General features: G+C 40.9%; 2 protein-coding genes and 2 long non-coding RNA genes across 5 annotated transcripts; 1 reads left to right on the top strand and 3 right to left on the bottom strand.

The window, feature by feature from the left end:
* Positions 1–41,226: 41,226 nt before the first annotated feature.
* LOC311077678 lies at positions 41,227–42,464 on the bottom strand. Its single transcript, XR_014604958.1, has 3 exons — positions 42,361–42,464; positions 42,086–42,204; positions 41,227–41,576 (listed from the first exon to the last, which is right to left on the bottom strand). It is a non-coding gene; the product is annotated as an uncharacterized lncRNA (long non-coding RNA).
* Positions 42,465–45,289: 2,825 nt separating this feature from the next.
* On the bottom strand, positions 45,290–48,895 carry LOC311092129. Of its 2 annotated transcripts, XR_014608207.1 has the most exons (5): positions 48,778–48,895; positions 48,554–48,682; positions 47,494–47,568; positions 47,244–47,393; positions 45,290–45,713 (listed from the first exon to the last, which is right to left on the bottom strand). It is a non-coding gene; the product is annotated as an uncharacterized lncRNA (long non-coding RNA). The 2 variants fall into 2 exon arrangements; XR_014608208.1 differs by having other exon boundaries at positions 45,293–45,713; positions 48,554–48,797.
* An 83-nt stretch (positions 48,896–48,978) lies between these two features.
* On the top strand, positions 48,979–53,582 carry LOC311072861 (G2/M phase-specific E3 ubiquitin-protein ligase). The gene is made up of 13 exons (XM_084098170.1): positions 48,979–49,104; positions 49,307–49,436; positions 49,957–50,266; positions 50,378–50,463; positions 50,555–50,610; positions 50,691–50,724; positions 50,849–50,898; positions 51,020–51,106; positions 51,214–51,524; positions 51,613–51,791; positions 51,946–52,118; positions 52,188–52,402; positions 52,485–53,582. Exons 2-13 carry the CDS (start codon positions 49,410–49,412, stop codon positions 52,718–52,720), a joined length of 1,764 nt encoding a protein of 587 aa, XP_083954296.1. The 5' UTR covers positions 48,979–49,104; positions 49,307–49,409; the 3' UTR covers positions 52,721–53,582.
* On the bottom strand, positions 53,004–56,093 carry LOC311072930 (uncharacterized protein; the record flags this gene model as incomplete). Its single annotated transcript, XM_084098301.1, has 5 exons — positions 56,028–56,093; positions 55,699–55,804; positions 54,445–55,183; positions 53,601–53,819; positions 53,004–53,208 (listed from the first exon to the last, which is right to left on the bottom strand). Exons 2-5 carry the CDS (start codon positions 55,796–55,798, stop codon positions 53,004–53,006), a joined length of 1,263 nt encoding a protein of 420 aa, XP_083954427.1. The 5' UTR covers positions 55,799–55,804; positions 56,028–56,093.
* Between the last annotated feature and the right edge of the window lie 15,996 nt (positions 56,094–72,089).

The following is a 72,089-nucleotide window of genomic DNA, read 5'->3' as shown; positions in this document are numbered from 1 at the left end:
GCTTACCGATAGCCCGTCATAATCAAAAAGTCCCAGTTCCTTACAGTGAAGGAGTTTGTGCCTCTGCCGACCTCTTTGTCCGTCGCACTCCAGTCAAATGACTAATGCGCGTATTTGAAACACTGAACTAATTTCTAATTTCCCCAATTCAATTCACCTGGTTGAGCCTGCACCAGAGCCCGCGCACAGTCACGTGTGGGCTGGCATGCAGAGCGCGTGCAGGGGAGGCGGCATGCAGGAGAAAGAAATGACGGGTACACGGAAGACAGCCACACCTCCACCGGGTTAGTGCGACACCCACTCTCCAAGAACTGTACACATCCAGAGTGAGTAAAGAGCAGGCAGAATCACCCTAGACCCCTCACACCCAGGGGTCTAATTTTTGGGATTAACTCTTTCCCTGCCATTAACATAAATTTCCATGATTTATGAGACTTATGCTGCGTCCCAATTTGCCTACTTATACTACGCCCTTAAAAGTATGTACTCCTTTTGTGAAGAAAAAGTGTGTAGCAAAAGAGTAGACAAGCGCCACTTCCTCTTTGAACTGTTGTCGTCTGGTCGGCTCTACAGAGCTCTGAGCATCAGGGGCCTGTACCATGAAGGTAGCTGAACAAACTTGGGGTTACAGGATTAGTTTTGAGTTGACAAAACCAAACTGATGCGATCAGGCTTTATTGGTACCATGATGCAGCTCATCAACTTTCTCTGTCAACTCAGGCTTTGATCCTCAAGCTATGATTACTCCATGCGCGCGTGCACATAAAAGAGTGACGTCGACACTGAACAACCAATCGGGGGTAGAGCGAGAGCGATATATTTTTCCGCGGAGGAGCAAGAGATAATCATTCATAATTTCGATTAATTTAAATATGTGTTTCAAGCTCGAAACAATACGGTCTCTGCGGCCAAAGCAAGAGAACACTGTTGGGGAAAGATCGCTGATTGTTAATGTGTAAGTTAAACAAATAGTTCTATATTTATGTAAAATTATGTATATATGTAGCCTATATGTGTAATATAGCCTATAGCCTATTTTTATAATATACTGTATAAAACAATGTGCATGTATGTACTAAGAAAGATTAATATTCATTGATTTTTAGATTTTTAGATGCAACCCCAACTCCAAATGTTCTTGGCAGCAGATAAAGACAAAATATAAAAATATAATTCAAAGTGGTGAGTATTTACCACAACCTTTTATTACTTTTGTGAGCATTTTATCACAAACACTTGTTTGCAGCAAACAGAAATAAAGAGTTAAATTCAGAAAACCAGAATACACTGTGGCGGAGGAGTCGGCTCTGAGTAGGCAATAAGGGACGGCCGATTATGGATGGGATTACAGGTGCTGTACAATCTGACCCTGGTGCTGGCTTCTCTAAGTGTGGCATGAAGGGATACACAGAACGGCCAGGCACAGGAACAGTTTCTTCCCTCCGGCAATCCGCCTCATGAACAGTTAATGCCTACACAATAAACGTGCAATACTTAAACACTATTTATACATTTATTTATTTAATACACCAGGCTTCTTATTTACATGCCCTTGCATTTGTTCATACATACCTGTACATACCATCTATTTTGTATATTGTGTTTTTTTTTAAAAAAATTTAAACTATTTTTTGTATATTGTGTATTTTACTAATTGTATTTTTATTATTTTTATTATTTTTTTTATTATCTGTGTCCTGTCACTGTTATTCTGTTTGGAAGCTTCTGTCACCAAAACAAATTCCTCGTATGTGCAAACATACCTGGCAATAAAGCTCTTTCTGATTCTGATTCTGACTACAAACTGTACAAGAAATGTATCAAAATGTTATAAACTGATCTATTTAAAGAGCTTTTTTATTAAAATATTAAAGATAATATTTGTGATAATAAACCAGTCTGTGTGAGCCAGTCCAGTGGATCTCACGGTCCAGAGTTGAGGACCCCTGCTATAGGCGCTTACTCGCACGCACTTAGAGCTTGTGTTAATCGCACGTAGAAAAGGAAGTTAAGGAACGACCTCGATCCATCAGGAAACGCCACATGGGTCGCTGCATTAGGTAGGCTATGGCGTTGCAGTCAGACTAAATTCAGTTATATTTAGACTTTATATTTAGACTATAGGCTTTATTCAAGAGTTCACACATTAATTGCGGGTGCAAAAGTGATGTTGATTCAATGCAGTTAACATTGACACATTAACACTGATTTATACGGTGGCCGAGAGAGCTCAACGCGCTGCAACTGAAGAAAACACATGCAAATAGAAAAACACCTGCAAATTAAGAAAACATCTTCATCAGTTTCACAACACATGTGTGCTCCAAATACTCACAACACAACCAAATACAGAAACGTGTTGCAAAAGTTCACAACACAAACAAATACAGAAACGCGCTGCAAATAGAACAGAACACAACGGAAATGTTTCCGGGGAACCCAATAAGTGACGGACCCGGCTAGGACGTGCTTACAGCTGTCTACTTTTATTATTTATTTATTATTATTTTATTTTTTTTGCAAAACATACAGAGATGACACGTTTATGACATACAACTTTGTATACAATATACAAAATGTAATGTACAATATGTTCAATGTCATAAGAATACTAAAAAGAACAATGAGCTGAAGACTAAAATAAATAAATAAATAAATAAGTAAAAAAAAGATAGAGAAAAAGAACATGAGGGGAAGACATTAATCTATACATCAGTTACATTGTACACATTTTGTCATGTTATGTTAAAATAAGTTTCATAAGAAATGTTAGAATGCAGCTATAGGTCCAAATATGAGACGGCAAGTTTTAAAGTTGAGACACTCACACACAGATATAACGCATATTTTAAAAACTGTGTTGTATAAAATTTATATTTATTTGCAACAGTTATGTTAACAGCAATAATACTACATTTCTGGTAAGAACAGCTATTCAGCTGATGGACACGCGCTGCGTTGTCATGGGAACATCCCAGGTGTCTTTCGTTGCTCCCTTCATCAACATAATGGCACACAAGTGCCCCGCTCCCTCCAAAGTGCCCAATTCAAGGGCTCTTCCATCTGCCCTTTTAAGAGAGTAGGGCATAGGTAAAGCTCACGAGCACGTCCCAGCCGTCCGTCCGTCACTTATTGGGTTCCCTGGAAACATTTCCGTTGTGTTCTGTCCTATTTGCAGCGCTTTTCTGTATTTGTTTGTGTTGTGAACTTTTGCAGCGCGTTTCTGTATTTGGTTGTGTTGTGAGTATTTGGAGCACACATGTGTTGTGAAACTGATGAAGATGTTTTCTTAATTTGCGGGTGTTTTTTCTATTTGCATGTGTTTTCTTCATTTGCAGCGCGTTGAGCTCTCTCGGCCACCGTAGATTTAACATTGGTTGGATGGTTGCTTGCTATCTGGGACCCTCATCAGACACAGCTAATCAATGTCTCCAGGATTACTAGAAAGATACAGGCAGGAGAGTTTATCAGGGTTGGAGATAAACTCTGCAGGACAGTGGCCCTCCAGGACAGAGTTTACCCATCCCTGGTTTTCTTTATGAAGCCGTTATTGAGATTCACACACTGATTTTTGAGGTTTGAGTGTATCTAAGTGAAACAGTAGTTCAGAATGTTTAGTGTTTTTCTATATGTTTTACTCTAATCAATCATATGAAATTAATAACACACATGACAGTCTAGAAGAGATGAGCTGATCAGAGCACTAGATGATGACTATATCGTTATCATCATCATCAAGTAGATGACATCATCTGATCACATTAGTAGTGGGAATCTAGTAAATATACTATATATATATAATTTGACGTCTGAGCGATGTTGGAGTCCATGTCCAATAACATTTATATCTGGGATGAGCTCATATTGTGATCATATGGAGAGATCACTGTGAGATCAACGTGTTGACTGAGGGCCCAATCATAAGTAATTAACTGTTAACTACTTACCAAATTCAGCTTATGATTTATTTTAAACTTACTGTCAAATGCACATGATGTTCTAACACAACAAGTATTCAGCCCAGTTAAGTTTTTCCAAAAGTCAGAGAACGGAGGTGCAGTCAGGGTACTTCTTATTCCTTCTTAAAGAGGCAGTTTGATTTGGTTTATCCATAAATGTTAATGAATGCATTAACTATCAAACATGTAGTTAAGGCTGCCGTTATTCATGCGTGAATCCATAATGACTCCAGTCGTAGTTCAGGATAACTCTTCAGTGTTTCATGATTAGTTCATGCTTTCAATTATCATTAGTTCATGATGAATTAAGTATTAATCCAGGTATTAGTACATGATTATTCATATACCCTTATTGTAAAGTGTTACCGTTTTTTCCTCACTTGATGCAAACAACACACTCTCCAGAATAAACTATTAGTCTTTATCAGAGAGCTGTTCAAATCACTGACACACTCTTGTAGAATTGAAATCATCTTGACTGTTTTTCTACCCCCTCTTTCCACCACAGGGCCATTTGGAGTTCCCAAAGACACAGATAGTGATCAAGGCCTGTAGGCCAAAATGTGTGTATTTTGGGGGTCAATGAATTGTCACACCTTTAGTACGGTGGGGGAAGTTCGAATATCTGATTGGTCAGTTTAAGCGTCTCACAGTTGGGTTAAAGTCACGTGGTCAGGAAAGGATAAAAGAAGATTGAAACTGTTGCTCTGTCTTTTTTATGCTCTGGCTCTTGGGGCTCTCTCTCTTTATCTTAAATTATACGTTTATCTCTGTAAAGCTGCTTTGAGGCAATCTACATTGTTAAAAACGCTATATAAATGAAAATGACTTGACTTGACTTCCTCTTTTCTTTGTCTGTCTCTCTCTCTCTCTCTCTCTCTCTCTCTACTTCCTCTTTTCTTTCTCTCTCTCTCTCTCTCTCTCTCTCTCTCAGGAAACATTCACATGCTGGGTAAGATTAATGGTATAAGTTAACATCATCTCATACATCTATTTTGTAACCATTTTAAGTGTAACTATAACCATATTTTGTCATTAAACCTTTTCAATTACAAATAATGTGCTAAACAGTTTTGATTTGTTATTGACTTTGAAGTGCTACATACTGCAATACAATATCGTCACTCTCTATATCAACGCTCTCCCACATATTAATATATTGTAACTGTGCTTATTTCCGTCGTTGGTATAAGTGGCAGTGGGTGGAATAGACAAGAAATGTACAGTTTTCTACCATCTTTTCTTTAGTCATTCGGCAGTCTTGCAGCTTGAACCTCTGCAGGAAATCCACCCTTACACTCTTAATATGAAGATAATTCTTCATCATCAGATGTTTGAGTGACACTATGTCCAGTATCAGGAATAATACAGTATGATCTGTGTGTATCAATACACAACTCTGAGATCACAACATGAATGTGTGCAAGAATAAACTGAGCATGTTCAAATTAACTCTTTCCAGACTAATTCCACTAAATGTCTTTAGAGAAAATACAGATTTCTTTACCTGTGAGAAGTGAAGAGAGAATGATCAGTCCCAGCAGACACAGATCACACTTATCAGCCATTTTGTGTTTCTGTCAGTCTTTCTCTTCATTATATATAGTTACAGTTCTTCCTTTAAACATCATCAGCTCCTCCTCTGGTTGGTTACTTCCTCTGATCTCTTCATCTGAGTGTTTAGTCCTGACTCTATGATACAGCTGAAGAAGCGATCAGAAAGTGAGCTGAACTGTACAGTTGCGTCCAGAAACCAACGGAGTCCATAAAGAAGTATTATGTTTGACACTGAACAAAGTGGTTTGAATGAACAGATCCACACAAATCAATACAAACATATATTTTCCCTATCATTAGCTATGTTTCCATCACCTTGTTTTTATGCGTACTGATGAAAATGCCAAATTTCGAATACAAATTCCTTAAAGGGGTGGTTGATTATGATTTCACTTTTCTTCACTACTGGCTATAGAGAAGGGCGGGTGCGAGCATTGTGACCAGCTCACAGTTAAGATGCTTCGCTCCCGTCTGAACTATTTCCAGTCCGCACCCGCATTACCATCGTGGGGCTCTCGTATGGATCTGCATGACGAGCAAGAGACGGGTCCGTCCCTTTCGCTTGCTGCGTCACCAGATCCTAACATCCCTTGTCGTGATCCCTTCGGGTGCTTCTTCGGTTCACGAGGGGGATGATATATCTCTTGGTTCGTCAGATCATAACAAGCAGCCAGCCTCTGAGCATTCCTTTCGCGAAAAGAAATCTGTCGAGGAATTGCTAGAGGTGGTGACTCGCGCGGTGGCCAGGTTACAGCTTGACTGGCCACGCGACCAAGAGACCCCCAAACCCAGTAAGCTTGAGGATAGGTTTCTGTCCGGTGGCAGGGGGGACCTTTTTCGAGGACCTCCATGACGAGCTGTCTAAATCATGGAGTAAACCCTATACTTCTCGCGTTTTTGTGCCCTCAACGTCGACTTTTTCGACTATCGTGGGTGCGAAAGCGCGGGGGTATACGGAGATGCCTCGGGTTGAAGAGACGCTCGCGAGCTATCTCTCACCCGAATCGGCATCTTCGATTAAGAAGCCTACCCTCCCCACTAAGCCCTGTCGTATTACATCATCTTTAGTGGGAAAAGCTTATCAGGCTGCAGGTCAGGCTGGTGCTGCGCTGCACACTATGGCAGTGTTACAGGCGTACCAGGCTGACCTGTTGAAGGACTTGAGTGCGGGCAGTACGATCGATGAGGAATCTTTCACTGAACTTCGCCGTGCCACAGATTTGTCTCTTCGTGCGACCAAGCAGACGGCCCGTGCCATCGGCCGTTCTATGTCTGCTTTAGTCAGCACGGAGAGGCATCTGTGGCTTAATCTGACAGGGATTAAAGAGAAAGATCGTCTGTTTCTTATCGACTCTCCTATTTCTCCATCTGGGTACAGCAGATACTTCCTAGTACCCAAAAAGGATGGGGGGTTGCGTCCAATCTTAGATCTTCGAGGCTTAAACCGCACAGTCAAAGCACTCAAGTTCAAGATGTTAACCGTCAAGACGGTCGTGTCGCAAATTCAACATCGCGATTGGTTCGTCACGATCGATCTGAAGGACGCATATTTTCACATATAAATATTGCCACAACACAAGAAATTCCTGAGGTTCGCTTTCGGGGGCGAAGCGTACCAATTTCGGGTTCTTCCATTCGGTCTAGCACTGTCACCCCGCACATACACAAAATGCATGGATGCAGCACTGGCTCCAATGCGACTCCGGGGCATTCACATTTTGAATTATATCGACGATTGGTTAATTCTAGCACAATCACGAGAGATGGCGCTCCAACACAGAGACATCGTGTTGGCTCATCTAGTTTCTCTAGGGCTGAAACTCAACACCAAGAAAAGTATTCTTTCCCCTGCTCAGAGAACGAATTATCTCGGGATCGTTTGGGATTCGGTTACGATGCGGGCACAAATGTCTCCCGCTCGAATCGAGACCATTCGGCAGACCATGACCAAAGTCAAGCTAGGCCAAGTTCATACTGTTCGTCAGTATCAAAGAATGTTGGGTCTCATGGCATCAGCCTCCACGGTGATTCCTCTGGGGCTGTTGCACATGAGACCGTTTCAGTTGTGGCTAAAAGCCAGAGGATTTCATCCAAGAGCCAATCCTCAAAGGCAAATAAAAGTGACGCGCCGCGGGCTTCGTACACTATCTCTGTGGCTCAGACCCTGGTTCCTCGCCTTGGGTCCCACTTTATGGGCGCTGTGTCGTCGCAAACTGCTAACGACGGACGCCTCCCTGACGGGCTGGGGAGCGGTCTTGGATGGCCGTCCAGCTCAAGGGGAATGGGAGGGTCATCAGCTCGATTGGCACATCAATTGCCTCGAGCTGATGGCCATATTTCTGGCTCTGAAATATTTTCTCCATCAATTGAGGGGCTGTCATGTCCTAGTGCGGGTGGACAACACAGCAGCAGTCTCGTATATAAATCACCAGGGGGGTCTGCGTTCACGCAATTTGAACAGAATAGCGAGGCAGATTTTTCTCTGGGCCCAGGGCAAGTTCCTGTCACTCAGGGCAGTATACATCCCAGGGCATTTGAATGTGGGAGCAGATCTATTGTCCAGACAGACACTACCGACGAGGGAATGGAAACTCCACCCGGAGGTAGTGAAACAGATATGGACCAGATTTTACGAAGCAGAGGTGGACCTCTTCGCCTCCCAGCAGACAGCGCAATGTCCCCTCTACTTCTCTCTGAGTCACCCAGCTCCGTTGGGTCTGGATGCGATGGCGCACTCATGGCCCAAGATGCGCCTGTATGCGTTTCCTCCAGTTTCTCTGCTCCCGGGAGTTCTAGCCAGAGTTCGCCAACAAGGGTCTTGCCTCTTACTGATAGCGCCGCATTGGCCGAACAGAGTATGGTTCTCGGAGATAATATCTCTCCTCGACGGCTCGCCATGGGCGATTCCGGAGAGGAGGGACCTTCTGTCTCAGGCGGAGGGCACGATATTCCATCCCAGGCCCGACCTGTGGAATCTTCATGTTTGGCCCCTGATGGGAACCAACTGAGGGACACTGGGCTTTCGCCTGCCATTATTGAGACCATCCTAAGTGCTAGGGCTTCCTCCACTAGACAAAGTTATGCCAGTAAATGGGGTGTTTTTGAAAGATGGTGTGTTGTACACAATGTAGATCCAGTTAACTGCCAGGTTGCTTCAGTTCTGGACTTCATGCAAGAGAAATTATCAACAGGCACATGCCCTGCTACTCTTAAGGTTTATGTGGCCGCTCTTTCGGCTTGCCACGCCTTGGTAGACGGGGCACCGCTCGGGAGACACCCTCTGCTCTCTCACTTCCTTCGTGGGGCCAGGCGACTGAGGCCTCCAGTAAAAACCAAGATCCCGTCGTGGGACTTAGCTATAGTTCTCGAGGGTCTGGTTGACACCCCCTTTGAACCTATAGAATCAGCGTCTGATAAACTTCTGACTCTAAAAATGGTTTTTCTAATGGCAATAACTTCCTTGAAAAGAATTGGGGATATGCAGGCTCTGTCTATTTCGCCATCCTGCTTAGACTTTGCCCCAGGAATGGTGAAAGTGATTTTGCATCCACATCCTGATTACCTGCCTAAGGTTCCATTTTCGGCTGTACATCCGGTCATTCTAGAAGCCTTCTGTCCTCCACCGTTCACCACGCCGGAGCAGGAGAAATCTCATAGACTGTGTCCAGTCCGTGCTCTTCAGGCTTACATCCACCGCACTAGCCAGTGGCGTAAGTCAGAGCAACTGTTTGTCTGTTATGGGGGCAGCAACAGAGGAGGAGCTGCTACCAAGCAGACTATGTCTCATTGGGTCAGGGATGCTATCGCTCTTGCTTATGAGGCGCGCGGGCAAGCTTCGCCTATAGGTCTTAGAGCTCACTCCACCAGGGGGGTCGCCTCTTCTAGTGCTTTGGCAAGGGGGGCCCCTTTACAACATGTTTGTGATGCGGCAGGTTGGTCCTCTCCGCACACATTCATAAGATTTTATAGTTTGGATGTTCATGCCACTCCGGGCTCTCATGTCCTTGAGTCGACATCGCAAGCTAATGTTTAGGCCTTCTTGCGTTCTTGTGAAACACACCTGCACAACCGTGGGAGTCCAGACATGTTCAAGCACGGCGGCGTGGGTATTCTCGTTCCCAATGTGCTGAGCAGCGCAGCATCGATTGTAGCTTTCGAAAGGGAACGTCTCCGGTTACTTAACTGTAACCTTGTTCCCTGAGAAAGCGGAACGAGATGCTGCGCTACTTTGCCGTGCTGAAGATGTCCCAGGACTGCTCTTCAGACAAAATATCCTGACGATGCACCTGTGGCTCATCACATCTACTTATAGCCTCGTGTCGCGGGGGGTGTGCCGATGACGTCACCGACCGAGGCTATATTACCTCCGGGTCAATTCCATCGACGTGTTATACACAATATTCACAGCTGGTCACGATAAAATATGTTCCCAATGCGCTGAGCAGCGCAGCATCTCGTTCCGCTTTCTCAGGGAACAAGGTTACAGTTAAGTAACCGGAGACGTTTTCAATAGTATCTGGCAACCATGTGCGTGCGCTCTCTACACTGCTGAAGAAGCGCGGATGATCTGAAAACACAGACAAGTAAGCTGGAGTTCAGCGATCTTCATTTGAGATTTTCTACTTAAATTAAAGTGTCATTCAGTCGGTCTGTGTTCTGCCACGAGCCGCTCGCGCTATCTGTGCGACTAAATCTGCGATCAAAATGCAGGATGATATCGCGCAGTGTTTTTAATGCTGATCATATTATACGAGCAAGAATGCAATGTTTCCCGAATATCCACGCGATTTCAAATGTGACATTGATTTTATACAACAGTTCAACAAACAGAAGGGTAACATTAAGTGATACTACATTTAAAACAGTATTGTCAGTAGGCTTATTGCTCTATTTTGCAACAAAAGCCATAGCAGAACTGCAGCACACAGCGGTGATTCGTGGACGAATCTGTGGCTTTGAACGAATCGTGAGATTCAATGACCCGTTCATAAATATAGTAACTTGCTTTGTTACTGAATGAATGAATGACTCCATGACTCACTGATAAAGACAGTGACTTACCGCCACCTACTGGCGATTTTAATTTAATATTTTAAAATATCATCGTTTTTTACCATCATCGCATATTATTGAACATTGTTTAATTTAAGGCATTATTTATTTTATAAAGGTACTTATAAAGGTAAAAAAATGAAATGGAAAAATCGATTAAAGGGGGCAGAGTGTGTGCAGTCTAAGTGGTACCAGGGGGTAGGGCACTCTAAAAACCACTGAACCACTGAACTAAGGAAAAGGGGTATATAGAATTGCACAAGTGCTACTGCTAAAGAGTGCAATGTCAATACAGCCTGTTACCTTAATTTAAAATATTTCTCATAAGCTTAAAGGTGCTGTATGTAGTTTTCAGCGACCTCTAGCGGTGATGTTTCAGATTGCAACCAATAATTTTACAAGCGCATGCTCTTGCGCGTGCTCGAATTTATGAGCGAGCACTGTGTGGGTACCTTCCAGACTGAGACGCAACACACCGGAGAAAGCATCCCACAACATGCTGGAAACTCAGGTAAACTCCCACTGCAACGTTACAATAATAGGCTACTTTTATCAGCTTGACGTTGAACTAATGCTCCATGCTCGTACCATGATAAGTATGGAACCCTATCAACCGTGCCGAATTTTGCCACTGCAAGCACCACTTCACATTTTCTTCAGGAAATGTACATTCTAGGTTTGTAGATAAGGTTTCTCCATGATTCAAATGCCCTGCCGATGTTGAGCCGTGTTTTTTCACCTGAAGTTCATCCGATTCACGTCTGGCCTTTAATACGAGCTTCAGCAGAAAAAAACTTTTTTTTTTTATTTATCAATATGTGGAGTTTGTGTTGGAGTCTGTGTTGTGCTGGGCGCAGGTCGTTTCTTAGTGTTATCAGACATGTCATAAGTTGCATAAGTCATAAGTCCATGTCATAAGTTGCAGTGTCGTCGCTGTTGAGTGCAAAGTCAGTTGTAGGCTAGACGAGGCGAGAGGCTCGGGAGTGCACGTGCAGGTCACGTCACTGGATTTCGCGGTAAATCCGACCTTCACATAAAAATAAGAATACTTGCTTTCCGAGGTAATAGCAAAACCCGCAAAGTGGATCATTTTAATGTGAGATTACAACCCCTTCACACACAGGCAATAAAAAAGGATTCATTTTAGTAGAAAAGTTACACACAGGACCTTTAATTGAATTGGCCTAGAGATAAAAATTATAATTCATTTTTTTGTCTAAAGACTACATATAAATAGCTACCAAAATGAATGTCGGTAACTGCAGTTTGACTAAAAGTAATGACCAAAAGTTGACAAAAAATTGCAATGACTTTTCGTCAACTAAAACTAGACTAAAACTATGAAAGACAAAATAGCTAAAATGTGACTAAGACCAATAAGCATTTTCGTCTGAAGATGAAGACTAAGACTAAATCAAAAATGGCTGCCAAAATTAGCACTGCCTCATGGTAATTTTTAATGCAACACAGGCTCATTGGAAAAACGTTCCTGTGGCAACATTTTTATAACATACATATCACTGCAGTTTCTAAAATAAATGAACACTAGAGGCAGTAAAACGGCAAGCACTTGAATGAATAGATGAATAGTTTTCATAAAAGATTATGGATTAATAAAGGCTTATTTTCACATGACTTCTGGCACAATTATGTTCTGACCTCAAAAACACTTTTGCAAGATTTGTAAACAAATTATTTTTTGATATAGAGTTTGCATCACTTAACCAGCTCCATATGTTCGTAATACACATGTAACTCTCAGTCATTTATTTATTTGCCAAACTACGGTAATTTTCTTCAAATCTGACATTTAAACTCTGAACTGAACTGTGATGATACGTACAAACTTCGACGTAAGAAAACGTTGCTATATCTCTTTTACCTGGCATTCATATAGATTATACATTTATATAATTTAAATAAGTTAAATGGTTATTAGGCTGCATAGATTAGGTCACCCGGAACCGGGGACACTTCCTATAACACCTGATGTACTCGTTACATCATACGAAGAATGGCATCTACGCTAATGTTAGTCTTTCTGTTTATTCTGAGATTAACTGAAGTCAGCCATATCCGGGCCGTATCCAGATCAGATGGTGGACCTGCGCCTGCACACGTCCACGACGCATCCCTGAAGTGCCAGCCTCATCAGCCCTGTGAACGCCTCATCGACACGACAGCCATCAGCACTGATCCTCAACAAACTCGTCTCCATACCAGCGTGACTCCGATCTTCAACCAGATGAACTGGATAATATTCTGAATGTTCTGATCCAATCTGACTTCTGACCTGTAATGCTGCCTGGATCATAATCATACACTGTTCTCTCGTTGGCCAGAGGAGAACTGAGCGACTGAGCCTGGGTTCTCCCATGGTTTATTCTCCATTCTGTCACTGATGGAGTTTTGGTTCCTTGCCAATGTTGCCTTGGCTTTTGGCTTGCTTAGTTGGGGACATTTAATATTCAACAATATTATTGATCTGCCTTACTTACTAGAAACACACTTTGTTGTATTATTTTCATGTTATCACTGTGAAGCTGCTTTGATACAATCTGTATTGTAAAAAGCGCTATATAAATAAAGGTGACTTGACTAGCAACACTGGACATCAACCACTAGGCATATGCATATACTGTCTACAATTGTCTCCTTTTATGTATAACAGTTCTACCTCTCATGATGCCACAGTGGATACAGGCAATAAGACGTGAAGCATCCGCTGAAAGAATGGGTTAATTGTGGGATCCTGACACTCAACATTTTGTCACTTAGTCAAATGTCAGTATTTTGTATGTATATTATATTTCTGTAAGCTAAGCTATTCTGGTCGCCGATTACGTTCCCCTCCCGCGTCTCTATCTCAGTTGCCTGTATCCACTTTTGTGCCCTTAAATGCTTGTTTTTTGGGGTCAACAGGTTATAAAAACTTGTTTCTAGGTTTTGTAGCTTGATTTCTGTACACCTTGTCACATAGCAGCTTTTAGACATTGTTTTTTGTTATAAGTCAAAAGCTTCAGGCAATACAAAGCCAATGGAGACGGTTGGCCTAAATGCCTAAATGCGCTCTATTTATATTTCAATTCTTTCTGTGAACAGTGTGTTTGAAAACTCTATCAATATATAGCCTAGTAGGAGTTAATAATTTTACTGGGAAAATGCACTAGAAAAATGGGCTCTTTGTAAAAAAATGTTTTATGACTTCTATAATATTTTTTTGTTTATTTTATTTTGGTCCATAGGGTTAGAAAAAACAAAAACAAAATAAAAGCTCAAAACAAACTGTAGGCCTATATATATATAATCATATAATATAAGTGAAAAACATAACAACTCGCAGTGACCCAAAAGGAGCAGACAGAAGCTTTGCTTATTACACATACTGTACATTTCAGCCTCAATTCAGTGTTTTTTCCACCCATTAATTATATTAAACAGAATATGGCCATTCAACGGCTTCTTAAATAATTATTTTAACAAAAATGTAAAGAATAACCTTCTTTTAAGTAACATCAATTTATTAATTGCATTACTAAAGTTTTATGTGAACCTTAGATGATTCATATACATTTGTATGCCTGATAAGTTTTCATACATAACATTTTGTGCAGTTTTGTGGTCAAACTAATACATATGTGTTTCTGCCTAATTGTTGTCTTTTGTCCTCTTTGTGTTCTGGCTTTGAGTTCTAGCGCTTCCAGAACTGTTTTAATAACCTTTAGTCTAGTTTTAATTTACCAGTGTGGAGCTAGTGTGACTACATATTTTCAGGAGTATTTTCAGAGCGGTGAACTCACTGTTGAGGTTTGGTGTTTCTGCTGAGTGGGAGAACTCTGTTAGTTTAACCACACGTTTTTAGAGAAACACATGTGGTTAATGAAGAAAGAAAGAAGAGGGACTGACATCTTAACCCACACAGAACTGGTCATCTCTGAACCCAGTTTGGACTGAACCTTATCCATTAATTAAGTTATTTTTGTTTTACCAGTACAAGTATTTGTCTGGTACCTTTTACTGGATGATGAATAAGACAAAACAAGAGAAAATTAACTTCCATATATTGCAGATCCTTTATGTCAGGGTTTCTCAAACTCGGCCCTGGAGGCCCATTGTCCTGCACAGTTTAGCTCCAACCCTGATCAAACACACCTGAGCAAGCTAATCAGTGTCTTCAGGATCACTAGAAACCCACAGCTAGGTGTGTTTGATCAGGGTTGGAGCTAAACTGTGCAGGACAATGGGCCTCCAGGACCGAGTTTGAGAAACCCTGTTATGTATTCCTTAACATGATTTTAATGCCCTTCCAGTCTCGTCCCGTCGAGACAACCCTTCTAGAGCTTCTTCTCGTCATGCCTGTCGAGCCCTCGGCAAAGATGATTATTCCACCATCGTTGATGTGGGGTCGCCGCGGGTCTGCCAGTCTCCAGCTCCATCATGGTCGGTGGAGCCTACTTTGTCTTATTCAGCATCCAATAAAATAGGGTGACCAAACGTCCTGTTCCCTTTCGTAGGGAACTCGCACTGCGTCGTTGAAAACGACACTTTGGGGACGCTCCCTTAGCGTGCGCCTCTGAAGTATGAATGAAACTAATCCAATCCTGATTGGTGTTGCGTCATGACGTAACATGTGACGGCATAACCGGATGCATAAAAGTGACGCTGGCACACACACACATTAGCTTTTGCTCTTCAGCAAGCGTTCTCTGTGAAACTGTCTGTCTTATTTGGTGTTGTTTGTCTGTTGAAAACCACTATATTATGCGAGTGGAAGATACACTAAGTGTGTGCACCTCTGCCCTATATTTCTCACGGGTGGGGACACGCATCAGTTGTGTGTACACTAGGAGCGCAGCACGCACAGGCAGCTCTCGAGGGGGCTGCCTGTGAACATTGTGAAAGTACTGATTAGAGTGCTGCACTCCCGTTTGGTTTCTGATAAAGGCCAGGCTCGCGATCCCCGCGGTTCGGGCCCCGCGTCCGTTGAGGCGGATGAGAACGAGACTGCCGAGGCACTTTCTCGTTCATCATCCGCAGATTCTATAACGCTCGCTCACAACGCAGAAGCCCGCGATGTGGTTTCTTCTGCCCGTGACGAGTGCCCGATGCTCGAGCTATTTGCTTCTGAGGAAGTGATGTGCTCAGCATCGGGATCGAGGAACACGAGTCACACTCGCCGGTGTTGTTTGTAACCCAAAAATAAGAATTGTCCCACTGCATTGCAATACAGAATCTATAGTAGATAATAACAATAAGATTTTGTGTGGGTGCGAGGCATGCACAGTCAGCTCCTGAGGGTGCTGGCTGCGTGTTCATTGAGAAATATCTCGACGCACACAGCCGTGCGTTTCGGGTGTTTCAGCCTCGCGCCCGTTGACTTTCTTCTCGAGAGATGAAAGCCAAATATATTGTGAACGACTTGAATCTCGCGTTTGCCGAGGCAGCGTGTAGATTACGAGTCTGCAATAAAAGGGGACACACGCGATCTGTGAAATAATACTGTTTGGGTGCGAGGCATTCACAATCAGCTCCTGAGGGTGCTGGCAGTGTTCATTGAGAAATATCTCGGGCGCGCGTGCTAAATTCCGTGCGCTTTTGGATGTTTCAACCTCGCACCTGATGACTTTCTTCTCGAGGGATGAAAGCCAAATATTATAACGGCTCGAATCTCGCGTTTGCCGAGGCAGCGTGTAGATTACGAGACCGTATAAATAAATATTAAAACAGTATTGTCTGGTGATTATGGCTGCATTTAATTCTATGGATTAAAATGATGGAATATATTATCTGACTTTAAGAAGTTAGATATTGTAATTCAGCCTACCATCTAGACCGTGTTTCACTTATCCAGTGTTTTTGGCTGCATTTAATTCTGAGGAATTAAAATGATGAGCAGCGAACGTCGAAAATCGTTTTCGATTTTTTCCCTGCCGGTCCTCCGCATCAGGGTATCGAAAACGAGACGAAGATGGCTGTCCCCCCCGTGGAGGGACGAGCGAGAATCGCTCCTCCGCGGAGCCCTCAGGAAATCGATGTTTGTATCCAGCGTCAACTGCGCTTCAGGACGCATCGGTTTTCAGCGAATGCACGCTGTAGTGCCCGTCCAAAAAGGCTTGCGGCCAGGCAGTGTTCCTGTCCGCATATCGGAAACTGTTTTCGATTATTCCCTGCCGGTCCTCCGCTTCAGGGTGTCGAGAACGAAACCGAAAGAGCTTCCCCTCTGGGGGAGCCCTCAGGAAATCGATGTCTGTATCCTGCCATAAAGTGCGCTTCAGGCCACATCGCTTTCCAGCGAACGCACACCGTGGCGTTCGCCCCAAAAGCTTGTAACAGGGCACCGACGGTCACAAAATCTTTCTCGACTTTTTCCTGTCGGTCCTCCGCTTCAGGAGGTCGAGAATAGTGCTCGGAAATCACCCGAGGTCAGTCTCGAGGGGCTGGTTCCCTTAGTAGATTTTGTGGAAGAATGGCAACGCCTTCCGAATATATCTATATGGGTCCTGAATATTATAAAATATGGGTACAGACTGCAGTTCGGTCACCGACCTCCCAAGTTTGCTGGGGTGGTACCGACTGCAGTGGTTCCAGAACAGGCTCGGGTTATGGAACAAGAGGTTCTACTCTACTAGTCAAAGGGGCCATAGAAATTGTTCCCCTACCAGACAGGGAGTCCGGGTTTTTACAGCCGGTACTTTATAGTTCCAAAGAAGGATGGCGGGCTGAGGCCGATTTTAGATTTGAGGCAGTTGAATCGTTCTCTGAGGAGATTCAGGTTCAAGATGCTCACTATTCCCATCATCGTGAATCAAATCAGATCCGAGGATTGGTTTGTCACGATAGATCTAAAAGACGCCTATTTTCAGGTCTCCATCCTTCCATGTCACAGGAGGTTCCTGAGGTTTGCTTTTGGGGGCGAAGCGTACCAATATCGGGTTCTTCCGTTCGGCCTAGCACTCTCTCCCCGCACGTTCACTAAGTGTATGGATGCAGCTCTGGCTCCACTGAGGCTTCAGGGCATCCGTATTCTGAATTATATCGATGACTGGCTCATATTGGCCCAGTCTCGAGAAATGGCAGTTCGGCATCGAGATGTCGTTCTTGGCCACATTCAGAAATTGGGGTTGAGACTCAACACTAAGAAAAGTGTGTTAGAACCAGCTTAGAAAACTACTTTTCTGGGCGTGGTATGGAATTCGGTTACGATGCAGGCACGTATGTCTCCCGCACGTATCGAATCCATCCTGACCATGGTGTCAGGGATAAAGCTAGGCCAGGCCATCACTGTAAGTCAGTGGTGGCTCAAAGCCAAGGGGTTTTTCCCCCAAGGGGAATCCGTTCCGTATAATAAAGGTTACGTGCAGATGCCTTCGTTCCCTATTAATATGGAAGAATCCTTGGTTCTTGTCCCAAGGGCCAGTATTAAGGGGCGTCATGTCGCCGGAAAACCGTTTCGACAGACGCTTCCATCACTGGCTGGGGCGCGGTTATCGGCCGCTTTGCCAGGGGTCTGTGGCAGGACCATCATCATTCTTGGCATATAAATTGCCTAGAAATGTTGGCTGTGTTCAGGGCTCTGAGGAGCTTCCTCCCAGACATCAAAGGTTACCACGTCTTGATACGTTCGGACAATACATCAGTGGTAGTGTATCTGAACCGACAAGGGGGACTTAGATCGCGCCCTCTATCCAGATTTGCGCATCAAATTATTTTATGGTCCCAAGGGAAAATATTATCTATAAGAGCAATATATGTCCCGGGGGTTCAGAATCAGGGAGCAGACATCCTGTCGAGGCAGGGGCTGAGGCCCGGGGAATGGAGACTCCATCCAGAGGTGGTGGAGCTGATATGGCAGAGGTTTGGACCAGTGGAAGTGGAGCTGTTTGCGTCTCGAGGGACGTCCCACTGTCCACTTTGGTTCTCCCTCACTCATCCAGCCCCGCTGGGGTTGGATGCCATGGTACAGGCCTGGCCGAGGCTTCGCCTGTACGCTTTCCCCCCGATCGCTTTGCTCCAGGGAGTCCTGGAGAGGGTCCGTTAGGAGGGCATCAGTCTTCTTCTGGTAGCCCCGTTTTGGCCGGCCCGAGTATGGTTTTCGGACTTAATTTCACTCCAGATAGCTCCGCCATGGCAGATTCCTCTGAGGAGGGATCTGTTGTTTCAGGCGGAGGGCAGTATATTCCATCCTCGCCCGGAGCTGTGGAAATTATGGGTCTGGCCTCTGAGGGGGCTCAGTACCTTGATGCTGTTCTATCAATTGGGGTGCACGGAACCATACTTATCTCTAGGGTTACATCTACTAGGAGATTATATGACCTTAAGTGGAAATGTTTTTCCGCTTGGTATAGAGAACATGAGTTAGGCTCAGTTAACTGCCCAGTGGCTTCAGTTCTGAGTTTCTTCAAGATCGTTCTCTACGAATCTCTCCCCGTCCACATGTATGGTGCACATGGATGCCATTGCGGCGTTCCATGCACCACTGGATATTGGGCCTTTTGGGGAGGCACCAACTGGTCATACTATTTCTCCTTGGTACATAGAGGATGAGACTGACAGTCAGGTCCAGGGTTCCTTCCTGGTATCTGGTGGTGGTTCTCGAAGGCCTATCCCTGGCTCCCTTCGAATCCCTTCAGTCGGTTTTGCCTGGGACCTCACGTTCAAGATAGCCTTTCTCTTAGCTACTTCTTTTAAAGAGACTGGGAGATCTCCAAGCCCTGGCATTAGTACCAGCTTGCTTGGGGTTTACCCCCGGCGGAGTTAAGGCCATCTTGCATCCGAGACCCAGCTATGTGCCTTAAGTGCAATCTAACATGGCTAGGTCCATGGTCCTGCAAGCATTTCATCCTCCACCACATGTGTCGGCAGAAGAGAAGAGGTTCCTTGCTCTGCCAGTCAGAGTTCCAAGTATTACCTTGAGAGGTCCTCTTCTTGGAGGAGGTCGGACTTACTGCAGTGTGTTTTGGATCACCTAATAGGGGCTCCCGGCTAAACAAACCATAAGTAGGCCTACAAGGTGCGCAATTTGCCTTCACCTTTGGCCGTAAGGGCTCATTCTACTAGAGGCATGGTTTCCTCTAGAGCCCTCCTCTCGGGAGTGCCCCTCCAGGAGATCTGTGAGGCAGCCGGTTGGGCTACCCCGCACATTTTATCAGGTTTTATAGTCTGCACCTCCCCTAGTACGCCTGGCGCACGTATGCTCTAGTCCTAGCTGAGTGTCTGAGATCAGTTTCACTCTAGGGCAGGCCTTTTTCGGTGCGTGGCCTAGTGGGCATTCGTTCCCCAAAGTGTCGTTTTCAACGACGCAGTGCGAGTTCCCTACGAAAGGGAACGTCTCGGGTTAAGACTGTAACCCTTGTTCCCTGAGGAGGGAACGAGACACTGCGTCGTCTTGCCACGCCCCTCGATGCCTAGGAGCGGCTTGCTTCATCGCGAGGCTAATGTGTGTGTGTGCCAGCGTCACTTTTATGCATTCGGTTATGCCGTCACATGTTACGTCATGACGCAACACCAATCAGGATTGGATTAGTTTCATTCATACTTCAGAGGCGCACGCTAAGGGAACGTCCCCAAAGTGTCGTTTTCAACGACGCAGTGTCTCGTTCCCTCCTCAGGGAACAAGGGTTACAGTCTTAACCCGAGACGTTTTCCCAGGACATGTCCTGTTTTCACGTCCCGTCCTGGCCGTCCTGTCTGTTTTTTATAAAGTGATGAAAATGTCCTGGTTTTCATTATTTTTCATTGGGCCATTAAGCGTGTAACATTACTTTAAATACACGCTTGCCTTTGCACACAAAACATATGAAACCGGCTTCGGCTTCGGCCCGTTATAATCAGCGCGTTCCTCAATCCGCAGCGGCAAGCAGAGAGCACATCAGAATACAGAGGCCTGAGTGTGTGTGTGTGTGTGTGTGTTCATCTCAGCCTCATTGGTCTGTCACTACTCGTCAATATCAGATATTTTGAAATAACCAATCAGATCAAAGTAGGCGGACCTTACGTTCACAGAATTTTAGCAGCGTGACTCGACGGCGCTTCAGTTTACGGTCAAGTGCGAGATAAGATGTTAGTAGCTAACAGCGTAAAAAAAAATAAAAAATCCCAAATGTAAAATCACAGATGATTTACAGAGAAAATTCCTGTGTTTTCGTTTCGGTCGGGATCCGTGTAAAGAAGAATGCATGAACTGCAAAGCTGGCGCGTACGTGTCAGTGTCAAATAAAGGTGCTAGCGACCTAGAAGCCCACATAAAGAAAGTATAGGCTACAAGAGAACATCAGGAGGATGTTTTTTACTGAAATAGTGTAGTAGATTTTTTTATTTTAGTAGTAGATTTTTAGCCTATGGCCATGAAAAGAAAAAGTGTCATGTAAAAGGTGTTAAAAGCTAAACTTTTTTTTTTAAATAGTATTCCATTGTTGCGGGCCAAACATTGAATGGAAAGGATGTATTACTTTATTTATTAAAGTACAATAACATAGTTGCAAGGTTGTGAATGCATTTTTTGTATTCACAACCTTGTATTTTTGTATTGTATAAGTATTTTTTGATGCATTCATCCCCAAACACGCCCCCACCCCTTAACCACGCCTCCCCAAACCATGCCCCGCCCATCAACCACACGCCCGTCCTCTTTTCTGAAAACTAAAATATGGTCACCCTACAATAAAAGGTACCAGACAAATACTTGTATTTATCCATTACATAAGTTATTTTTGTTTTACCAGGTTCAGTCCAAACTGGGTTCAGAGATGATCAGTTCTGTGTGGGTTAAGATGTCAGTTCCTCTTCTTTCTTTCTTCATTAACCACATGTGTTTCTCTAATAACATGTGTGGTTAAACTAACAGAGTTCTCACACTCAGCAGAAACACCAAACCTCAACAGTGAGTTCACCGCTCTGTAAATACTACTGAAAATATGTAATCACACTAGTTCCACATTGATAAATTAAAGCTGCAGTCGGCAAGTCTGGCAGATTGAGTGGACTTAGCCAAAATTTTGAATGTTTACAACTCTCATGCCCCTCCCCCACTACCAACGAGCACCCGCCCATCTTCAGTGCGTATGTACCTGATTTTCTGTGAACGCGTCCGTCTCTTCAGCATCGATCAACACCATGGACTCGGAGGTAGGCTGCCCTGGCTAATCTATCCATAGATAGCAATAACCGAGGAATTGGAAGCTTGTTAGTAGATTTTCTCTCCGCCATCACGCTTCGTACAATCTTCAGGCGTGTCGTGTGCATGTGATATTGTAATGTGCGCGTCTGCGCGAGGGAGGGGGGATCTGTGGCGTGTGCACGAACTGTGATTGACAGTCAGATCTCACACCCCCCTGCGCTGATTGGACCCGATGAGACGGGAGCGGTGGATTTTTGCAAAACAAATAACACGCTCCAGGTGGAGTTAGAAGCTCGGGGTTTTTTCTAAAACCAACTTAGTTATGTTGTTCTGTCGGATTATAGTGTCAATTTCACTGAATTTGATCAAAAAAATTTTGCCGACGGCAGCTTTAAACTAAAGACCAAAGGTTATTAAAACAGTTCTGGAAGCGCTAGAACTCAAAGCCAGAACACAAAGAGGACAAAAGACAACAATTCAGTACAATTTGTTCGATAACATGTAAAAGACATTGAAAGTATTAACAATGAATGAACCCATTAGGATTGAGTTATATTAGATTGATATTCCTCTGCTCATGTGGGTTTTGTATAATTATTTGACTGATTTGTTCTTGTTCACAGAGGCATAAAGTTGACTGCAGTTCTCCTGAGCTCCAGCTTTTGCTCCTCTGATGAAAGCATAAGTCACTTTATCATCACAGCGAACCTGAATGAACATCACAGTTGTTTCAACCCACAATTATTACAGCATGTTGTTTGAGCTCAATTCATGAAGAACTGCATATACCGTAAATCCTCTAATATTGGCCTGTATTCCATTAGCGGCCGAGTCTCTAACATTGGCCGGTCTCGCTGTCGGCGGAGGTAAATAAAGGTCGGTCTCTAATAGTGGCCGGGGCTATTATTAGAAGCAACTTTTTTCTGGGCAGGCCACAACATTATGCTTGTCATACATGCAAATACCACAGGGGGGCAATGTTTGCTCACGAATCCAAGCCATAGCTACGGTAGCCTGGTCATGTCAATCACTTCACTTTTGACTCGCACGTGAGACTTCAGTCACCGTTGTTTACCATGGCAGCTGCGGAGCCAAAGAGGAGACGAAAATTTGACATCAAGTTCAAAGACAACGTGCTGGAATATGCTGCAGAGCACTCTGGGGAGCAAGCTGCTAATGCATTCAATGAGGGACAATCATAACCGAGTGTCAAGGAAAATGATCCAAAACAAGGCTCTGGAAATCTACCCTACAGTGAGTGATAGAGGTGCGCGATTTCTGGCTAGCAGGGGTTGGCTGCAAAAGTTTTTAAACCGAAATGGCTTCGCATTGCGACGTCGCACCACAATGGCTCAGAAGGACCCAGATCTCCTCACAGAGAAACTTGTCTCATTCGTCGACTACGTGAGCAAGACTGTCGTCTCGAAATTAATTTCAGAGAAGGACATAATTGCAATGGATGAGACTGCCGTTTGGTTTGATATGGTGTCTCCCAGTACCATTGACGTAAGAGGGACGAAGAGTGTTGCGCTCAAAACAACAGGCCACGAGAAAAGCCATCTCACTGTTGTCCTTGCTGCCAAGGCTGATGGCACTAAACTCAAGCCTTTTGTCGTCTTCCGGGGGGCCATACATGAAGTGAAGGCAATGCAGCAAGAGATCTCAAGAGCAGTCATCGCCACATCTGCCAACGGCTGGATGAATGACGACTTGACCACAGCATGGCTCAGATCAGTGGTAGGCAAATTCAGTTTTCACCCGCGCCTCCTGGTGTGGGACGCCTACCGCTGTCACATCAGCACCTCTACCAAACAGGAATTGAGGTCCTACAACATCACAACCGCGGTGATCCCAGGAGGCTGCACTAAGTATGTCCAAGCCCCCGATGTCATGTGGAACCAGCACTTCAAAGCGAGCCTACATGCTTCTTATGATGAGTGGATGGCTGGGGACGCAGGCAAGCAATACACAAGTGGAGGGAACCTAAAAGCACCATCTCGCCGTCTGCTTGTGGACTGGGTTCTCGCTGCTTGGGACAAGCTGGACAAGGACCTGATCATCAAGTCCTTTAAAGTGTGTGGGCAGTCTGTGAAACCCGACGGGAGTGAGGACGACCTCATACTGTGCTTCCGAGAGGGACAGGTATATTGAAATTAGCACTCACGTCTATCACTATCAGCTCTCTCTTTCACTCTCTCGCTCTCGCTTTCGCTTTTCCTCTCGCTCTCGCTCTCTACCATTAGATGAATTCCATTCGTGAGTGAGCCTGTCCACTGTGACTTGCAATAACGGCCAAACTAAATTAATGTATCGTTCTTTACAGCCCTGCGCTGCTGGACAAGAGACCCTGACTGCTGCCCGCCTGCGCGAGGAAGAGAACAGACACGCAGCAGAACATGAGGAGGACGAAGAGGAACTGTACAATAATGAACTTGTTGTAGAGGCTGGCACGAGTGATGAGGAGATTACAGGGAGAGATGAAGAGGAGGAGGAAACTGAGGAGGAGGATTAAACAGAATTGGAGGATTTTTTTTTTTACTTCAAACCAAAAGAGACAGGACACAGAACAACAGAGGATTAGGACTATAATTGAACAATCTGAGGATGGTTAAACTTTGGAGGGATAAGGTGTCTAAACCAGTAAGTTGCCTTTTGTTATGAATCAATAGCCTAATTATCACTGTGTATGGTTAAGTGTTTACAATGCACTACCGATATGTTTGCTACGTTTTTGTTACCATATTTCTACACTGGAATTTAGCCTGAATTACTGTTATTTGTTGTTAATGTTCTGTATGCATACCATAATATTATATGGTAACTGTACGTTTTCAATAAATGAACCTAGTATTTTATAGGTTCAAATAGACACAAAATCTCGTTTTTATTCATTCTACTGGTAGTCCGTTTTGCTCAAATAGAAATAAAGGCCTGTCTCTAATTCTGGCCTCCTTCCAATAAAGGCTTGGGCCGCGATGCGCTTGAGTAAAATAAAGGCCCGGGCCTATATTAGAGGATTTACGGTAATCACACTAATCAAGAAGATCTGCATATAAGAGGAAAATATACAAAAATCATGTTGAGAGAAGCTGGACAACATTGAGGAAGTGTTCGCTCACCTTGTTCTTTTTGCCTCGTTTTTTACTGAACGCAGCGACTTCAGTATAAGTCACATCATCTGTCTGCTCCTAAACATCAGTGGAAATATGGACAAATCAAGCTATTAAATGCCATCCATCAATGATATTTTCCTCAGGTTCTGCAAATGTTCAGGTAATATATGTGTAAAACGTGTGTGTTGGCAATTTCACATAAATGTTTTGTGAAAATCTATTATACAAACATGACGTTATGATGACAGATCCTATTGTAACATGACAGGATGATTGACTTGACTTGACCCACACAACAGGAACAACACATGATGAAATCCACAACTAGAACAATGGGCAATTAGTCACAGTAGCACAACACACTCAGGGTACGTTTACACAAAAACAATATGCTTAAAACTGAGAAGTTTTTCCTTTGAGTTTCCCGTGTACAGACGACACTGTTGTCAAAACGATCCCCATTTACACGGATCAGCGAAAACGACTAAAAACGCTGTATTCTGCTGCCAGGCCACTAGATTGACACTATAGACTGAACACGTAATACGCATGTGCATGACCTCATCGTCTTCAGAGATTCACATTTTTGTTGTTTTACACGGAGAGCGTTTTCAAAAACTTGCACTTTGAAACCCGTTTTCAAAACTTTGTGTTTTCAGGGACCCAAAACGCAGTTGTCATGTAAATGAATGGGCAAAACGCATAACATTTTTACGTTTTTAGTTAAAAACCGTGTTGTGTGAACAGCCCCTCAGACAAAGAACAGGTGAGCACACACTCAGACTGACGAGGACTCATCAACGACTAAACAAGAGGGCGTAACTGGACACTAGGAGGCGGGACAAGAGGAACACATGGCCAACACAAATAAAGACAGAGCCATGTGCTCAAACACAACACAAACAAAGACAGATTAAACTAAGACAAGACTGACAGAACTGTCTACTGAGAACCCTGACATTTTATAATCTGAGTAATAAGAGTGTCATATTTCAGGGTCAGTCCTTATGGACATTAATAACTCATGGATCAACCTGCAATACTTACCACAGAGTCACCAGTCCCTCTTCTGTTGCCTGAAACATAATGTCACGGGAAAGTTTATGATCAAACACACACAGTCTCTAATGCAGATGACAATCAGTTTTTAAAAGAGTCTAGAAGAATCTAGTGCTGTAGAATAGAACATTATTTTTGTTAACTCATTGATTTCTCTTCACTTTTAGAGAAATAAATGTCTAAATTACATATTTATTTTATCAGATGTTTTTGTCTGTTGTTACAAAATATGAAAAACTCACCCGCTCTTTTTTTACGAATCACCCAGAGAATAAGAGCCAGAAGGAGAAGAGCGAATGAAGCGGCAACAACAGTCACAATCACTGAGAGAGAGAGAGTATAGAGAGACACATTCAGCAGGACTATATTACTGTGTTTAACCAAGTACATAAAAATGGCACATTTAATAGCATAATTATCTTTATTTATCATGTAATTGATGCTTGTGATGATGATTTTATAGAAATTGATATGTCTTGAAATCCATCTGTACACTAACAGACTGTACCTCATATGTTCACTAAATGAATGTGACATAATTGTTTAGGATTGTCTGGATGAGAATGATGTGTCTGACATTTAATGACAGTTACTTTTTACATTACGGTATTAGTTCCCTTTCAAGGGAACTCGCGTTGCGTCGAGTTTGACGCTATGGGAACGCTTTGCGTGATGACGTCTTGAAGCACATGTAAAATCAGTCCAATGGTGTAGCGGGACGTCAGAGGCGGGTGACGTCACGTACCAGGAAGCTATAAAAGCCGGCCTGAAGCAGGAAACAACAGCTTTCTGAGTCTTCAGTAGCGCTCTGTGTTGAAATCTGTCTGTCTTATTTGGTGTTGTCTGATATATATATATTATTCAGTATGGCGAGCAAGCAGCAGTTTAGAGTGTGTGTCCATCCCTGCCCGCGTTATTTAACGGGAGGTGACACACACACTCTTTGTGTTGTTTGTTTGGGAGAGGAGCATGCCCAGTCAGCACTCGAGGGTGGTGACTGTGAGCATTGCTGTGCGCTTCCTTTGCGTACGCTCCGATCCCGCTTGGCTCGGTTCAATCCCGACCACGTTCCCCAGGGCTTTGGTCCCGCCGCTGCCGAGGCACGGCGTCGATCTCAGACCTGGGGTTCGCAGATGGATCTATCAGTGGATGTTGAGACGGGCTCTGCCTTATCTCAGCCTCCTTCTGATAGATCCAGTGCCTCTCATCAGGGTGTGGAAGCACGCGCTGCGGTTACTTCCCCCCCGATAGAGGCACCAGTACTGCAACTATCCAGCTCTGAGGAGTTGGATGTTGTAAGTATTGATGCTGAGTCTGAGGATTCGCCACCTCAGTCTCATGCTTTTGAAGAACTGCTCGATGTGATCACGAGAGCAGTTGACAGATTGTCTATTGAGTGGCCAGAGGATAGGCAGGACGTTCGTTCAAAAAGCAAACTCGACGAACGCTTCCTGCCATCTCGTGCTCAGCCCCAGCGTAGGAGCCTGCCGTTTTTCCCCGATCTCCACACCGAGGTGTCGAGATCGTGGGGGAGACCAGTCTCTCACAGAGTGTACACACCACACACCTCTCTATATTCATCTATTTCTCAATATAAAGAGCATGGTTATGGGGGGATGCCGAAGGTGGAAGAGACGCTCGCGGGCTATCTCTCTCCAGCAACGGCATCTTCCCTGAAGGCTCCTACACTTCCCTCAAAGCCAGTAAAATTAACATCTTCCCTGATCAATAAATCGTATGCAGCCGCTGGTCAAGCTGCAGCGTGTCTGCATACGATGTCCATTTTACAAGCCTATCAGGCAGAATTATTGGGGGATTTAGAGGAGGGCGGGGGAATCGGTCCCGACACTGTGGCTGAACTGCGCAGAGCCACGGATGTTTCTCTCAGAGCCACCAAGGAGACCGCTAAATCTATCGGGCGGTCTATGGCAGCCCTGGTGGCCACTGAGAGGCATCTGTGGCTCAACCTGAGCGATATTAAGGACAAAGAAAAACATGTTCTGTTAGACGCTCCGGTTTCCACTGCCGGGTTATTTGGGGATGCAGTAAATATTGCGGTTGCAAAATCACAAGAAGCCGCTAAACAAGCAGCTGCTCTCCAAAAGCTTCTCCCCCGCCGTTCTTTCTATGAGGCTGCTGAGCGGGAGCAGCCTCACTCCTCTAAAAAGGGTGCTGAGCATCGTGCCACTCAGAAGCAGAGCGTGTCCTCCCGTGCTCCCCCACAAAAATCTCGGGGACACGGAGGGCGCGCTCAAACCCAGCAGTCTTCGAGGGGTAGAACGGATCTGCGGACCGTTATTACCGCCAAGAAGGCTGCTGGGAAGAAATCCTGACGTCCGAGGGCTCAGGATTAATGAGGGTAGTCCCCCCCGAAGCAGAGCGGTTAACACCTCTTTTTACGGTGCCCGTCTCTCTTCGGTACCCTCAGGGGACCGTTCTGCCAACCCTGCCGCCATCGGTGTTACAGGGCGCAGCGGTCTCCGGCGAGCACATATCTCAAGGACCACCCGGAAACGTAGTGGCCTCGGGATGCCCGCCCCCTCCGAGGAGGGTGTTAGAGCAGTCTGTTCGGTCGCTCCCTGCCGGTGCGCCGTTACAGGGCGTCGAATTGACTGCTCAACAACAACAAAATCCAGAAACCAGTCTCGAGAGGCTGGTACCTCTAGTAGAATCTTTGACAGCGTGGAAGCTACTGTCAAATGTTTCTCGTTGGGTCCTGCAGACCGTAGAAAAAGGGTATCAGATACAATTCAAGAAACGCCCACCTCGGTTTATGGGGGTCCTACCCACAGTGGTGGGCCCCGAGCAGGTTCTGGTTATGGAACAGGAAGTAAACACTCTGTTAGAGAAAGGGGCCATAGAATATGTACCTCCCTCCGACAGGGAAACCGGGTTTTACAGCCGGTACTTCATAGTTCCAAAAAAGGACGGGGGATTGCGCCCCATTTTGGATCTTCGAGTTCTGAACGAGTCAGTCATGCAGCTCAAGTTCAAAATGTTGACATTGAGACAGATCGTGCCACAGATCAGGTCCGAGGACTGGTTTGTCACGATAGATCTCAAGGACGCATATTTCCATATTTCCATCCGTCCGTGTCATTGGAAGTTCCTGAGGTTTGCTTTCGGGGGCAAAGCATACCAATATCGTGTTCTTCCATTCGGCCTAGCTTTATCACCCCGCACTTTCACGAAATGTATGGATGCAGCTCTGGCGCCTCTGCGCCTTCAGGGGATTCGCATCATGAACTACATCGACGATTGGTTGATTTTAGCTCAGTCGCATCAGTTGGCGGTTCAACATCGAGATGTTGTTCTCGCCCACATGAAAGAGCTGGGGTTACGGCTGAACGCCAAGAAGAGTGTGCTTTCTCCACTCCAGAGAACCACTTTCCTAGGCGTGGTTTGGGACTCAGTGTCGATGCAGGCGCGCCTGTCACCGCCACGTATAGAGTCCATCCTTGCAGCTGTGAAAAGTGTAAAGCTAGGCCAGCTACTCACTGTCAAACAGTTCCAGAGACTGTTGGGTCTCATGGCAGCAGCTTCCAACGTGATACCTTTTGGACTACTGCACATGAGGCCCCTGCAGTGGTGGCTCAGGACCAGGGGGTTTTCCCCGAGGGGCAACCCATTTCGCACAATCAAGGTCACGCGGCGATGCCTACGTGCCTTGGTTATGTGGAAGAAACCTTGGTTCCTGTCCCAGGGCCCAGTGTTGGGAGCTTCTTGTCGTCGCAGACTGCTAACGACGGATGCTTCCCTCACGGGTTGGGGAGCGATCCTGGAGGGTCGCTCAGCTCAAGGTCTGTGGGAAGACCATCATCGTTCCTGGCATATCAATCGCCTAGAGATGTTAGCTGTCTTCCGGGCTCTGAGGAGCTTTGTCACAGACCTCAGGGGACACCATGTGTTAGTGCATACGGACAACACGTCGGTAGTCGCCTACATCAACCACCAAGGGGGTTTGCGCTCGCGCCCATTATCAAATCTGGCACGCCATATCCTCTTGTGGTCCCAGGGGAAGTTGCTGTCACTCAGAGCAGCCTACATCCCCGGGGTTCAGAATATAGGAGCAGACACTCTGTCGAGGCAGGGGCCGAGGCCCGGGGAATGGAGGCTCCACCCCGAGGTGGTGGAGCTGATATGGAGGGAGTACGGCCAAGCACAAGTGGATTTGTTTGCGTCTCGAGAGACGTCTCACTGTCCACTTTGGTTCTCCCTCACGCATCCAGCTCCTCTGGGACTGGATGCTATGGTTCAGACGTGGCCGAGGCTACGTCTGTACGCCTTTCCCCCAGTTGCTCTGCTCCCGGGAGTTCTGGAGAGAGTTCGCAGGGACCGGGTTTGCCTGCTTCTAATAGCCCCGCGTTGGCCGGGCAGAGTATGGTTTCCCGATCTGGTCTCCCTCCTCGACGGGCATCCTCTGGAGTTACCCGTCAGGAGAGACCTTCTGTCCCAGGCAGGGGGCTCAATATTTCACCCCCGCCCAGAACTGTGGAACCTGTGGGCTTGGCCTCTGAGGGGGCCCAGCTCATAGAGTCAGGTCTCTCAACTGAGGTTGTTGAGACCATTCTACAGTCCAGAGCTCCCTCCACGAGGAAACTTTATGCCCTGAAGTGGAGAGTATTCACTTCTTGGTGTAGTGACCGTCGGTTGGACCCAGTCCACTGCCCAATTGGTACAGTGCTGGAGTTCCTGCAGGACCGGTTCACTGCAGGTCTGACCCCGTCCACTTTAAAGGTCTATGTGGCGGCCATAGGTGCTTACCACATTCCTTTGGGTGGAATGTCTGTGGGGAAGGACCCTCTGGTATCTCGTTTCCTTCGTGGCACTTGGAGGCTGAGGCCTGCAGTCCGCTCTAGGGTGCCGCCATGGGACTTGTCCATTGCTCTACAAGGCCTGTCCCTGGCCCCCTTTGAGCCCATTGAGGAGGTTTCGGAAAAGTTTCTGACTTTGAAAGCTATTTTCCTTCTTGCCATTTCTTCTCTTAAGAGAATTGGGGATATTCAAGCATTGTCGGTTGCTCCGTCCTGCTTAGAGTTTGCTCCGGGTATGGTGAAAGCTTTTCTCCATCCCAGACCGGGTTATGTCCCCAAGGTCCCCACTAATGTGGCCAGACCTATTATTCTGCAGGCCTTCTGTCCTCCTCCCTTCCAGAATGCGGACCAGGAGGCTAATAATTTGCTTTGCCCAGTTCGGGCGTTAGACGCCTACGTCCACAGAGCTGCCCTGTGGCGCAGAAGTGATCAGTTGTTTGTTTGCTTTGGCTCCCCTAACAAGGGAGGGCCGGTGTCTAAGCAAAGAATGAGCAAGTGGGTGGTCGAGGCTATCTCACTTGCTTATGAGGCGGCTGGGCAGCCTTCTCCTTTGGCTGTCCGGTCGCACTCTACAAGGAGTATGGCGGCCTCTAAGGCCCTTATTTCAGGAGTTTCACTACAGGATGTCTGTGATGCGGCAGGCTGGTCCTCACCGCACACTTTCGTCAGGTTCTACTCTCTGGATCTAGACTCTGCTCCAGGGTCTCATGTTTTGTCATCCTAGTGCTGCTCTTCATGATTTCACACAGGACAGACATTTGTAGCTATGGAGGCGTTGGTATAGACGTTCCCATAGCGTCAAACTCGACGCAACGCGAGTTCCCTTGAAAGGGAACGCTCCGGTTACGACTGTAACCTCGGTTCCCTGAAGAGGGAACGAGCGTTGCGTCACCTTGCCATATCTCCTTCATGCCTGTCAGCACGACTTCAGACTTTACTAAGCTGTTGTTTCCTGCTTCAGGCCGGCTTTTATAGCTTCCTGGTACGTGACGTCACCCGCCTCTGACGTCCCGCTACACCATTGGACTGATTTTACATGTGCTTCAAGACGTCATCACGCAAAGCGTTCCCATAGCGTCAAACTCGACGCAACGCTCGTTCCCTCTTCAGGGAACCGAGGTTACAGTCGTAACCGGAGCGTTTTCATGTTTATGATTGTTGGTGATGTACAAGAGAATGGAATTAGAAAGTGATGTTGATTACAAATTAAACATGGCTTGAGTCAAAATCTGTGATCAGCTGCTCGAACAACGAGTCGGTCAAATGAGGATGATGTTCATACACACCTGGAGTCAGTGCTGTTACTGTAGTTGATGTTACACCTGTTAAAAACAAAATGGAAACAGAAATATATAATATTTTAAAGCATGAACACAATATCAAGGCATTTATTTTACAAACTGCTGTAGTCCAGAGCTACAGTATCAGTGCTGAAAGCTGCTCACACTGACATGGGATGAGTTATGTTCAAAATATCAGAGATGGTTGTTTCCCCGCCTCCTCAGACTCGACGCTTATGCCGGTCGCCAGTTTGAGGACACGCAACAGAACGAGCGCAATTGGCAATGAAAGCCGAGGAGACTTACACACTGTAAGTTGATGAGTTGATTTATCCGTGTTTTAATAAGCTCTCGTTCATAGAGATGTTTAGATGGCTTTTTAGGTTGTGATCTGCTATCTCTGACCCAGTTTGTTTGATGGCTGCGATACGCTGTGTTTTCCAGCTATCTGGCATTCCGGGGTGTGGGAATGCTATTGGCTGAACTGGCAATGGGCGGAGTCACACTGACCAAAACAAAAACAGACTGACTATAAATAATAAGTAAATAACTGGCTGTAGAAATGCTTTTCAGAGAAATGAGTAGAGTGAAAAAAGTTACAGCACCTTTAATACTGATGTCCTCTGAGGTAATTTTCACTACAATATTCCCCCCACCCCCTTGTTGAGGCTGCAACCCGATTGGTCCCTATCCCTAAACTCCGCCCCCTCCGCCCTCCGCCAACAAGTAGTCCAGAGAGTTGTTTATATATATCCGCACATTAACAGACTGTACCTCATATGTTCACTAACATACAGTGAGGAAAATAAGTATTTGAACACCCTGCTATTTTGCAAGTTCTCCCACTTAGAAATCATGGAGGGGTCTGAAATTGTCATTGTTTCATTTCCTCACTGTATGTATTATTATGTTCACTAACATATGTATTACTAACGATATTAGCTTTCATGTTTATGGGTTGTTGGTGATGTACAAGAGAATTTAATAAGAAAGTGATGTAGATTACAAATTAAACATGGCTTGAGTCAAAATCTCTGATCAGCTGCTCGAACAACTTCAGAGAAGATTCATGATTCTAGAAAACTCCATTTCGGTTCCATCCGAGTCGGTTAAATGAAGATGAACATACACACCTGGATTCGGAGAGTTTGCAGTGATATCTGGAGTTGTTTCTATAGTTGATGTTACAACTATTAAAAACAAAATGGAAAAAGAAATATGTCATATTTTAATGCATGAATACAATGTCAAGGCATTTATTTTACAAACTGCTGTATGTTTAATAAATCCTCACTATGGGTCCATTCATACACCCACGCAATACAGCACCAGGCAAGTGTGTTTTGCTAGTTTCAGCTTGACACAGTTTTCATTTTCACGTTCTGTGACACGTTGTTTAAATAGCAAATACATTTGTGCCCATCTGTGCGCCCATGGGCTGCTGGTCTATACGAACGAGCACGAGGTGTGTGTTCAGGCGCATTGTCAAACTTTGACAAAAATCCCCAATCCCCCATGGGAATGGGGGATTTTTCATTGTTCAGGCGCAAACCACCACAGGATCACCAGTGCCGTCAAAATTATTATCATTATTTCAGGGATTAAAGTGAAAAAAATTCTTCTGACTGAAATTTTTTTTAGGCCAAGTCAATACTCCTTTAAATTTTTACAGTCGAGACCAATAGCGTTTTAAGGGGAGACGTTTTAAACCGCTTTAATATTGCCAGTAGGCGTATTTTAAAAGCTATTTTAATTATGAAAACCAGGCAGGGAGCATGTAGGCTACTGTAGAGCACGATCGGCAGCATTGTGACTTAGCACTTTTTTAAGTTAAGTTTAAACTTTCGTTAAGTAAAGGGGAAAATATTATATATAGGCAAATTATAACACGTTTACACAAAATTTGTTAACACACACAAGTACTTTTCCCCTTTACTTAACATAAATTGTAAGAATACTAAAGACTAGTAGCCTACTAATAAATAAACATTAGGCCTATGCTAAAGCTATTAAATAGCAGTCCCAAACTAGTTTTTGTTAATACAATGTTGGTATGAGCCACTACAGTCATTTAAAAATATAAAAAATAATACAAAGGAAAATAGTGGCATTTTGGGGTTAATATGGAAACGACATACCATGGTGAATACACAATATTAACAATAACTGTTCATGAAACATGGAAACTGCTCCTGGTGAATAGAATGAAAATCATCCCTGCATTACTTTTATTTCGGGTAATTTACAACGTAACGGCGTTGCATGCTCGTAGTTTCTTTTGCACTAGTTTGATCCAATAGAGCCTAGCGCGCGGCGCTGCATTTGTGCGTGCAATAGATGGGTTTCCGTTTCTCGAATTACCCATTATCCTCTGCGGCGCGCCGCCATGTTGTGTGTCAAAGCTTTCAGTAAGCCACTGGGAGACACGGCTCATTCACTGTGCTGCATTAATAGAAAGCCAGTTAATATAAAGTATTTTTGACTCTTTTGTGTTGAGATAACGATGACAAATTAAGAAGAAGAAAGTCTCTGGAAGCATACAATTATTTTGTTAGAATGTCCGAGTTAAAATTTTATGTGGTCGCATTTGTGCGAGTGCATGGTCATACACTACTCAGTTAAATTCACGCATGAATTCTCCTGCATTGAACTTGTTTTAGCGCCCGCCAAAGTGAATTTTTGTCCCGCCAAAGTGAATTTTTGTCCCGGTCTTATTTGATCGGTGAGTAATGTAGATGAACTGGGTGCATGTTTAACTGAAAGAACGAGCAGATAGAGAGAGAGCCGGTCGCGCGCGCGCACTCTCTCTCTCTCTCTTCGGAGCCAGGCGAACATGTAAACAAGACTTCACCGTCTCCAAACTAAGCGCTGTCTTGCTCTCTCTCCCTCGTGGAAATGTTAGTCTGGAGCCCTGCATTGACGGTTCACATCGCTGTAGCCAGGCGGCTGATATCTGCACAGCCCTTATTATATGGTACATTTAGACTCAGTGTCAAGACAACACCATCTGGGTAAAACAACAACAACAACAACAACAACACAACGCTCCGAGCTAATTTAGTGTAACTTAGGAGAGAGATGGAGAGCAGAGGCACGGAGCGATGTGCTCGACCAGCTGATGTGGCCACAGAGAAAGTGATGAAGGTGGACAATCGTCAGAGTGTGCTTCTGCCCAGCCAACACCTCTCAAGGGCTGTGTCGATAGTAGCCGCCTGGGTACAGCGATTTGACAGCCGATTATAGCTAGCTAGCGCATTTAGCTAGCCCATCTTGGAAATGATTAGATAAAGTGTCACATCTCCAGAGCACAAAACCTCTAAATGTTCACAAGAGCAGCACTGAACATTAACTCAAGCCAAACGGAGAATAATCGTATGATTTTTATGTTCAGAATAATGCCGATTCAGGGTATTATCATGCTCCGTAACACAAACGCTTGACCCACTTGACACACAAGATGGCACCGTAAGGAGTTGCGGGAGAAATGTGACGTCATCGGAAACCTATCTATAGAGTGTGCGCTACGAGAACAGTATAACGGCTGACAGGACAAGAAAGTCCGCTTTTCTGAGGTGAAAAACTTTATTTCAGCGTACACTTATGTCACTGCCTGGTAGTTCCTATTGTGCTGGGTTTTCTGAAGTAGTCATGATTCGCCTCTCATAACATAACATGCTCTAAACACGCACGCAGAGTGGAAAAGGAGGAGCGGAGGAGAGGGGAGCAAGGATCACAGCGCAAATTTGAACTATATCGATATATGAGATATGGACTAATTCCATATCGCATTTCATAAATATATCGATATATTTTTTATATCGATATATATCGCCCAGCCCTACCTGCATTATAAGTGTGTCCATGGTAACTGAAATATAGTTCTTCTACCTCGGCGCTCAACTGTAGCCTGACATGCACTTTCCGTGAGCGGTAATTGAAAACCCGGAGTGGACCATAAGCGAAGTGATTACAGAATGCTTAGAGTGGAGAGAGGAACGTGCTTTTGCTCCACTCCAGGCTTTGATCACATCCCCCTCAGCAGGGGGAATACACCTCGTCTTTCCTTAATTTAAGACCTATTCAAACTTAAATTAAGACATTTATTACACTATTTGAGAAATGAAAGCCTATTTACGGCCTTAAAATAATTAAAAGTGAATTTAAGACATTAAGGACAGACTGGAACCATATTGACGGAAATCCGTCATAGACTTGCTGCAATTAACGGAAATCAGTCGTAGCGACAGAGAACTTTAATCCCTGTTATTTTATTTTTATTTTTTTGTGGATCACAAAGTAGAAGGAAAACTAGGATGCCGGGTTTATTCAAAGCGCCGCCGTTACGGTTTACAAAGCGTAGAATGGTGCGCTGACTGCGCGGATATCGCATTTTACGTAAAATTAAAAATTTACTTTTCAACACCGACCAGATACAATGCAGATTTTTGCGGGAACTAAATATATATATATATATATATATATATATATATATATATATATATATATATATATATACAGTATATATATACAGTATATATATATTTAACGTTTATCGCGTTTTGGAACCAAACTCTTCATATATTTGCTGAGTAAGATGCCATGATTGACACTTTTTGTAATCGTCCTCTACTTCATGTAAAAGATAATAGGCTAATCGCCGAGCTATTTTGTAGGCTGCTATAGCCTAGGCTATATATATATATATATATATATATATATATATATATACTGTATATTTATTTATTTATTTATTTATTAGTTGCCCCTTCATTTTAAGATGGGCCCCCCAAAAAATGTAATTCTGCCTACGCCCCTGACGTACACTTATTACACACACACTGCTTATTACACACACTCTGCTTACTACACACACTCTGCTTATTAAACACACAGGGACGCACAGCAGCACACAAACATGCCAAATATTACAAATAAAAGGATTACAATGTAAAAGATTATTATTGTGTACATAAAGATGGCTTGTCCCTTTAACCACAAACACACACACACACACACACACACACACACACATACACACACACAACTTTAAACTCACTCACAAGCAGATCCGTTTCCTCGCTAGAGAAGCGTTCAGTTTTTCCGCTTGCAAATTCCGTCATGTTAAAGGTATAGTGGAGGATTTTTCAGAATTTTAGAAAAGAACCGCCCTCTCCACTTGCACATGCGCAACACTCTACCTGCTCCCGAGAGGGAACGCCTATTAAACGTGTGCGAGAGAGCATGCACGAGCCCAGTTCTCCTTGTGCACGCTCTGTTTACAATTAAACATATCACCAGAATGATTGACAATTAGGAGGACCAATAGTCTTGATGATCCACCCGGAAATAGAAAATCCTCCACTATACCTTTAATAGCGAATCTGCGATGGCATGAGCACAACATTCCAACTGTCTTTTAAAGGGAATGGGGGATGAGACTCTGATTGGTTTATTTCACGTTACGCCCAAAACACACCCATTACTCATTAAGAGAATAGAGACAACACTTTTAGATCATGCGCTGGGCACAGATCATTTTTCCCGTCGTTAAACTAGCAAAAGTGGTTTTGGACATACGCCGCACGCTTTAGACCATGCGCTTAGATCAATAGATCCCTATGATTTTATTAATTTATCATGGGATGGCGTTAGTTATACTAGCTGTATATTATAATTATTTTGTATCAGACAACAGACTGTACAAGACCGGTCATATGTATCAAAACTCACTGACAAATCTGACTAAAGAGCTTTTTTTGATGATAATATGTGTGATGATAAAGCAGTGTGTGAGAGCCAGTGCAAACCACTGAAGCGAGAGACTGATGATGTGTGACAGTGATCATGTGATCATGAACCTTGTGTAGAAGCTGCTGCTGTAGTTCGGCTTGATGTCTTCTCAGAGTTTGAGCTTCTGACTGGAGTCAGTGTTGTTGAAGCGACTGGAGCTGCAGAAGATGAATGTTCAGACGCATCAGGACATTAACATCATATTTTCATATTGATCATGACATGCAGTTTGTGTTCAATCATCACAGCTTACAGTGGCAGTAGTTGAGAAGAGAGATGTTACTGTATCATTTATTCCTCGTTTATATGAGAGTGAAACACAGTGAGCTGCTTCCCAGAAACCTTCAGCTTTCCTGAATCAATGACATTATTAAGCCTTAGAATTCCTCAAACTGACCTCCTACATGGGTCATACTAGGCTTTAATAGATGTATGCAATATTGCATGTATGACCCATGTAGGAGGTCAATATTGGGAATTATAAGGATTTTACATGCAGTTTTTGACTTATGATGACCACTAATATTTTATTTTTACTGATGAACTTACTTGTGAAAGTTTTGACAAATCTGTCAGAAAAGAGTGTTTTCTCACCTGAATACTTGACAGTGTATCTGACTGAGGTCTGGAGTTGATTTCTGTGAGTAAGCTGACATCTCCACTCTCTGTTGTCATCTTCATTCAGGAGTGTTGTAGTCAGAGTGATGATGATACAGCGATCTTGATCTGATGATGATGATATCTGATATCTGGAGTCTGTCTTCAGATCAACACCAGCCTGATTCACCCATAACAGCTCAAATCCCTCAGAACTGACCCAATAATCACAGTATCCAGTATCTGAATACAACTGACAGGAGAGAGTCACAGAGCGGCCTGGACTGATCTCAGTCTGTGAGGATGAAGAAGATGAAGATGATGATGATGGAGACACTGAAACTGAACACAAGACACAAATCACAGACTCTTCAATCATCATCTGAGTTTAAAGGGAGAATCTGCGGTTTTTAAATTGACCACATAATCATAAACTTACCATGAAGAACATGCAGATAAACATCAGCATCAGTTCCTTGTCGTCTGTCATTCACATATTGTCTGCAGCTGTAAGATCCATAATCTTCTTCTGTGACGTTCTTGATGTTCAGAGAGCAGTCAGACTCCAGACTCAGTCTCTCATGTTTCTCTGTGTCTTTCTTCTTTATCCCTTTAGTAATCAGTTCAACTGTCTCTGAATATCTGAATCTGTTAGAGTAGGTCCATGTAGTTTTAGATTTGCAGTCAGAAAGAGCATTATTACAGGACAGACGCACATTTTCACCAGAACTGATGAACACATGATCATCCACTCCACTGATACCTGAAACACAGAATATCTCAGTGATCATTATGATATTAATAAATGAAAACAATAAACCATACCAGCATAAAAACCAGAAGATTCAAATCATACAGTCTCTTTCCGGTGTTTGATAGTTAATGCATTAATTAACATTTATGGATAAACCAAATCAAACGCCTCTTTAAGAAGGAATGAGAAATACCCTGACTTTGAAACAAATGTAAATAATGTAATATCATCATATCTTGAACTCTTGATTTCAGCTTTGTCATAAACATTACTGGACGGCACAGGATTAGTTGATCCTCCTCTTCAACCGTAGAAAATACACTAATAACTGACCTTAAAAGCTCTTTATCTGTTCTGTGTTTCTCTCTTTCCTTCAAACTCACCCTACTGTGACTTATGCACAGCTAAATACAAAATAACAATTCAAAACCCACAAAGAATATTTGTGGAACAGTTCCCAAAGGAAGGAGCAAAACTCAGGGAAGGTTTGCTGGGATCAGTAGTTCACTCTCCATCCAGACACAGTCGTGATGATACTGTACTTCTGTTCTCTGACCACACAACATCACTTCACTGAGCTGAACACTCGTTGTGTGTTTGATAGTAAGTTTATGATCAATCATGAGCTGAGTTTGGGAAGTAGTTAACAGTGAATTTGATCATGATTAGGGCCCTCTCAAGTAAAAGTCATGACAAAATAATGCATTAACAAATCATTTAATAAAATATGATTAAACATGCACTAGGAGAATATCTGTATTCCTTTACACCACCAGTACAACAAAACAAACAAAACAAAAGCTAAAAGTTATTTGTAGTTCTTTTATTATTTATTGACATCATTAAACATAGACTCAGCAGTCAACATCAGGGGTGTGAAGGAACGAATTACAAATACTCACGTTACTGTAATTAAGTAGTTTTTTTTTCCAGAAATTGTACTTTTTTGAGTAGTTTAAAAATTGTGTAATTTTACTTTTACTTGAGTACATTTTAAGTGATGTATCGGTACTTTTACTCCGCTACTTTCCTTCTGTTTGTGGTCGTTACTCCCCAGTTAACAATTTTTGGTTCCCAGAACAAACATTCTAACGTTCCCTGTTAATAGAACGTTCCCTATAGGTTAACGGAACGTTCCGGGAAGGTTGCCGAAAGGTTCTCGGAACGTTCCCGGAAGGTTATAAAAAATAAATAAAAAATCTTTAATATTTATATAATTTCTATATTATAATTTATACTATAAGTGTAACATAAATTATAAATCTAAATTAGGTTGTAAAGTGAGTTGAAAATACGTCTTTTTCAGGCCTAATTTCAACCGTGAGTTCATGATTATATTTAATATTCATAATAAAACAATTCATAAAAGATTTGCAGACCATTTATTGACACATCAGATACATCTTTCACATAAAAAACACTTTCCTGATCACATCTTAAGCCTGTATTTGATCAAGCATACCCTAAAAAAATAACTTTTCATCATTACTCCAGTCTTCAGTGTCACATGATCCTTCAGAAATCATTATAATATGATGATTTGATTCTCAAAAAAAGTGTATTATTATCAGTTGTACGGCTTCATATTTTTGTGGAAACTACGATACAGTTTTCAGTATTCTTTGAATAGAACTTTCAAAAGAGCATTTATTTGAAACATATTTTTTTAAACAATTTTAAAGTTTTTACTGTGACTTATCAAATTTTTATTTTCTGTATGAACATTTTTTCAAAACAATAAATCTTAAAAATATTGAAAATGTTTATAAAACAGAACAATAACCAATTATAACCACATTAGAAAACACTAAAGGGATAGTTCACACAAAAATGTAAATTCTGTCATTAATTACTGACCCTCATGTCGCTCCAAACCCATAAGACTTTTGTGGAGAACACAAATGAAGATATTTTTAACAGATGCCTTGTGTGCGCAAACAATTACGCCTTTATTCACAAATGATGTATCTCCGACGCATGTTGCACCATGAGATGGCCGGCTGATGAACCCTGATGAATCGTGGTGTCCGTGAACACGTGTCAGAGACGTATATTTTGTGAATAAAGATGCAATGGGTTTTTTTGCACACACACAGCATTCACTTCGCTTCATAAAGTTGAGGTTAAACCACTGGAGTCATATTGATTATTGTTATAATGTCTTTCCTACCTTTCTGAAGCTTGGAAGTTGTAGTTGCATAAACTGTGAAATGGAGGGACAGAAAGCTCTCAGATTTCATTAAAAAGATCTACATTTGTGTTTCAAAGATGAACGAAAGTCTTACAGGTTTGCAACGGCATGAAGGTGAGTGATGAAAATGTTTGGTAATGTTTGACGCATTAGGTAAATCAGTTCCTCAGCGGCACCAGTAGATCTCTTCCTGATCTCTGATCTGCTCCTTCCACCGTCCCAATCCTGGATTATTGAGCCACGACAGAAGTTTCCACTTTGAATGCTTTAGCCTGGCTGTTTTTTCTCCAGCATCTAAAGTGAGAAAGAAAACAATAACCAAAATGTAAATGTAAAAAAACAATGGTTGTCCAAAATGTGAAGTATTTGGAGTTTTCCCTCTACATATTTGTGCAAGATTTCAGTCATAGATAAATTGTAAATGTTTACTTGATTAGACATTACCTGTCTAGCGACGTATGTTTATGCTGAAATATAATATTGGTTTGTGTTTTAAAATCAGCTATCACATGTCATTTTGTAGAGAACTGTCTCGTGTGATTAAAGTTTTGAGCTTCAGAACTTCCGATAACATAGTGAGTTTTTAGGGAGCGAATGTTTCAGTGTTTCACTGTAAGGATTTTGTGATAAAGACGGCCTTTAACCACTGACTACTGAGCTAGAGACCTGAGTGATATGCACCCAGAGTTTAGCACCTTGATTAGCTTGTTCAGGTGTGCTGGACTAGGTTGGAGTAAACCTCTGCATGAAAGTGGACCTTGAGAGACAATGTTGAGATCTCCTGCGTTATGTTCTGAACTTACAACACTGGTGTCCAGACCAAAGTCCTGCAGAGTTTCTGGTGATCCTGGATCAGCTGCTCAGGTCTGCTTAATTGGGTTTGGAGCTAAACTCTGTGATCAGGACTAGATGGCAAACAATACTGTAAAGGGGAGAAGACAAACAATATTATTATGTTATAAATAATTTGTTCTGTGTTCATCTGTTTACCTGTACAAAGTATGCATCATGAATAAGCGGTATATTGAATTTGGTCTTTTAATAACACTGTTTTACTACATTAATACTAACTACAAACCTGATAAAATGACTGGGCGATGGAGGAAAGCCTTATTTTGGCCTCCAGGTGGGCGTAATGGTGTGACGTCACGTGATAACTATGAATTAACCATACAGTGCATACTTTTAGGTTAAATAAATTAGCTTATTTCCATTCATCCATTGACCAATTGTCAGCAAAATCTTTACAAAACTACAAAATCTCTCATCTACACATAAGATGTGATTAAAAGCCCAAAATTACAGCTCAAGTATATAGTTTACCTAAATTAACATTACCTTTAAGTTAGTTAGCCTAACAGTTGAGATGCTAACGGACATTTGACACTAAACCATTTCTATAAAGTAAATATTCAACGGAAGCGAGTCATTTACATCAAATAAAGTCTCAGAAACATTTGTATGTACAATTTGTGTAATTTTATGGACTAAACTTACCTTAAAGTAGTTAAAACAACAGTGAGAGATGGAGTTTCGCTGATTGTCAGTTGAGCTGCTGCCTCGTTTCCATGGTAACGCCCTCCGCTCCAGTTCAAATGCGGCTCGAATGTTCAGCGCGCGCGCCCATTAGTGATGGGCGATACTGCAAATTTTGGTACCGATCCGATACCAAGTAAATACAGGGCCAGTATCGCCGATATCGATACCGATACCAATACTTTTTAATTTTAAAAGCATGCACTTTAACTTGTATGCACTTTCCTGTGCTAGAGCAGTGTGTCATGATTTATGAGGTGAATGCATCATTAATATGATAAATCTGAAAATGTTTTCATGACTACTAGGCCTACATATTTTGTGATTTGTGCTCTTAACTCGCCTGTAATTAGTCAGTGACTTTTACAAAACTACCCTAATTATAGTATTAGCCTACTAGTACTAGCCTACTGTTCAAAAGTTTGGGGTCTGTAAGATTTTTAATTCTCTTCTGCATTTATTTGATCAAAAATACAGTAAAAACTGTAATATTACAATTTAACATAGTCTATCTGTTTTCTATGCCAAAGTAAACTAATTTATTCATGTGATCAAAGCTGAATTTTCGGCATCATTACTCCAGTCATGATGATAATTAATTTTAATATGCTGATTTGCTGCTCAGGAAACATTTCTTATTATTATCAATGTTGAAAACAGTTTCATATTTTTGTGAAAACCATGATACATTTTATGCAGAATTATTTGATGAACAAAGTTGAAAGAACAGCATTTATATGAAGTAGATTTTTTTTAACAGTGTAAAACCCTTGACTGTCACTTTTGATCAATTTAATGCATCGAACCTTGTTGAATAAAAATATTAATTTCATTAAAATCTAACTGACGTCAACATTTTGAACCGTTATGTACACTTTTGGTTTGTTTATTGCGAAATAACTCCCGATTGTTTCTCTGTCATCTAAGCAAGGCTTCGTTTCCCAAACGCACTGGGCCTGTGAGCTCAGCGAAGCACCAGCATCGAACGCTCTCTGTGATTGATTGGTTTCGTCTTGTATCCAGATGACTAGGAGAAAAAGCTCTATCCTACACAATTATCCGCTAACATTCGCTTATTTTTCCACTTAGAAGCTTATTTTAGGCACTGAATTGCGTGCTAAATTAATAAAAAATTACTGGTAAAAAAAAAATCGATATTTTTATGTGAGGATCGATCCTTTTTGATACCACGTCAGTATCGAAGTATCGATACTTCAGGATCGATCCGCCCATCACTAGCGCCCATTAAAACACGTAGAAGTCACGCAGTATTTACATAAATGTAGAATTGATGGAGTGAATTATTTGATAATCAGCTAAAATATCCTGAAACTTGATACATTATTAAGTGGATAGGCCTGTGGCCATCGCAAACTGTAAATTGAATGAGAATATGAAAGCATTGAAAATGTAAAACAATGTTTGAAGTCATTTATGCTACATTATAATATAATATAGGCCTACCTTTAGAAATGGTAAACGTGGTGTAGAAACAAAATAGCAAAAACTACATGATATAATTATGAACATATTTTCTCATACACAAATTTACAGTAACACGAGGACCAATTGATAAGCTTTACGTTCTTAACTATTTTTTAAATGTATTTCAAATATACAAAATGTATTTCAATATATTTAACAGTGCTTCACATATACAGTATGTGAATATATTAATATGCAGTTATTAATAGGCTATAAGTGCTGTTGTTTCGGTGTTTAAACTACTGTGATGTTTAATGTTTTTATGGATGCATTATAGGCATATTTAATGTAGTAATTGTTAACAAAATGTTTAGAAATAGGTGTAATAATATTCAGCACAAGCGTTTGCAACGATATCTAAACCACTAGGGAGCGCTTTTTGCTGGATTTAAGCCAAATCATGTAGGTATATGGTTTGCGAACGTACACTGTTAGAAAGTTCTTGGAAATTCCTGGCTAATAGTTGCCGTAAATTTACTGTAAACAGTATACAGGACTGTTATTGTAATACTTAATACAACATCCCTACTGTAATTAATTACAATAATCATGTAAATTTACTGGTATTTGCCAGGAATTTCCTGTAATTTCACAGGATAGAATACTGTAAATATTACAGCAAAATGTTATATTTACGGCAACTCAGTAGCCAGGAATTTCCTGTAATTTCACAGGACAAATCAATATACTGTAAAACATTACAAGTATAAATATTACAAGTAAAAAGCTGTCATTTTCCGTATTGGCCAATTAAAAACACAACAATGGTATATTTTCTTTTTTTTTAATTAACAAACTGTGCAAAAATACATATTACAAAAGTATCCACTTTATCACACATAAAACAAAATTTTACTTTTAAAGAGATACTCCACTTTTTTTGGAAATAGGCTCATTTTACAACTCCACCAGAGTTAAACAGTTGAGTTTTACCGTTTTCGAATCCATTCAGCCGATCTCCGGGTCTTTAGAAGAATGTCAGAGTTTTTGGTCCCATTGACTTCCATAGTATATATTTTTTCCTACTATGGAAGTCAATGGGACCAAAAACTGTCTGGTTACTGACATTCTTCTAAAGACCCGGAGATCGGCTGAATGGATTCGAAAACGGTAAAACTCAACTGTTTAACTCTGGGGGAGTTGTAAAATGAGCCTATTTCCAAAAAAAGTGGAGTATCCCTTTAATGAAGAAGCTCACTTCCAGACGTCCAGGCAGCCTATCATCAGGGGGAACACGATGATATGGAACAAAGGTGTCCAGCCAGACTTGAACTGCATAGGGGAAGTTGTTCATGTTACTATCCCATCAACTCAAAGTCCAGTTTTCTTAGGAGGGTGCAAACAGGTGCGTTGAGCCTGTGTCTCTTCTCGGCTTTACTGCCCGTCTGGGAGTGGATTCCACAAAAAGCTCTGAAAACCGAGAGAGGAAAAAAGTTAAAGTTTTCATATCTGTTAAATAATGACAAATACTGTATAAAAAACATAAGTAACCTACTTGCTCATAAAATAAAATGACTTTGATGTATTTATTTAACATTAACAACTTTAACCATACAATTTAATTTAATGAATTAATGAAAGTTGTAATGTTAAATTGTTGTCCGTCAGTCTCTTCTGTTTACACAAATTATCTCCTGCAGGGGAAAACCAACTCTACTATAGAACAGACACTTAACAGCAATAGCTGGGTCTACTTTTTAATGCACATTTTAACCATTTGAAAAAGAAATCCTGACTGGAAACGGTTAAAATTCACATAAAATATTCTAATGTGAACAAAAACTTCTATGTGGTTTGACAAATTTGCATTTTTTGCAATTATATCAGGTGTTTCAAGTTGCCCTGTCAACCTTACGTTTTGATCCCACAGCTGTTCACGACTCCTAGGTGCGTGACCATTTATAATTCGCATAACAGTTGATTGAAATGCTCTCCAATTAGAGTTTTTTTTTGCCAAATTTTTACGAATGCGTTTAAAAGTTATGTTTTAATTGGATGGAAACCTATCTATTGACATCATTGCATAGAATATATCATAGAACCTAACAATACTGGTAGTAAGGTAATAATTCACGGGACGTTACATATGAGAATGATGGATTCACTTTACAGTAAGGGGACATGAATTATCATGAATTCATGTATAAATTCATGCATGAATTATGCATTCATATCTCATGAATCATCAGGAACTAACACGAGTTCAACGTTTTTCATTCATGACTTCATGAGTGAACACCTTAATTAAAACATTAACTAAGATGGGTAAATCATCATGAATTATGATTTATTACGCATGATCATGATGTTTTCTTTGTTCACAGTTATGCCACTGTTCATCAGTGTTTCTAAGGACCAGTCACCACTTTAGTTGAGGGGCCACACACATGAAGTCATTGATAGATGATGCTTAGTTAATGATGACTACTGTATTTGAATGTCAACAGTTCATGTCTTCTTCAAAGCCTGCAGGTAGTTGGACAGACCCCAAAATAGACCAATCACAGCTCAGAGCACACAAATTCTGTTGACATTCAAATACAGTAGTCATCATTAACTAAGCATCATCTATCAATGACTTCATGTGTGTGGCCCCTTAACTAAAGTGGTGACTGGTCCTTAGAAACACTGATGAACAATGTGCTAATGGTCGCATAACTGTGAACAAAGAAAAGCATCACGATCATGCGTAATAAATCATAATTCATGATGATGTACTCATCTTAGTTAATTTTTTTATTAAGGTGTTGTTCACTCATGAAGTCATGAATGAAAAAACGTTGAACTTGTGTTATTTCCTGATGATTCATGAGATATTAATGCATGAATGAATGCGTAATTCATGCATGAATTTATACATGAATTCATGATAATTAATGTACCCATACTGTAAAGTGTTACCTCATTTTCTTTATTAGTGTGTAAACAGTTTAAACATACCTTTGTATAAAGTCCCTGAGGCGTCTTTAGGATACTGCATGTTGAACACATAGTAAGCAGCGAAGGTTTCAGCCACTCCATTCAAAAGACTGTTTTGGGCCCCATCACAACTGTTCCTTCTATGAACACTTGTTGCGATTAGTGTCTCTCCTGAAATGCATTAACACAATATGATAATAAAAGGTGAGTAAATCATGGGGTAATTTTAATTTAAAAGTGAACTACTCTATAAAATAAGGGACGAATATACCTGGCACAATTAAGCAAGGTGTGCTGGATAGGTCTCTCTCTCTCTGGATATCAGCAGCTGTGGCAGAGGGCTAGGCTAGGGAATAAAAAACGTAAACATTACCAAATGTATTACCAATTACACAAATACCAAATTAAAAATCTATTATTATTTTAGTCCATATAGTCTGCCAGGCAGCCACATGTAATTTGAGACAAACAAAATGGTTAACTTAATTTTAATACTACTGATAATTTGCTACCTTTTCTGAAGACAAAGAGAGCATTGAAAGCTTTTCAACAGAACCCAGGCTCCGGAAAAAAAAATATTTTATGACGATGCTGGTTGGATTTAGTTGTGCACGTGCAGTTTATTTTAGATACAGACAGTTACATGACTGCTCTTCCAACCTGGTTTGCCAAGCACAAAGTAATGTTATAACATATGAGCATACCAGATGCTATATTCAGCTTATCTCACAGTTATAGCTGACTCACATAATTAAAGTACCAGCATTGTTGTTTAATTAAAGCCCATATTTCAACTAAAATTTGCTTGTGTTTATTCAGTGACCGTAAAATCTAACGTTACAAACTTCGTTTATGCTAGTGTGCAAACCACGGCTTCAAGACCCCCGATTACAAGACAGCAAAGCAGAAGTCCTAATAATGTTACGACAGCCTGTACAGTAGCACGGCAATGCAATAATAACCTGAGCTAACTGATCGGGCTAACGTTAATGCTTATTTTTAACAGTCTGGGCTAACGTTATTTGAGCTATCGTCATTGTGGTGGTTTTCCATTAACGCTAGGCTACGTTACAAGCTCAGCTCTACTCGATTCTACTCACCATGTTTGTTTTTCCATTGAAAATAGTGCCGTGTATCTGCATGTGGTAACGTTACCATTTTCTTTATGGATTGAGTAACTTAAAGAAGACGCCGCTTCACCGCGGTCAGTTCAGGTTTATAACGTCGTTACCCGGGAGTGAGCGGGGCGAGTTGAGCTAACGTTATATCTAACATTACTCTAGTTAATGTTACTGAAATATACCAAGCGAAAAATTGTGAATATCTCGTACCTGCATGTGGTAACTTTTTTCCGTATGGGTTGAGTAAGAAGACGCCACTTCACCGCGGTCAGTTCATGGTGTTGTTTTACCGGGAGTGAGCGAGTCGAGTCGGGGCGAACGTCACAGAAGCTAATGTCACTGAAATATACCAAACGAAACAATCACCACTCATATGACCGGTATTAATATATCCATAGACTTATAAAAATAGATTGAATGTTAACGTTTCATACCTGAGATGTGTTCCTTCCAAAAGCTGCTTCTTCCAAAAGTGTTTGATTCTGGTGCCGTTGGTACGGTGGCCCAGTAGTGCACAGCACAACGGAATAGCCACAACACAACGGAATAGCCACAACACAACGGAAACAAGCCACAACACAACGAAATAGCCACAACACAACGGAATAGCCACAACACAACGGAAACAAGCCACAACACAACGGAAATGCTCCCGACCACCAGGGGGGCAGGTGATCTCCGGAAACGGTAAATTGCTCTCAATCTCCCACGCGTTATCGCTGGCGGTCTGGATGCTTTTCACTCGCACGAAGAATGTGAATGTAAGTAAAAACAAGTAAATATTAAAATGTATGTTTAATTTTAGTGTTGTTAAACACTTTAACACAATATTTGTCCAGTGCAGTAACTGTTAGTCACTGTGATTTTGCGTGCGTTGACATTTTATTTCAAAAGATTATTGTTAGTCTGAATGCCCTTTTAACAGGCTGCTTCTTCCCTGAAGTTAAATTTTTTTTTTTACAGATTACAATGTATTGTCCATTTTGTGGCGCTACACTGGAAATCTGTCCTGCTTTTTGCAGTGCATGTGGTAAAAGTGTAAAATTTCTGAAAGATAAAGTTCCTGATGAAAATGAGGCAAGCACGAGTGCAGGTAGGCAACAATATTTGCTTGGTGAACTGTCGAGTATAAATTGAGAGATTTCTATGACAATGTGTTTGAAGCAGGGAAATCAGAGAGAAGTACAGTGGATTCCTTCATGAAGTTCAGGGCTTTGAAGGAGAAGGAGAGGAAAACCTTCTTTACTAAGAAAAGTCAGGAATCTTCTAAGAAGGATAAAAAATCAGTGAAGGTATCTTGTATGCCACAATAGGGATGAAGACTATTGCAACTTCCATTTCATAATTACTTTTAAGGATAGTTAGTTAGAATCATGATTACCCCTAACCCATATCTGTTTCCTATGGAATTCAGTCCAGTTGCGGAATTGAGAAAATAAAGATATCAACTATTTTCAAAAACATGAGTATCTTTTAATCTATCAGTATTATTTTCATTGACAAAATAGTTTTTTATAAATATTTTATAAAATAGTCACATGCCCCAAATTAAAGGTAATTTTAAATTTCAGTTTGTGACACTTAACATTTTTATTTATTCTTTTCATGTGTAGATTTATGTTGGAGTTATGTGGAGACATCGTGGTGTTCTAAAGCCTATCAGAGGGAAGACCCTGCCTCTTGATGTTCAACCTAATTGGTCATCTGAGCAACTGTTAATTGCTGCTGAAAAGAAAGTAAGAGATTTTAATCAGGATATGGAAGAGGGCCCCTATGTATTGCTGTACCCAGATGGTTCAGAGGTGAAAAACATTCCAGGAACAAACACCCCTTTCAAACTACACCTGTACAAAGAGGCAATTGGAAAGGCTTATCAAAGAATAACACTGTTTCTAAGCACATTTCAAGACTTTTTAGCCAATGGTAAGCATATTTAATTTAATGAAAATCTTACAAAGACATAATGTATAAAACACTATTTACACAAACGGGTTTAAATTAAAGTGAGTTTATTACTTTCATTGTTGTTTGAAGACTGCTCTGGGGATTCTTCTAGTGAAGACAGTGAAGTGCAAGTAAAGTCTACCTCTCACAGTCCACATTATGAGAGTGACACTTTGGTGGGTGCATTTAATTGCATGTCTCCTTACATAAATATAACATTTAATTGTAACTCATTTTAACAAGTGGCTTGTTTTTTTGTTTTTACAGATATGGGATGTTCCAGATGAAGCAAGCACACCAAATGCAGGAAGCACATCAAACAGGTATTAGCATAGTTAACAAGACATTATTTGGAGGTTAGGAGTGGAGTTGTTCAAATTAATACACAGTAGTTGTTTTTCAGACCCCCTGATGTCTCTCTGCCTTCTTTGGACAAAGTAAGTTCATAATTGTTCATACCTTGCAAAGTTACTTTGTTACAACAAATGAAAAAATGTATTCTCTTTATAATGGTCAGTTATAATGTTATTTTAATAGTTGTTATATTTCTGACAAATCTAGGAAGCAGGAAATATCAAAGAACACATACATGGCCAACAAAAGTGCTACACGTAAGCTACTTGTATTACCTCAAAAAGAATTTAAAAAAATAAATGAATTGCTTTTCAAGTAGCCTACAATTACTTTTGTATGTCAATGGATGTAAATTCCTGTTAATCTGTCTTTTTTCAGTAATTACACGCGTCTCTATGCACCAATAATAATCGAAAGTGACTCGGAAGCATCCGATGATAGCAGACAACATGTTCAAGAAGAAAGGTAATTAATTTATGAATTACTGTCTCAATGTCATGTTCCTAAATTTATTTTCATTTATTTCATTATTATTTTGCTTAACTTAATCAAAACCTCTTTATTTATTACAGCACTGATGTATTAACTTCTGCAGACATTGTGTCAGATCTCTCATTGAAGATAATAAAAACATCTTGCAGCCGATTCAACATAAATAGAGCTAATATTTGGGATGGAGCAATTCGTGGATTCAGACGTGCATCATACAACCCATTACACGACATGCTTGTTAAATTCACAGATGACGAAGGCACAACTGAAGATGCAGTGGACACAGGTGGTCCCAAACGTGAGTTTCTAACCCTCCTAATGGACTGTTTAAGGACACGGAGAATCTTTGATGGTCCAGAAAATAGGAGATTTCTCACCTTTAACAGTGCAGGTAAATTATTTACTTAAATCTACTTTTTATCTGCCCTGTTCATAATTGCCTTGTTTTATACTAACTGGACAAAAACAATTTACTATAGCTGCCAGAGAAGATGAATACTTCCTTGCGGGGCAGATGATTGCAGTTTCTATTGTTCACGGTGGTCCAGGTCCTCGCTTCCTCTCAGATATGCTATACGATCACCTCACTGGGAGGGTTGGCATTAATGGTACTGTTGAAGATATAACAGATGAGACCATGAAGGCAGCTTTACTTGAGGTACATTAAATTATTTAAGCTCATTTTAAGATTTTGTGTGTGTGTGTGTAAACAATGGTTTAAGGATTAACAGTTACAATATTTTTTTGGTATTTGCTTTTAGAAAAATGTATTAGAATTTAATTGCTCCTTTTGAATGTGTCCTATTTACCAGATATCTAGTGCAGCATCTTTGGATGAATTACACATGCTCATGGATAAGTATGCCAGCTTGCTGCAGACTGCTGGTTGTTTCGATTACCCACAAAGTGTAGAAGGCAAAGAAAACATTGTGAAGGATTTCATACAGTGGTACATAATTTACAGAAACCAATACTCAGTACAAAGGTAAGTTGGTTCCTAATTTGAGAGCATATTATCATTATCATTATTATCATTACTTTGTTTTGCTTCCAGATTTAGCGACGGCCTTTCCACCCTGGATGTTATCCATGCCCTGGAACAACACCCAAGTGTATTCAGACCCTACATGTGCTACAGTGTTGAGAAACTAACACCTGAATCACTGGAGGCTGTCTTCAAGGCTCAGCTCAGTGAAGTTGGTAGCACCAGACGACAAGAAGACACAAGGATTTTAGGATACTGGAGAGACTATCTGCTTGACACTGGAGGTAAAGGATTGAACATCATATTTTATTGTTGTTTTGTACATATTTCATAATATTCCTTTTTTTTTTCTTTTTTTTTTTTCAGAACAAGAAACCGGGATCTCCCTCCAGGACATCCTAATGTTCGCTACAGGACTGGATTCACTGCCTCCTTCAACAATTGTCCCTCAGCCCCAACTGACTTTTGAGAGGACTTCTAAATTTCCCATTGCCAGCACATGTGCCAATACAATCAAATTGCCAATGTCCAAAAGCTATGAAGAGTTCAAAAGTGCAATGGACTTTGGTATCCAAAACTCACCTGGTTTTGGATTGCACTGAGTAGAACAAAGTAAAATTCTAAAGGGATAGTTCACCCAAAAATGAAAACTGTCATTTACTCACCCACATGTTCCAAACCTGTACTATGGAAGTCAGTGGGTACTGTCAAGTCTCTGGTTATCAACATTCTAAACAAAATATCATCTTCTGTGTTCAACACAAGAAGGAAACTCATACAGGTTTGGAACATGAGGGTGAGTAAATGACAGTTTTCATTTTTGGGTGAACTATCCCTTTATAATGTTCTTTTATTTGGAACAGTTGTTTCTGAACTAACCAGAGTTTAAATGCGGGCCATGTTTTTTAAAGTTATATAGTTCTCCACACCAGTCTCCCAGGTGTGAGGTGTAGTCAGATTGCTTTGAATGCACAGTTCTTCAAAGTTTGCCTGAAGCTGTTCATCTCCACATGTACTAAGTGTAGGTTCAAAGAAAAACTGGTTCAAGTCTTCCTCTGAGACACAAAATCCACATTCTCTCCCATTAAACCTTTAAGTAAAAGAGGAAAAAATTTAGTGTGAAAACTAAAGGTACAGCGTTAAAGGTTCATTTGTATTTAATTATAGATTCCATCTTTTCCCCAAAATAAAACCGTCTACTAAACCTCGTCAATCCAAAGTTGAATGACTTTCTTTTGTGGAATAGAATAATAGCCACAATCTCCTTTCAGTTTAATTTTACAGAAGAACACTGAATGAAAGTAAACGGTGAGTGAGACTAACATTGTGTATAATATCTAATTTTTTTGTTATATGAAAGTAAGCCATATGGCTTTGAATAAAACATTATGGTGAGTTTGAAGTTGTGTGTTAAATATAATTTTAACAATTCCATTACAAAAATGCAAATAAGTTAAATATTTAATATAGTCATATACTGACCTGTGTGGAAGAGCGTACATTGCATCCGGTTTACCATTAGGAGAGCGAGACTGTTTAACTGCCCTAATGGTGTGAGTGTTCCAGATTTCTTTGCATTCATTAAGGTCCCTCTGTAGCACACTTAAAAACACAAAACGCACCAAGCATATGTGTTCATGACTGCCATTAAAGAGTTGCCTCTCTTTCAGGTCATTCAGAAGATCCATCCAGAACTGAGACCTGTGTAAATGTGGTCCCAGAAAAAAGAAAAGAAAAAAACATTACTAGTGTGCATCTTGTGACAAAACAATGGTACTGACATATTTTAAAGGGATACTCCACTTTAAAATGAAAATTCTGTCGTCATATACTCACCCTCGTGTTGTTTCAATCCTTTATGAATTTCTTTCTTCTGCTGAACAGAAAGGAAGATATTTAGAAGAATGTCAGCAAACAGACAGTTTCTGGTCTCATTTACTTCCATAGTATATTTTTTTCCTACTATGGAAGTAAATGAGACCAGAAACTGTCTGTTTGCTGACATTCTTCTAAATATCTTACTTTCTGTTCAGCAGAAGAAAGAAATTCATAAAGGATTGAAACAACACGAGGGTGAGTATATGACGACAGAATTTTCATTTTAAAGTGGAGTATCCCTTTAAGATACGTCAGTGCAAGTTGCTCTCATTTAAAACTGCTCAAACATGCATTTTAGTCTAGGACAAGCCTTGTCTGTGAAGCTGGGCATTAATTTAATAGGCTATTTTATAACGTGTAATTGCACATTAAACTCGAACTAAATTAAAATTCAGCAAGATAAGATATTAAATAAAACCCCTAAATATGTCTGTTAAGACTATTATACCTTTGCTTTCTGAAATATGACCACCAGCTTTCAATACGTTGGTTTGTGGTTGAGGAGCCATACATGTGGCTTGAAGCCCCTGCAAGGTCATCTGTGTGGACTGATCTCAGTGAACAGTGGATTGCAGCCATAGTTCCATTTTCAGTGCCACAGTCTGTGCGAAGAAGCTTTGGTATGACTCCAAATTGTGTGGCACACTGTAGGTAATAAGCAGCTATAATGTCTGGGTTATTATTGCTAGCTCCACAGTTTAACCACATCACTTTGCGTGAGTAACCATCAATGCAGCCACTTATAGCCAAACCGTATGGTTTTAATTTGTCGTAGCCATCAATATGCCAGACATGATTTGGCCCCAAAGAATGGTAAACCCTTCTCACAAATCTTCTTCTTGAGCGTTGTTCAATGCCTAATGGATCAAGGTCTTCCATCATAAGCATTACATCTTGCCTTCTCACTGTAAGATTGTGTTTTTGACGCAGGGTCTGGCACATTGTGCGGTAACCATAATGCTGTCCAGAACCACTCAACTCGCTAACAATAGCTGTCCGGACAGTGTCCAAAGGCGAGTAGTTTTTTCGTTTGTACAAGGACAGTCTATTCAGCTTTTTTTTCAGGGTACGAAGGCTCATTTTAATGTTGTGCTTTGATGCCAAGAAATCCACAATGACACTGTAACTGTGTCCATCTCTGAAGTACTTTCGAAGAAGATCATCCTCACAAACATGGACTGATGACTCTAACCATCAACAAATGATACAATATATAATAGAAAGGGTATTATTAAGTAACAACTTAAATTGGTAAAAACATCTGACTCAGAATTCAGTTAATAAACTTAAAGGAGAAGTTCACTTTTAAAATGAAAATTCTGTCATCATATACTCAGCCTCATGTTGTTTCAAACCTGTATGAATTTCTTTCTTCTGCTGAACAGAAAAGAAGATATTTAGAAGATTATCAGTAACCAGAGTTTTTGGGTACCATTGACTTCCATAGTAGGAAAAAAATATACTATGGAAGTCAATGGGACCCAAAAACTGTCTGGTTACTGATAATCTTCTAAATATCTTCTTTTCTGGTCAGCAGAAGAAAGAAATTCATACAGGTTTGAAACAACATGAGGGTGAGTATATGATGACAGAATTTTCATTTTAAAAGTGAACTTCTCCTTTAAACAGTGTGCTCAAATAACAGTAACTTAAGGTTTAGACTTACACTTGAGGTTCTAAGGCAGACTTAACGCATACATACCACGTTCAATTTCTTCAGACAAAAACTGGACATTAGAGCCACACGAGCTGCAAAAGGCTGTAATAATTCTCAGATCGTTTCCACAAAATGGACAAAACATGCCAGCCTAGGAAGACAATGGTTGAAATGATAACATTTCAGCTAATGTTAACTATCAGGGGTGTTCATGAAACAAAAGCAGAGCTAAATTGTCTAAATCAAAATTAGTTTATCATATTCTGCTCGTTTCATGAATCGATACATTAAGATTATCAGGATATCAAAACGTTCAGTTAAAATATTTTGTTAATTTAAAAATAAATTACACATATTAAGATCCCATCACTTACACAGATAATCTCTTGTCGTGTCCCGATTTGACTCCTGAGGAAATATCGGCTTTTCAGTGCCGTCACTGCCCCCTAGTGGTTGGGATCATTTCCGTTGTGTTGTGGCTATTCCGTTGTGTTGTGGCTATTCCGTTGTGTTGTGGCTATTCCGTTGTGTTGTGGCTTGTTTCCGTTGTGTTGTGGCTATTCCGTTGTGTTGTGGCTATTCCGTTGTGCTGTGCACTACTGGGCCACCGTAGGTTGGCCGCCGCGGTACCGCGCAATTTCAAAATTCAAATCGCAGCAATCCCACAATGCTATGCGGTGGCTGTAAAATAATGCTTCTACAGTGTAGTTACAACAAAATTACAGGACTGTCCATAAATTTCCCATCATGCATTTGTATTTACAATAAAAACATGAATACAATATGGTGTTGTAAATTTTATTGTAAAAATTACATCAATTGCTAACAGTGTATGATATTAAAATAATAACCTGCAGGAAACGTTCTGGGAAGGTTCTCTCTAGGTTATAAAAAGAAAACCTACAGAGAACGTTCCTAGAACGTTTTGGTTCCCAAAAAAATAACCAAATGGGAACCATATGGGAACGTTAAGGGAACATTCTGTGTTTACTGGGTCATTACATGCTTGTTTTAATTTTATTTTTATCCATCAACATGATTGGAGTAATCAATCTGAGTAATTAGTCTCGTGACTGTCATCAAATCAAATTAAGCACAGAAAACTTTGACCGCCCATACTATTCCTGCTGTTACTCGTGACTGCTGTGGAAGTGCATTCTTCAACAATTCAATCCAGATATCAGCGTCTTCCTCTAATATGCCAAGGTACATTTCACATTTCTGCTTAATATGATATAGGCTGGGCTATCTACAGTACAGGGCCTAACATTTGGTGTGAGGTTGGGGGTATTGCGTGACGAGTTCATAATGTGGTGAATTCCCGCTCCCATGTTTGCATTTCATACATTTCATACAATCCGTCTTCATTTGGCAAGTGCACTTGCGCAAAAACATTTTTCATGTTCAACTTTTGTTTTTTGTGTGTGGATGCTGCTGATAAAACAGCTTCGCCGAGACTACAAAGAGACATGCATGTGTATGTGTGTGTGTGTGTGTGTGTTTGTTTCTTTTGTAAAAGTTTCCCAGATATAACTTCCCTATTTAATGCACAATTTTCCTTACAAATTATATTATCAGCATTACAATGTGAGTAAATGTAGCCGAGCAAATGTAAGGGATGATGCCCCCCTTCCTAGAACAATGTGCATTTACGTTTAGATTGTAACATATTTAATAGCATGGAATTACAGTGTAATTAATGTTAGGTAATCTGATAATATTAGTGATTCTCATTTATCAAAACACTAAAATTGGTACCGTTTTGGAGAGAAATTGGGTATTTTTTTAATCTCTCTATTTAACCCATCTCATGGTGTGTGATGCTGATCTATCATATGAGTTTCTAAAGGTTTTTGAATTCTTTGCACAGTTATGAATATTGATATTTTATGTGCAACAATAGCATGCTCGGGCTCAGTGGCCTTTCGCTAATTTTAAATGCTTTTTTTTTTCAAATAATATGATTTAAATGGTGATGAGTGTACTGATTTGATGCATTTAAAAAAAAGATGGATGACAGATATTCTTCAATCTTTCTGACAAAGAACAAAATATAATGTGAGTTACAGTATGTGCAATTTTTTATTTATTTATTAATTGTAGTGCACATTGTTTATTATAAAGGGGTAGAATCCGCAGCTCAGTACTCAATACTCACTACTCATGAGTACTTTTAAATAAGCTACTTTTTTACTCTTACTCAAGTAGTTTTTTGGACAAGTACTTTTTACTCTACTCACACTACATTTTCTGGAATGTAATGGTACTTTTACTTGAGTATGTTTTTTCAGTACTCTTTCCACCACTGATTGTCACGATTAGCCGCACTCCCTGGGTGATTACAGACCTCTGGGCGAAGTCTTGTTTTGCTGCTGTGAACATTTCCTAGTGTTTTTCCATGTTTACCTGCCTGTTGTAACCTTGTCTGTTCCTGATCTCCTGCCGGGTTCCTGTATCCTGTTTGTTTGCTGCCTGCCCTGATATCCTGCCTGTTTATTGACCACGATTTTGCCTGATCTTCTTTGCTGTGTTTGCTGGTGTATGACCCTTGCCTTGTGACTACTGTTTAATAAAGACAAGCTGCACTTGGATCTGAATGACTCCTATGCTTCGTAACGCTTATATACGTTTATTTTCCTTATCTTAATAAAACGTTTACTTGAATTTTGTACTCTTTTGTATCTTTTGGTCTGACGACTGGGCGTGGGAGTCATGTCTAAGTACTTTTGTCACGATTTAACCTAGATGGATCGTAATAGCTGCGTTCCAGTCCACTTTTAGACACGCACTTGCGAACTTCCGAAAACACTTCCCCTCGGGGGAATCCCTGCCGCCATTTTTAAGTGCGTTCCACTTCGTGAAGTGGATGAGGAAAGTTTATATGGACAGACCCTCATTCCCTCGATTTTGACCAAGGGAGCGAGTCTACTTCATATGTACACTTCAAGCACCTATATGTCCCACAATGCAGTACGACTGTGACGTCACCACATATCTCGTCTAATCACCACCGCAACAAACAACTCTATGATGTATTAATTATATATTTTTTTATTTACAACAACCCAAACACGCCTATATACATTTGGATGCTGCATTAAACAAATTCTTAAAGGAAAAAAAAAAATGTAAATAATAAAACTCCACAGCTGATTCCAAGTGATCAAGGGCTTAGGACGTTCCAGTTCAGCCCACCGCAGTTTCCGCCAGTAGTGGGCACTCATGCAACGTAAGCAATGACGTACATCCGAGTGAACGAGACGGAGGGCAGTTAGCTAGTGAAGGGCATGACAATTTTGGACTGGAACGCAGCCTAGGAAAAGATGTTGATGTCATTTTCACGCAGCTGACACGCAACAGAAACGCCACGCTCACGCCACGCAGCCAGTGTGTCGCCGGCCTAACACGCCGAGAGCACCTATAGTGCGCCACTAATAAGTGTCTCACCAGAAACAAACCCTACATACTGTAGTTCCAGGAAGAAAAGTAGTTATGACTAAATATTTATGAATAATTAAAATCAGAAAACAGTTTAGATCAAATTCAATTTATTAGTGGTAGTTATTAGTCTATTTTCCATGTTTAATTAGAGTATAGATTATTAAATTAATGGCAAAATAATCTTACACCATTCTAATTATTTGTCATGAATAGGTGCTCTCGGCATGTTAGTTGTGTTGTTATACGGTAATGCTGGCATTTTAATCTAATATATGTTGACTGCTTTGGTAAACCGAACTGATAATTATAGTCATGTTTGCATGGGTTTTAAATTGGGAATTTTCCAAGAAGTGATGTACAGTAATTAACTGTATTGTTTTGTTTTTTAATTGTATATGCTTCAGTTAACTTGTGTATGTGCTGTATTTGATTGTAAATGTGCCTCGTGTGTGTCTTTACAGGTATGTTTGGGCTTTATTTTGAGTCTATATGTTTAATGATGTAAATAATTAATAAAAGAACTAAAAATAACCTTTTTCTTTTTTTCTTTTTTTGTACTGGTGGTGTAAAGGAATACAAATATCCTCCTAGTGCATGTTTAATCATATTTTATTAAATTATTTGTTAATGCATTATTTTGTCATGCCTTTACTTGCCCAGTCAACACTTTAATCTAACAGTGATCTCACCATGTGGTCACAACGTCATCAATGTGAGTCACAGTGAGCTAAAAGTGTAACTCTAAAAGTGTAACTCTCAGCGCACTCTCTGTGGCCACAATATGAGCTCATCCCAGATAGAAATGTTGTTGTTCTATCAATGTTAGTATGTTCTTGTAATGGTTTCTGTAGATCATTTTATTTTTGTTACCAGAATGTTCTCCTAAAGGAAGGATAACACTCTCTAAAACATTTTAAACATGTTTAGTCCTAACATTGATAGAACATTATCCCCTAACAATCTTATAAAGTTTTAGGGGGAAGTTTCCCAGCAGACACAGGACTGAACCTCTTAAAAGAGGTTTAGATGTCGAAGTTTGTTTGAAAGTAATAGTTTGGTTTGGTCACCATTATGGTGATCGGTGTTTGCTTTAGTTGGGCTCTTTGGCCTTGACTATTTGATGTTAGTTTTTCTCTGGCTGCTATAAGTGTTTATTATAGCAAGATAAAATGTGATCAAGTATGCTGGCTACTTGTTGATCATAATGTGACGGTCTGATTTCACCCAGGGACTAAATCTTAAAGGCTGTCTTAAAGCCTCCTGTCCACTATCTAGCCGGGATCATTTAGATGCAGCCTTGGCATTTCATCAGGCGAGGGCGCTGTTACTGTGGTTCAGTGCTTCACCAAAGCTTCATTTGCCCATCACTACCACCAGAGTTTTAATCAGAAAATATGGAGTATTTATTATAAAAACAAAAACTGTGCACAATAAGATTTAAATGCCTTTAACAAGACATACACAAACCTCGAGAATCAACGTGTGAATCTCAATAACGGTGACGTCCTTCATGCAGCAATGCATTCTGGGTGCATCATACAAAACTAATCAGTGGCTCCCAGAATGCATTGCAGCATGAAGCATGTCACCGTTATTGAGAGTCACGCGCTGATTCTTGAGGTTTGAGTGTGTCTAAGTGAATCAGTAGATCAAAAATATTTAGTGTTTTTTATACACTTTTTTTTATTACAAAAATGTTGGATGTCATCCTATAATAAACATTACTATAATCAATTATACGAAATTAATAACACATTTGAAAGTCTAGAAGAGATCAGCTGATCAGAACACAACATCATGATTAGATTAGATTAGATTAGATTAGATTTCTTTATTTGTCATTGTACAATTTCACATACAACAAAATGTGTAGACTCTCCAACGTATACAGGTAAGAGTAGTTGAATACATATTGCAATCAAGGCCATATTACTCATAAATAAATAAAGTGCTTGTATGCTTCACATAAGTTATTTTGTGTGTCAAGAATGTGTTGTTGTGATGGTTTGGGATGTATTTTCAGTTCATGGTTCATTATTGTGATAGCTTTGGGATAGAAGCTGTTCATGAGTCTCGTTGTGCGTGATTTGATAGACCTGTAGCGTTTTCCGGATGGCAGTAGTTCAATTAAGTGATAAACTGCCCAACTAAAACAAACACCGATCACCATAATGATGAGCAAACCAAACTATTATTATTAATAAATCATCAACATCTAAAGCTGTTAATCTCAATAAGGACTTTTGTACACATATGAGAGAAGTAAATCTGGTTTGTAATAAGTGAAGCTGGTAATGCTGTTTGTGGAGTTGTTTAATGAAGTTTCCAAAATATGACGTCTGAGCGATGTAGCGAGTCCATGTCCAATAACATGTCTATCTGGGATGAGCTCATATCGTGATCATATTCTAACACAACAAGTATTCAGCCCAGTTCAGTTGTTGTGTGACTTTTCCAGAAGTCAGAGAACAGAGGTGCAGTCAGGGTACTTCTTATTCCTTCTTAAAGAGGCAGTTTGTTAATGAAAGCATTAATTATCATACATGTACGAACATGTAGTTAAGGCTGACGTTATTCATGCGTGAATCCATAATGACTCCATCGTAGTTCAGGATAACTCTTCAGTGTTTCATGATTAGTTCATGCTTTCAATTATCATTAGTTCATGTAGAATTAAGTATTAATCCAGGTATTAGTACATGATTATTCATATACCCTTATTGTAAAGTGTTACCGTTTTTTCCTCACTTAATGCAAGCAACACACTCTCCAGAATAAACTATTAGTCTTTATCAGAGAGCTGTTCAAATCACTGACACACTCTTAATATGAAGATAATTCTTCATCATCAGATGTTTGAGTGACACTATGTCCAGTATCAGGAATAATACAGTATGATCTGTGTGTATCAATACACAACTCTGAGATCACAACGTGAATGTGTGCAAGAATAAACTGAGCATGTTAAAATGAACTCTTTCCAGACTAATTCCACTAAATGTCTTTAGAGAAAATACAGATTTCTTTACCTGTGAGAAGTGAAGAGAGAATGATCAGTCCCAGCAGACACAGATCACACTTATCAGCCATTTTCTGTTTCTGTCAGTCTTTCTCTTCATTATATATAGTTACAGCTCTTCCTTTAAACATCATCAGCTCCTCCTCTGGTTGGTAACTTCCTCAGAGTAATTTTTATGTGTCTTTTTTTTTTTTTTTCATTTACACTTTTTTTCCCCATCACATCACGTACACATTGTGTTGCAATATGTGTGTGCACCATGAAGCTTTTATTAGGCTTCTAAGTTTGTGCTTGTGAAACCACAAATTCACAACCTCCAGAAGTGTTGATGTGTCAAGATCACACTTCATCTATATATACACAGCAAAAACTCCAGTGTTAAATTAACTCTCCTGGGAATTTATTTCAGACCACACTCAAAAGTGTTAAAATAAGGGTATATTAAAAGTCAAGGGCCCAACTAAAGCAAACACTGATCACCATAACGGTGTGATTTTCTCCTTCAGTGATTCTGCTTGTTAACATCAGGTGTCTTCAATAATTGTCAATCATCACTCAATTAATCACTGAATAATTATTTATAACTTAAAGGAGAAGTTCACTTTCAAAAAAACTTTTGCTGATAATTTACTCACCCCCATGTCATCCAAGATGTCCATGTCTTTCTTTCTTCAGTCGCAAAGAAATTAAGGTTTTTGATGAAAACATTCCAGGATTTCCCCCCATGTAATGGATTCTATTGGGACCCAAACGGTAGAAGGTCCAAATGACAGTTTAAGTGCAGCTTCAAAGGGCTTTAAACGATACCAGACGATGAATAAGGGTCTTATCTAGCGAAACGATCGGTCATTTCCAAAATAAATAAAAAAGTTTAAGTTTTATAAGCACAAACGCTCGCCTTGCTCTGTTCTGTGATGCGCGTTCGTGACGTCACGTAATACGCAATTACGTTGAAAAGGTCACGCTTGACGTGTTTACAAATGTGCAGAAGGAGGACCATATACACATTTTCAAATGTATTTGTGTCAGTTTATCGTTTAAAATGCCCATTTCGTGTGCGTATCCTGGGTGTTTTAATATTAAAAAGCCAAAAAGAAGATTTTCTTCAGGACAGAAATTTTTCAAGCGTGACCTTTTCAACGTAATTGCGTATTACGTGACGTCACGAACGCGCATCACAGAACAGAGCAAGGCGAACATTTGTGCTTATAAAACTTAAACTTTTTTATTTATTTTGGAAATGACCGATCGTTTCGCTAGATAAGACCCTTATTCATCATCTGGTATCGTTTAAAGCCCTTTGAAGCTGCACTTAAACTGTCATTTGGACCTTCTACCGTTTGGGTCCCAATAGAATCCATTACATGGGGGGAAATCCTGGAATGTTTTCATCAAAAACCTTAATTTCTTTGCGACTGAAGAAAGAAAGACATGGACATCTTGGATGACATGGGGGTGAGTAAATTATCAGCAAAAGTTTTTTTGAAAGTGAACTTCTCCTTTAATTATATCTTAATTATAACTTTAACACTGATTCACTGTTATTTTAACTCTCTTAGGGGCTGTTTACACAACACCGTTTTCAACGTTACACTTATTACGTTCATTTACACGACAATGGTGTTTTGGGGCCTGATAACGCAAATGTTTGAAAACGGGTTTCAAAGTGCAACTTTTTAAAAACCGTCTCCTCGTAAATAATCAAAATGTGAATCTCTGAAGTCGATGGTCATGCACAAGCGTGTTCAGTCTATAGTGTTTCATCGCCATCTGATGGCCTGGCAGCAGAATAGAGGGTTTTTAGTCGTTTTTCGCGGATCCGTGTAAATGGGGATTGTTTTGACAACGGTGTCGTGTCGGAGTCCTATAATTCCAAGGATTTCTTAAAGTTTTCTGATAAAAAAGAAATCTTTCATAAAGAGTGTTTAATTGTGTTAGAGAGACTTAGAGAGTACTTTATACAGTACAGACTGATTCAGAGCATCTTCACTGGGATAAACAGAAAAATAATGACGCAAACAGATTCTCCTGACTCCTGTAAAGACAATAGAGTCATTATTCATATTAATTCAGTTCAGTGGTGATTTGCTTCAATGACTGTGTAAGGTTCATCAATTATGAAATGATTCGGCAACTCTTCCCCTCATTCTTCAGCACCGAAACAGGGCTGAATAAACGGGTCTAAGTGAGCTCACGCCGGTCTATTTCCCGCGCGTCTCACTATCTCTGTAGCAGGAAAACTCCAAAAACAGTGAGAGCGAGCACAACGTTGACTACGCTCAGCTGAGGACAGAGCTAAGTGTGATGTTCTCCGCTCTGATTATCAGTTGAGACTCATTAGAACGTCTTTCGCCGCCGTTTATTCTTAAAGTGGCGCACCTCTGAGTGTGTCTATGCTAGGGGTTTCACAACTACTGATTTTTTCTAGTCGACTAGTTTTGCATAATAGTCGATGACTAGTCGACTAGTTGTTAAATTATTTATTCATTAAATTGACGCATTAACGCATTGAGCATTGTTAAGGAAGACACAGAGGAAGGAGTTCTGGTGAATCATTGGAAATGTATTTTTGAAATTCAGAAATAACATAATAAATAAATTCATCAGTTATTCTTTTCATCAACATGTGTTAATACAAAAACAGCAGCATTCATTTAAAACATTCTTGTAATTAAAACATTCTTGTTATGAACCGCGCCACACCACGCGCATCAGCGAACGTTGCAGATAAACATTGCCACATGGCTAGCCTCAGACAATAACACTGTCAACATCACAACTCTGAGTTTTGCATATAGTTTTAACTACATTTTTCATTGCATCTTTAAGCAAATATCATTTAAACATGTATAGGCCAATATTTTATCTAACGTAACCTCGGTTCTCTCTAGAAGAGGGAACGAGTATTGCGTAAACTGCCGTGCTCGCACCCGCGCCCCGAGCTGGTCTCGCTTCAGTCGATGAAAACCAGCGTCATTGCCACGAATGGTTGCTGTTGGCAGTGGGTGTTTCATCCTAAGATGCAGTGTTGTGTACTCGAGACTCGGTCTCGGACTCGGTCTCGAGACCATATTTTAATGGTCTCGGTCTTGTCATGGACTCGTGTGCATTTTGACTCGGAATTGACTCGTACTCGAACATATTAGGACTCGTACTTATTCCCGAGTCCACTCGAGTCCCATTCAAAATATTTCATGATTGTTACTGTATGTTAATATTTCTTTAAATTGTTGTTTGATTAAAATGTCCAATGATTGCTGACTTTCTTGTGCGCAACTGCGCATGACTTGAGACTAACGTTCGCGCCACGCAAATGCAGCAGGAGCCTGGTCAGATGTGATGTGGAGCCTCTAGCTCAACTGGTATAAACGTTGTGTGGTCTTACTGTATAGAGTGGTACAACAATGTTTTGTGGACAAGAGCACATAAGCTTAAAGGCTAAAAGTTTTGTTACAGTTGAACATACAGGTATAGTGGTACAGTAATGTTTTTTTGCCTACTAGAAAATGTTATGTGGTCTTACTGTATAGAGTGATACAACAATGTTATGTGGACAAGAGCACTAACTGATTGTAATAATTGTAAGTAATAATTGTAATAAAATGACCTTTACACCACCTACTATGTGGCCTTTTTTACCATTACAGTGTACATGATTCCATGGTATATTTGATTTACTGTTTGAGTCCCAGCCAGCACAGCCATGTGGGGCCCAAATGGGTTTGACCTGGGCTATCTAACTGGGACCCAGCCAGTTTTGTCCTCGGTTTCCATGTAGGCCCCACATGGGTTTGCCCAGATGAAATGAACACTGCTTAGTGTGCACACTACAGGCTGTTTAATGTAACACTTAATCAGTGTTGGAGGTAATGAGATAATTAAGTGATTGAATAATGATAGTGCATTATTGATGAACACCTGCTGTTAACAAGCATAATCACTGAAGGAAAGAGAAACACAAGAACTACTTCCAGCCACAACCTTGGATGAAATCAACTGAAGATAAAATACATTACATCTCTCAAGATCTGATTAAACAGCTCCACAGCATTACCAGCTTCACTTATTAGTAACCAGACTGACTTTATTTCTGTCAGACATCTACAGAAGTTCTTAGTGAGAATTAACAGAGGTTTAGATGTTGATTACTTATTTGAAAGTAATAGTTTGATTTGATGTTACCATTGTGGCGATCAGTGTGTGCTTTAGTCAGGCTCTTGACTTTTTAACATTAGTTTTTCTCTGGCAGCTGTGTCTGTTTGTTATGATGAGAACAGCAAGAGAAAATATAATCAGATGCTGTAAGCTGATTGATGATAAAAGTATAATCATCATGAGGTAGCTTAACTCGCTGATATTTTGTGTAAGGTTTGTACGGGTAGTATGTCATTCATTTTGTTTTATTGTTTTGATTCTACAGCAAGAGGTCTAGCACAGTTAAATCAGAACATCAAATTATTTTTAAAACCCAATTTACACATGTTGGACTACTGACAGATCTACTTGCACACAGACATCAAGAATCAGCATATGAATCTCAACAATGGTGACATGCTTCATAGTGCAATGCATTCTGAGTGCATCATACAAAACTTATCCATAGCTCCCAGAATGCATTGCACCATGAAGCATGTCACCATTGTTGAGATTCATATGCTGAATCTTGATGTCTGTGTGCGAATAAATCTCACAGGAGCCCAAAATATGTAAATGGTGTGTTAAAAATCATTTGACGTTTTGATTAAATTCTATTATTCTCTTGCTGTAGAATCACAACAATAAAACAAAATGAATAACATACTATCCGTATAAACCTCACACATAATCAATGAGCTAAGCCACTACATGATGATTATTATACTCTTATCATCAATCAGCTTACAGCATCTGATTATATTTTCTCTTGCTGTTCTCATCATAACAAACAGATACAGCTGTCAGAGAAAAACTAATGTTAAAAAGTCAAGAGCCTGACTAAAGCACACACGGATCGCCACAGTGGTAACATCAAATCAAACTATTACTTTCAAATAAGTAATCAACATCTAAACCTCTTCTTAATACTTTTCTGTAGACGTCTGACAGAAATAAAGTCAGTCTGGTTAGTAATAAGTGAAGCTGGTAATGCTGTTTGTGGAGCTGTTTAATCAGATCTTGAGAGATGTAATGTATTTTATCTTCAGTTGATTTCATCCAAGGTTGTGGCTGGAGGGTAGTTCTTGTGTTTCTCTTTGCTTCAGTGATTCTGCTTGTTAACAGCAGGTGTTCATCAATGATGCACAATCATTATTCAATCACTTAATAATCTCATTACCTCCAACACTGATTCAGTGTTACATTAAACAGCCTGTACTGTGCACACTAAGCAGTGTTCATTTCATCTGGGCAAACCCATGTGGGGCCTACATGGAAACCGAGGACAAAACTGGCTGGGTCCCAGTTAGATAGCCCAGGTCAAACCCATTTGGGCCCCACATGGCTGTGCTGGCTGGGGTATGGTGCCAATTTTATTGTTACCACCAAATATTTTACATATTCTTGAAGATATCTTTAGGTCTGGTTTTTAGACCCAACCTTAGGTTATCCAACCTCTCTGGTCTCGGTCTCGACTCGACTCGGACTCGACTCTCTCTGGTCTCGGTCTCGACTCGGACTCAACTCTCTTTGGTCTCGGTCTCGACTCGGACTCGACCCTCTCTGGTCTCGGTCTCGACTCGGACTCGAGTGAGCTGGTCTCGACTACAACACTGCTAAGATGATTATCCATTGCAGACGTATTGCTATTGTATTTTAGCACTGCTTTACATAACTTACAGGTAACGGTGGATGTGTCTACATTTTCTGTGAAGTATTTCCACACGTAGGATGACCTTGACCGTTTTGGACGCATAGCTACTACCTCAACGCCTGACGCCATTTTGTTTCCGACTAGTCGATTAGGGCCGACAGCGCCGACTAGTGGTTGTGACAGTTGACTAGTCAACTAGTTGATGAAACCCCTAGTCTATGCCCGCGCAAGCCACATCTGCGTGTCTCACTCTCCTGCTGGAGCAAGCACAGTGCTTAAGGGTCTGCAACTGAAAAAGATGTCTCTCCCCTGTGGCTATCAGGGACAATTATTGAGCATATCACTCTCTAAAGAGCATCTTTAGCCAGTGGTTGTTTTACAGCCCCGCGCCAATGTGCGTGTCACTTGCCAGGGCTGTGCCTACGCAAGCCGCATTCATCAAGGATGAACACTCATGGCAAAGCGAAAGTCTCGCCTCGCTACACTCGCGTTCTGCAGCTCAGCAGCGACCCAGGCCCCGAAGCAAAGCCGTAAGCCGCGCCTCCGCCCGGCCAAACTGCTAATTCTATGAACGCCAGTCCCCGACCCAACATGGCGAGCAGCCCTTAGCCACCCGGGCCGAGAAAAGCTATCCCCGGAAAGCTATCCTCGGTGTGAGCTTACTGGCGAAAATGCTGTCAGGCTTCTATGGACATTACTTCCTCGTTCCCAAGAAGGATGGTGGCATCAGGCCCATCACAGACCTCAGACATCTGAACTACGCACTCACGAAATGGCTGTTCAAGATGCTAACTTTGAATCGTTCTTGTGGTTTGCATTCGAAGGGGTTGCATACCAGTATACAGTCCTACCATTGGACTGTCTCTGACACCACGCACATTCAAGAAGTGTATGGGTGCAAATGTTTTTCCCCTGAGACAGAAGGGAATGCACATCCTCAACTACCTCGATGACTGGCTCATTTTAGCCCAGTCAGAGGCGAAATTAAACTCTCTCAGATCTGTGCTCATCAGCCATTTGGAATGCCTAGGACTCAGAATCAATGCAACCAAGAGCTCACTGATCCACAGTCAGAGAATCTCTTCCTGGGTGCAGTAATAGACTCAGCCGAATGAAGGTTTGTCTGACACCCGAGCGTGCTCAGAACATTCAACAGCTTTTGACTTGGTTCAGAGTAGGGGCCCGTTGCCCTCTCAGAACCTTCAAAGGATGCTAGGCCTCATGGCCTCGATATCGACAGTCCTTCTGCTGGGTCTGCTGCAATGCGCCCCCTGCAGGACTGGCTGAAACCCCAACATTCTATAGCAGGGGTTTTCAAAGTGGGGGCCGCGGCCCCCTGGGGGGCCGCCAGGGGGCGCCAGGGGGGCCGCAGCAAGTTGAAAAAAAAAAGTTAAAAAACATTAAAAAATAAATATTTGCTAATATGAGTATTGTTATGAAAAAAACATTATAATAATTTGTTGCATAGCCTATCTGATATCTGATTGATCGGCTAGTGACAAGAATTGGCCGATTTTCACATGATTTTCAGTCTGACATATGCCGATTCAAATGCACTCGGGCGCCGCATGAATAACATCGCGCAACATCAACATCACACATGCACACAGAACGCACATGTAGGAAACCTTGTGAATTACGTCCGTTTCAGATCGCGAGCGGCGCGTGAGCAGCGCAAATTTTTTTCGGCGTGCATGTTCAGTGAGTGCATTCACACCGCGAGCTGGAGCAGCGCGTGAGCGTCAAGCAGGAGCGTCGCATGAGCAGCAGTGAAGCGGAGGGTTTCGACGCCGAGTCTATTTTTGTAGCGCTGCTCACGCTCAATTAAAGTGAAAGCACACTTTTGATGGACAAAATAAATATGATTTTACTCAAAAAAATTCACATAATTTGCATGTATAGTGTGTTTTAACAAGGAGTAGGCTATGTCAGAAAAGAAAATGAAGACAAAAATATTTATATCCATTTAAACTTGTTTTTATTAACCAGTTTGGGTAAAGGTGGTGTTTTATTATATATATATATAGAAAATAAATATTTGTTTGTGCTGTAAAGTGGTTAGAAAAAATGAAATCAGAATCGGCTTAAATCTGTATCGGCAGGTCAAACTCATTGAAAAATCGGAATCTGCCTTGAAAATTGTAATCGGTGCATCTCATCTTTCTGATTGGCTGGTATCAAACACCATCACATAATCTGATGTTCACCTAGATGTTTTATTTATTTATTTCTACATGTGCCGTGCCGTAGTATTGTCGATGGGTTCAATACGGGGGGGCCTTGGCCAGAACCTAGTGGTATTTGGGGGGCCTTGGCATGGAAAAGTTTGGGAACCCCTGTTCTATAGTATTCCTGCTAGAAAAGTTGTTTGTCCATGATAAACCTGTGATATTACTCGCATACTAGTCATAATCTGAATATATACTGTAGTACACATGCAAGAAAAGGCTTTAGTACAAACTAGGGTAAAAGCACGATAACACAAAGAATGAAATGGCAACTATATATGTAGACAATACTTTTATTAGTTTAAATTAGTAACAAATGTGTTCATGTCAAGACTGCTAGGTTTTCGGTCATTTGAGAGTTTGTTGCGAGTCCACATCAGGGAATAGTACAGCGTAGCTGAATGCCACTGCATAGTATACTAGAGGAATCATTGGTAATGGGTCATTGAATTACTGAAAAATTCATTTTCAATAATTCTACAGTTTAGAGAAATTTCTTTACTCCATAAACATTTTTCAGGTTTATGTGTTTTTTGTCCCTAAAATGATTTTGTAATATTGTACAATACTGGTTCCCGACAATTCCTAACCCTCACTGATATACAATTAGTTAAAACAAATATTTAATGCAATCTGCAATTTTGGGCCGAAATCTAGGCTGAGATGTGAGAAGTGAAATCAGCAAGTGATTTCTTTGTGTGTGTGATAAAAGTCATGAATTTAGAGAGCATGCTAAAATACCATGTAACAACTTTACAAAACAACTTTAATGTGCAAAAGTTCTACCACTGGACCATTAAAGTACACATTTAAAATACACTTTGGAGGGGAATTAAAAAATTATACAGTTTATTTTATTAAAACAGTTTTGGATGTCCTATTGTAGAAACATTACTATAATCAAATGCATGACATTAATAACACACATGACAGTTTAGAAGAGGTCAGCTGATCAGAACACTACATGATGATTATATCGTTATCTAGGGCTGGGCAATATGGGCAAAAAATCATATCTCTATATTTTTTGGTAAAATGGTGATATATGATATATATCTCAGTACTTTCTATGTTTTTCTATTTGGATAAAGAAAATCTGTATTTATTTAAAAAAAGGTTCACATCCTGCCCAATGATAAAAACAATGTTGATATTGAAGGATATGGAAACAAATATAGTGAATATAATGTAGGCTATGCAATATATTATGTGCAAAAAGGTGGTTCAAAGCACATTACATTCTAGCATTGTAGCATTACAATCTAAAAGTAAAAATAATGCTTTTGTTTTTAAATTGATTAAAGGCTAAACTAAAAATGAAAATAAAAACAAAAGCACAAACTAATTTTATTAGCCTGCATTTGATTACCCCAATATAATGGGCACTTTCATAAAAATCTACTTGTAGGTTTACAAGTATGTCCTGTGTTTATTGTGTCACAGGTATTGTGTCCTGAGAGGACTACAGACACTCGATTTTTATACTCTCTTTTTCAGAGTACTTACATTTTAATTATGTATTGGTATATAAAGACAGTTTAAACAAATTTGGGAAAAAGTTTTTTAGGGTAGGCAGGTTTTAATGTTAAACATTTTTATCTATATATGAAGACTTCAGATGCAAAAGCCTCTAAGTTTTCCTCTAGAATGATCGTTTTTATCAAGCTTGTATGTTTATGTTCAGTTATTTCACTTTAATGGCAATGAAAATGAGCTATTAATTGTCATTAAAGTGAAATATACGAGATATACCTAAATATACCCAGCCAGCACAGCCATGTGGGGCCCAAATGGGTTTGACCTGGGCTATCTAACTGGGACCCAGCCAGTTTTGTCCTCGGTTTCCATGTAGGCCCCACATGGGTTTGCCCAGATGAAATGAACACTGCTTAGTGTGCACAGTACAGGCTGTTTAATGTAACACTGAATCAGTGTTGGAGGTAATGAGATTATTAAGTGA

Source organism: Abramis brama (genome assembly GCF_963993115.1).
Source record: "Abramis brama genome assembly, chromosome: 1".
NCBI lineage: Eukaryota > Metazoa > Chordata > Actinopteri > Cypriniformes > Leuciscidae > Abramis > Abramis brama.
The sequence above is the reverse complement of the archived record's forward strand: the minus strand, read 5'-3'. Positions and strand labels throughout refer to the sequence as shown.

Bases quoted from the DNA above. Each gene is read 5' to 3' on its own strand.
- LOC311072861 (XM_084098170.1), top strand. From the start codon at position 49,410: ATGAAAATGAGGCAAGCACGAGTGCAG. The intron at 50,899-51,019 runs GTAAGCTACTTG...GTCTTTTTTCAG, and splicing joins GGCCAACAAAAGTGCTACAC to TAATTACACGCGTCTCTATG. The intron at 51,792-51,945 runs GTACATTAAATT...CCTATTTACCAG, and splicing joins TGAAGGCAGCTTTACTTGAG to ATATCTAGTGCAGCATCTTT.